The sequence below is a fragment of the Amblyraja radiata genome, chromosome 38 (assembly GCF_010909765.2).
Source record: "Amblyraja radiata isolate CabotCenter1 chromosome 38, sAmbRad1.1.pri, whole genome shotgun sequence".
Classification (NCBI taxonomy): Eukaryota; Metazoa; Chordata; class Chondrichthyes; order Rajiformes; family Rajidae; genus Amblyraja; species Amblyraja radiata.
The window spans coordinates 16,173,425-16,245,513 of record NC_045993.1 but is presented as its reverse complement, the minus strand read 5'-3'; the positions used below and the strand labels follow the sequence as shown (position 1 = coordinate 16,245,513).

At 48.4% G+C, this 72,089-nt stretch overlaps 1 protein-coding gene and 1 long non-coding RNA gene across 2 annotated transcripts; both read right to left on the bottom strand.

Moving 5' to 3' along the window:
• Positions 1-18,942: 18,942 nt before the first annotated feature.
• LOC116966814 lies at positions 18,943-20,843 on the bottom strand. Its single transcript, XR_004410071.1, has 3 exons — positions 20,771-20,843; positions 20,140-20,301; positions 18,943-19,093 (listed from the first exon to the last, which is right to left on the bottom strand). It is a non-coding gene; the product is annotated as an uncharacterized LOC116966814 (long non-coding RNA).
• Positions 20,844-52,937: 32,094 nt separating this feature from the next.
• On the bottom strand, positions 52,938-57,534 carry pth2 (parathyroid hormone 2). Its single transcript, XM_033013194.1, has 3 exons — positions 57,480-57,534; positions 55,268-55,377; positions 52,938-53,605 (listed from the first exon to the last, which is right to left on the bottom strand). The coding sequence occupies exons 2-3, from the start codon at positions 55,372-55,374 to the stop codon at positions 53,380-53,382; spliced, it is 333 nt and encodes a 110-aa protein (XP_032869085.1). The 5' UTR covers positions 55,375-55,377; positions 57,480-57,534; the 3' UTR covers positions 52,938-53,379.
• Positions 57,535-72,089: the final 14,555 nt, after the last annotated feature.

Below are 72,089 nucleotides of genomic sequence, written 5' to 3'. Positions count from 1 at the left end.
ACCGACCAGCGATCCCTGCACACCAACACTGTCCTGCACACACTGGGGACAATTATACATTTATACCAAGCCAATTAACCTACAACATGTAGGTCTTTGGCGTGTGGGGGGGAACCAAAGACTCCATTCACTGTTAGATCAGATGGATGCACATTGGTCCCTGTTGTAACAAACTCTTCCATGTTTGAAATCCTTGTTCCTGCTGATGTTGGGTGAAGGATGACAGTTTGAATTACATTCACATTTAAAATGTGACAGTTCGGTCTGGTCGTTCCATGGATTCAATCTACACAACTAATCGTGTGCTCAGTGGCCTCATTCTTTCCCTCTGCCATTGACTCTTTGCTGACCAGAATGTGCTGATCATTGGCAGCTGGTGTTGTGTTCTCTCTGCGGTCAGTCAGTCAGTAGTGGAGGTGAACAGCCCTTCATCCCATGGTTGTCCTGATCTCTGTCATAGTCATGCGGCACAGAAACAGGCCCCTGCCTCAACCCAATGCCGACCGAGATGCCCTGTCCAAGCCAGTCCGTCCAGAACTACATGATCTTCAGGTTACTAAACACTAATCCCCCTCCTCATATTGACCTTTCTGTCCTGGGCCGCCTCCATTCTCAGAGTGAGGCCCAATGCAAATTGGAGGAACAGCTCCTCATATTTCCCCTGGGGCAGCTTCCAACACAGTGCTATGAATATTGACTTCTCTAACTTCAAGTAATCCTCTCTCTCCGTCCCTTCACCATCCAAGTTTTCCGACTAGTTCTCCTGTCCTCCTGATTAAATATTACTGATTGTATGCCACATTGTCACCTTCCCCTCTGCTACCAATGAACCATTCTATATTTCCTTAACATCATCTGCTTTGATCTGTTCGGCATGTACACGCTAGAATTTAGAAGATTGAGGGGAGATCTTATAGAAACTTACAAAATTCTTAAGGGGGTGGATAGGTTAGATGCAGAAAGATTGTTCCCGATGTTGGGGAAGTCCAGAACAAGGGGTCACAGTTTAAGGATAAAGGGGAAATCTTTTAGGACCGAGATGAGAAAAACATTTTTCACACAGAGAGTGGTGAATCTCTGGAATTCTCTGCCACGGAATGTAGTTGAGGCCAGTTCATTGGCTATATTTAAGAGGGAGTTAGATGTGGCCCTTGTGGCTAAGTGGAGAGAAAGCAGGTACAGGATACTGAGTTGGATGATCAGCCATGATCATATTGAATGGCGATGCAGGCTCGAAGGGCTGAATGGCCTACTCCTGCACCTATTTTCTATGTTTCTATATCTTTACACTCCTTCTCCCCTGACTCAGTCTGAAGCAAGGTCTCGACCTATTCCTTTTCTCCAGAGATGCTGCCTGTCCCGCTGAGTTACTCCAGCATTGTGTTACCCATTTACCCACGTTTGGCCCATATCTAAACCATCCCCATCTATGTTCCTCTCCAAATATCTGACTTTGTCCACCTACACCCAGGACCGTTGGAGACAGCGGTGGAGGGTCAGAGCGGTGAGGGCTTGAATCGGGCGCGGGGCTTGTTCTCGCGGAGACCCAGGACCGTTGGAGACAGCGGTGGAGGGTCAGAGCTTACCAAATCCCGTGACGTTCCACACTCCATAGGGAGGGTTTCTGGGGAAGCCGCTGATTGGTGGGAGCAGACTAGAGGAAGCAGCTGATTGGGTGCAACCTCAGGTTAGCATTTCTGCTTTTTGGTTAAGGGTACAGTGATTTAGTAAGGGTACAGTGAGCTAAGGGAGGCTAGGGAAGCGGAAAATCAAAATGTGACAGGAGGATCCAGAATGTGTGAAGATAAAGCTCTAGATGTAAAAGGGGCAAAAACGGAAGGAAGGGTAGTAAAAATCATCTGAAAGTGCTTTATCTAAATGCGCTGTACACGGTATTAGTGAGACCACATTTGGAATACTGTGTACAGTTCTGGGGTCCATACTTAAGAAAGGATGTACTAGCCCTGGAGGCAGTGCAGCGAAGGTTTACAAGATTAATTCCTGCAATGAGGGGATTGACATATGAGGAAAGGTTAAGTAAGCTGGGACTCTACTCTTTGGAGTTTAGAAGAATGAGAGGCGATCTCATTGAAACGTATAAGATCGTGAGGGGCCTTGATCGGGTGGATGCACCGAGGATGTTCCCAATGATCGGGGAGGCTAGAACTAGGGGACATAGTTGCAGAGTGAGGGGGGGCTCTTTTAATACTGAGATGAGGAAGAACTTCTTCACCCAGAGGGTGGTTAGTTTGTGGAATTCACTGCCCCAGGGAGCAGTGGAAGCAGAAACGTTAAATTTATTTAAGTCAAAAATAGATGGTTTTTTAGCTGCCAAGGGGATAAGGGGCTACGGGGAGAGGGCAGGGATATGGACCTAGGTATGGTTAGTATAGTAGACCTGAGTGATCTCCTGGACAAGTGTCGATCGCCTGGATTGGGGTCGGAGAGGAATTTCCCGGATTTTTTTCCCGAATTGGACCTGGGTTTTTATCCGGTTTTTTGCCTCCCCCAGGAGATCACGCGGTTCTTGGGGTGGAGAGGGGTGATAGCGGTATAAAGGGGAGGGTAGTGTCTTGTGTTCTGTGTCTTGTGTCTACTGTTTGTGGGTAAGTGTGTCTGTTTAGTGTTCAGCCATGAGTGAATGGCGGTGCGGGCTCGACGGACCTGATGGTCTACTCTCGCACCTACTTTCTATGATTCTATGATACACCAATCCCATTTCCCTACATTTGTGGCGCCATCTTGTGGCTGAGCCGCTTTGGTCTCGCACCTCCGTTTGTCAAGCTCGAGATCTCGCGTGATCTGGCATGATCTGGGCCGACCAATCAACGCCGAATTGAGTGGTCAGGTGACGGGGTGCAACAGACGACAGAGATAGACTTCACTTGGCAGCCATCGCTTTTGTACTAATATTAAATTGTGTGTTTAAATATGTGTTTGTACAACACGCGAACCTCTTCAGTGGTGACCCCGACAATTCAAAATGGCCTCTTTTGGATTTCATCATGCCTGGAGGAGAATGCAGAATGCAGTTGCACTCAAACTGCCCACCTTCTGGCATCACTGCCCCAGGTGTGGCTTGAATAGGCCGAAGCCCAATTCCATATCTGTCAGATAACTGCCGATGTCACCAAGTACTACTACGTGGTCAGTGCGCTGGACCAGGAAACCACTGGGCGCTTCATCTATTACCTTCGCCAACCACCCGCCCACAACAAGCACGAAGGGATCAAGATGTTCCTCACGGACACAGAGGACGCCAGGATCTTGGCCGATTTCCCTGACATCATACTAACTCCCTAGTTCACAACGGCCATCCCCAAGCATGGGGTGAAGCACCATATCCCCACCACCGGACCACCGCTCCATGCATGCGCACGCAGGCTGCCCCCACACAAGCTCCAACTGGCCAAAGAAGAGTTCCTCAAGATGGAGGAAATGGGCATAGTGCGCCGCTCAGACAGCCAGTGGGCATCCCCGCTTCACATCGTCCCCAAAGCGTCTGGGGGCTGGAGACTGTGGGGACTACCGCCATCTCAACAAGGTCACAACGGCCTGTCCCTCACATCCAGGACTTCACGGCAAACCCGAACGATTGCAAGGTATTTTCCAACATCGACCTGGTAAGCGGCTACTATCAGATTCCGGTCCACCCAGACGACATCCCCAAGACGGCCCTCATCACCCCATTCGGGCTCTTTGAGTTCCTGCGCATGCCTTTCGGCCTCAAGAACGCCGCCCACGCTTTCTAACGGCACATGGACACTGCGGGCCGTGGGCTGGACTTCGTGTTCATCTACCTCAACGACATCCTCGTCGCCAGCCGCTCTCGCCAGGAACATCACACACACTCTGGCAGAACGAGCTTGGCCTGGCCATCAACCTGTTCTAGTGTCAGTTTGGCCTCACTTCCATCAACTTCCTCGGCCACCACATCAACCAGCACGGAGCAGTCCCGCTCCCGACCAAGCTCGGGGCCAATTGCAAGTTTGCCAAACCCTCTACTGTGAAGGAACTCCAAGAGTTGTCGGCATGATCAAGTTCCACGATCGCGGTGCGATTTCATGAAAAAATATATACAAGGATATCAAAAAATAACCTCTGAAGTATTGGAAGAAGCAATGAATATTGAAGCTGACTCACAAAAATTAATATCATATTTATATAATAGTATTCTAAATATAGACCTACCATCGACAGAGGTACTTAGAGAAGAGTGGGAACTGGAACTAATGATAAAAATCACGAAGGTTACATGGGAAAAATACTTTATATATATTCACAAATGTTCAATTAATGTAAGACATAATCTAATTCAATTTAAAATTGTACATAGATTATATTATTCAAAAACAAGATTGAACAAATTTTATCCAAATATATCCGCCACTTGTGATAAATGTCTAGCCCAAAAGGCAACTATAACACACTCCTTAGTTTCCTGCATAAAACTTTATAGATTTTGGAATTATATTTTTGAAATATTTACAAAATTATTCAAGACAAGAATGGAACCTAATACTGAAATTATTATATTTGGCGTAATGGAAGATGGGAATAAATTGAACACATCTCAAAATCTATTCTTTAACTATGGTTTAATAATTGCAAAAAAATTAATACTTAAATTTTGGAAGGGTACATCAATACCAACGCTTAAAATGTGGATTGCAAGTATGTTGGACACCGCTCATCTTGAGGAAATGCGATTCCTCCTAATGGATAAATCAGACCAATTCATAACGAGTTGGTCTCCATTCGTCGTTTTTTTGGAATCATATGGTGCAACACAATTGTAAAAAATAACTGTTTCAGGACTGGACGAGGGTTGGTCAAGATTATAAATAATGATATCCTTTTTTTTAATTTTTTTTTTTTTTTTTAAATTTAATTTAATTTTTTCTATTTTCTCTTTCTCAACTTTCTTCATTTACTCGTTTTCTTTCTTCACACACTATATATTTCACATCTTTCTATCCTTTACTATCTAACTTCTTTTTCTTATTCTAATCTTTTTTCAATGTAACAAAAAAAAAAAGAGAAGTTGCACATAAAATGTATTATGAAAATATATATTAGGCACTTTGGTGCCATATGACTGTACTTACTTCTAATAAAATTAAAATATTTAAAAATTTTAAAAAAAGTTCCACCATCGCTTGTGCCAGCAGCCGCCAGGATCATGTAACCGTTGTTCAAGGCCCTGGCCAACAAGCTGAAATAACTTGTTTGGGACGACACGGCCAAGACCGCGTTCGACAAAGCCAACAGCTCTCACGGTCGACGCATCTGGCACAGCCGCGGGCCGAGTGCTGGAACAACTGGTCAATGGTAGCTGGCAGCTCCTCACCTTTTACAGTCATCACCCGAGAACCCCTCCCCCTCCCCTCGAGCAGAAACACAGCCCTTTCGACCGGGAGCTCCTCACTCTCTACCTGGACCCCCGGCATTCCCGCTACTTCCCCGAAGGCAGGCATTTCACAGCTTTCACCGACCACAAGCCACTCACGTTTGCCTTTGCCAAAGTGTCTGATCATTGGTCAGCCCGACAGCAGCGCCACCTGACCTACATCTCAGAATACACCACTTGCGCCAGCACATCGCAGGCAGGAACAACCAGGTCGCAGATGTGTTGCCCTGTACCGCCATCAATGCCATCCATGCTCTGGACCCAGGTGTCGGCTACATTTTGCAGTGCCTGTTGTCCACATGTATGGTTTGACTTACCTGGATAGCACACAAAGTAGTGTTTAATTGCAGGAACAGCACCCTGGGACCTTACAGCCAGCAATGTGAACACTGAATTTTTCATTTTTTTGCTAACCAACCTACAAATATCCCCCTCTCTTCCCCGTGCCCCACTGAGATAAAAATCAATTTCCCCCTTTTCCCTTCCACATATTCTTTCCTCCAGCTTCACATTTCTCCACCCATTCTACAATCAGTCTGAAGGAAGGTACTAATGTGAAATGTCACCAATCCACGTCTTCCTGAGATACTGCGTGACCAGCCAAATTACTCCAGTCTTTTTCCTAAACCAGCATCTGCAGTTCCTTGTGTCTGAAGTCCAATAGTTGTATCTGAGTACAGGAGACATTACTGAAAAGCCTCCATAGAGGATGTTTCCACTAGTGGGAGAGTCTAGGACCAGAGGGCACAGCCTCAGAATAAAAGGCTGATCCTTTAGAAAGGAGATGGAGGAATTATTTGCCACAGACTGCTGCAGAGGCCATCATTGGGTATTTTTAAGGTGCAGATTAACAGATTCTTGACTAGTATGGGTGTCAGGGGTTGTGGGGAGAAGGCAGGAGAATGGGGTTTCGGAGGGAGAGTTAAATCAGCCATTATTGAACGGCGGAGTAGACTTGATGGGGTGAATAACCTAATTCTGCTCCTGGAGCTGATGAACAATGGGCATGGGCATGTGCAAGTGGAAGAGCTCATTCCAGAGGAACAGTTCAGGAGAATTCAGCGGTGAATTAACCCAATGTGGCAAGTTTACAAGGTGGGTGAAGGAAGCTGTGAAAGATGTGCTGTGGGACAGCAAAACAAAGAGTTGGTGAATAAATGTATTGTATTGTATTTTAATGGCCACACAGCCAGGCTGGTGGAATTTGTTAATTTGTGAAAGAGGTTATGGTGGATATAGAGGTGAATAAATATGGTCAAACTACATAAATATCACAGGAGAATGTGACAGAAGACAGTGGTAGAGTTGATGCCTTAGCGCAAGAGACCTGGGTTCGATCCTAGCTATGGGTGCTCTCTGTATGGAGTTTGTACGTTCTCCCTGTGACCCGTGTGTGTTTTCTCCAATCCTATGGATTCCTCCCACACTCCAAAGACACACAGGTTTGTAGGATAATTGGCTTGGTGTAAATGTAAACATTGTCCCTCGTGTAGGATAGTGTTATTGTGCAGGGACCGCTGGTCGGTGCCGACTCCGTGGGTCAAAGGGCCCTATTTCTGTGTTTTTTCTCTAAACTGAACTGACTTTGATGGCAGCAGTCTCCGGATTTCAAAAGTGGCCATCCCAACAATCCACCCTCATGTCATCCCATTCTGCCAGTCCCATCATGGGGAAAGGAGTGAACGTCTGAGGCAGGAGCCTGCTACACGTTGGAGTGAAGTTTGCCTGTCCCAGCTGAGAATGGTTCAAACAAGTGGAGCACGTCGACCCCGCCAATGGGCAGGGCGTGCTCATTACAAGGGGCACATCCAGCCATGATTGAATGGTGTCGAAGACCCTCACGTCCAAGATGCAGGGAGTTTCCTCTGTCTCTGCCCTGTGAACCGGTGTGGAACGAATGGTACACAATCAGCACGTGCTTCATGTACGTGGCCCCAGAATCACCAGTCATGGACAAACTGAACGCACAACTGGTGGTGCCTCAAGGAACTTTAGCAACTCATAAAAAAACAATTGCAAATTGTTTGGAGTCATCCTCGAAGATTGTCATCGTGGCCAATTATTAGGGGGGACCATCTTACACAATCTGCAGAGAAGACAATTCGGGGAATGACTGTGGAGATACAGTGTGGAAACAGGCCCTTGGCTCCAAGTCCACACTGAACACGAGCACTATCCTACACATTAGGGATCATTTACAATTGTTACCAAAGCTAATTAACCTACAAGTCTATGGAATGTGAGAGGAAATCAGAACACCCACACGGTCTCAAGGAGAACATACAAACTCCATACAGACAGCACCTGTAGTCAGAATGGCTGTGGCTGCGCCAGTGCTTGGTCAACATCTCTGATGGTGACCCTGAAGGATAAGGCGTGGGTGAAGGAATGCTCCATCTAACTACACACTGGATAATGAAGACAATGGCAATTGCCAGCCTGCCTTGATGGCACTAGGATCAACTTTACACGACTGGAGCTGTTCACCGTAATCAACATCAGTCAGGTAAACATAGATAGGTGCAAATGAGAAGGTCGGGGAGGAATAGCGAGAAAGGGAATGCTGAGGCTGAAGTGGAAGAAATCAATATTCATACCACTGGGCTGTAAGCTGCCCAAGCAAAATACGAGATGCTGTTCCTCCAATTTGCGTTTAGCCTCACTTTGACAATGGAGGAGGCCAAGGACAGAAAGGTCATTGAGGGAATGGGAAGGAGAATTAAAGGGTTTAGCCACCGAGAGATCAGGTAGGTTCAGGTGGACTGAGGTGTTCATCGAAACGATCGCCCAGTCTACGTTTGGTATCGCCGATGTATAAAAGTCCACATCTTGAACAATGGATACAGTAGATGAGATTGGAGGTGGCATCTCTTGTTTCCCTTTCCCAGGACTCAGTCTGAAGGGTCGACCTGAAACGTCACCCATTCCTTCTCTCCATAGATGCTGCCTGTCCCACTGAGTTACATCAGCTTTGTGTCTACAGTATATGTTAATTCAATCATCCCTGGGATCATTCTCATAAACCTCCTCTGGACCCTCTCCAGATCCAGCACATCCTTCCTCAGATATGGGGCCCCCAAACTGCTCACAATGCTCCAAATACAGTCTGACCTACTCCGTATGCCTCAGCATTACATCAACGTTTTTATATTCAAGTCTACCGGGAGGAGGTGGCTGATCTAGCACTCTGGTGTCAGGACAACAGCCTCTCTTGAACATCAAAAAAACTAAGGAGCTGATCGTGGACTTTAGGAGGGCACATCATCCGAGGATGTACACACCATTGAGGATAAATGGGGATACTGTGGATAGGGTGAGCTGTTTTAAATATCTGGGAGTCCACATCTCTGAGGATATGACATGGACATCACACGCCACAGCACTCGTGAGTAAGGCAAGGCAGCGCCTTTACCACCTCAGGCAATTGAGGAAATTCAGAGTGTCTCCGAGGATCCTCCAGTGCTTCTACGCAGCGGCTGTGGAAAGCATCTTGTTCGGGAACATTACCATCTGGTTTGGGAATTGCTCTGCCCAGGACAAGAAGGCTCTGCAGAGAGTAGTGCGTTCGGCCAAACACACTATGGGAACTTCACTCGCCCCCCCTGCAGGAACTATACATCAGGAGGTGCAACCCCAGAACCAACAAAATCATGGGAGACCCCTTCCACCCATGCAACAGACTGTTCCAGCTGCTACGGTCAGGCAAACGCCTCCGTTGCCATGCTGTGAGAACGGAGAGGTTGAGAAGGAGCTTCTTCCAAGAGGCCATTAGGACTGTAAACTCCTATCTCACCAGGGACTAACTTTACTGTACCCCTCTACTGCTTTTTTTTTTTTAATTGCTGTTTTTTCCCCTTTTTCCTTCCGCCCACAATATTTAATATGTAAAAGAATGTGATTCTGTTCCATTCTGTTTGTAGTTTGTTTGTTTGTTTGTTTGTCTTTTTGCACAAAGTCCGCGAGCATTGCCACTATTCATTTCACTGCACATCTCGTATGTGTATGTGACCAATAAACTTGACTTGACTTGTCCTCTTGAAATAAATGCTAGCATTGCATTTGCCTTCCTTACTATCGATTCGACCTGCAAGTTAACATTTTGGGAATCCTGCACCAGCACTCCCTAGACACCTCCGATTTCTGAATCTTCTCCCCATAGTGAAAATGGTCCATGTCTTTATTCCGACAACTAATGCATGTCTTCACACATTGCTAGATTATTCCATCCACCACTTTTCAGCCCACTCTCCCAACCTATCCAAGTCCTTCTGCAGAGTCCCTGCTTTCTCTACGCTACCTGCCCTTCCACCTAGCTTCATATCATCTGTAAACGTGGCCACAAAGTCTTCAATAGAAACATAGAAATTAGGTGCAGGAGTAGGCCATTCGGCCCTTCGAGCCTGCACCACCATTCAATATGATCATGGCTGATCATCCAACTCAGTATCCCGTACCTGCCTTCTCTCCATACCCTCTGATCCCCTTAGCCACAAGGGCCACATCTAACTCCCTCTTAAATATAGCCAATGAACTGGCCTCGACTACCCTCTGTGGCAGAGAGTTCCAGAGATTCACCACTCTGTGTGAAAAAAGTTCTTCTCATCTCGGTTTTAAAGGATTTCCCCCTTATCCTTAAGCTGTGACCCCTTGTCCTGGACTTCCCCAACATCGGGAGCAATCTTCCTGCATCTAGCCTGTCCAACCCCTTAAGAATTTTATAAGTTTCTATAAGATCCCCTCTCAATCTCCTAAATTCTAGAGAGTATAAACCAAGTCTATCCAGTCTTTCTTCATAAGACAGTCCTGACATCCCAGGAATCAGTCTGGTGAACCTTCTCTGCACTCCCTCTATGACAATAATGTCCTTCCTCAGATTTGGAGACCAAAACTGTACGCAATACTCCAGGTGTGGTCTCACCAAGACCCTGTACAACTGCAGTAGAACCTCCCTGCTCCTATACTCAAATCCTTTTGCTATGAAAGCTAACATACCATTCGCTTTCTTCACTGCCTGCTGCACCTGCATGCCTACTTTCAATGACTGGTGTACCATGACACCCAGGTCTCGCTGCTTCTCCCCTTTTCCTAGTCGGCCACCATTTAGATAATAGTCTGCTTTCCTGTTTTTGCCACCAAAATGGATAACCTCACATTTATCCACATTATACTGCATCTGCCAAACATTTGCCCACTCACCCAGCCTATCCAAGTCACCTTGCAGTCTCCTGGCATCCTCCTCACAGCTAACACTGCCCCCCAGCTTAGTGTCATCCACAAACTTGGAGATATTGCCTTCAATTCCCTCATCCAGATCATTAATATATATTGTAAATAGCTGGGGTCCCAGCACTGAGCCTTGCGGTACCCCACTAGTCACTGCCTGCCATTGTGAAAAGGACCCGTTTACTCCTACTCTTTGCTTCCTGTTTGCCAGTCAGTTCTCTATCCACATCAATACTGAATCCCCAATACCGTGTGCTTTAAGTTTGTATACTAATCTCTTATGTGGGACCTTGTCGAAAGCCTTCTGGAAGTCCAGATACACCACATCCACTGGTTCTCCCCTATCCACGCTACTAGTTACATCCTCGAAAAATTCTATAAGATTCGTCAGACATGATTTACCTTTTGTAAATCCATGCTGACTTTGTCCAATGATTTCACCACTTTCCAAATGTACTGCTATCCCATCTTTAATAACTGACTCTAGCACTTTCCCCACTACCGATGTTAGACTAACTGGTCTGTAATTCCCCGTTTTCTCTCTCTCAATCCCCTCACCCAAACCATTAATATACAACGTGAAGAGTAGCGGCCCAAGCACCGACCCCTGTGGACTCCGCTAGTCACTGGCAATAAAGTGTGCCTTTTCTCGTTGCCTGCCACTCTTTGCCTTCTGCCATCCAGCCAACCCGATATCCATGCAAGCATCTGCCCTTTGATACCATGGGCTCTCATCTTCCTTAGCAATCTCACATGCAGCACCTTAAAGACCTTCTGAAAATCCAGGTAAACAACATCCACCGACTCCATCTATCCTGCTATATAATTCCTCACAGAAATCCAAAAAGTTTGTCAGGCAAGATCTCCCTTTCACAAAACCATACTGACTTCAGCAGGAATAAAAATCCTATGTGATATGGTTACAATCCAGCAGTGATTTATTGTGGAAAATTAAGAATATTCCCCAATGAAAGTTTATCTCCAGCCCATGGTTACAGCGGCAGCAAAGCTAACGATCAGGATGAAGATAGCCACTGCGAGGAGCACGGTGATCACCACCATAGACCCGGATCGCAGTCCAGCGCCCCACGCCTGGATAGACACGTAACTTGCTGGCTCATCTGCAGGGGAAATGGGGCAGGTTAGTGTCATAGAGTGATACAGTGTAGAAACAGGCCCTTCAGCCCAACTTGCCCACACCAGCCAACATGTCACAGCGACACTTGTCCCATCTGCCCACATCCATCCAAACCTGTCCATATCTGTTTCAACATTGGGATAGTCCCAGCCTCATCTACCTCCTCTGGCAACTTGTTCATACACCCACCACCCTTTGTGTGACAGAGTTACCCCTCAGATTCCAATTAAATCTCTTCCCCCTCACCTGAAACCCATGTCCTCAATTCACCTACTCTGGGCAAGAGGCTCTACGCATCGACCCAATCTATTCCTCATGATTCTATACACCTCTACAAGATCATTCCTCATCCTCCTGCACTCCAGGGAATGGAGTCCCAGCCCACTCACCCTCTCCCTATAGCTCAGACCCTCTAGTCCTGGCAACATCCCAATACTCCCATCCTGGGTGGCTACAGAACCCACTTAAATTAATGCAGCACAGAAACAGGCCCTCACCCACTGTATCCTCTCCACCCACACTAATCATTCATCCACATTGAGTGGATCCTTTGTGCCTTGACGTTGCTGGTCAAGATGCCTGGTGTGTAGTGCATCACAAGTCCGTCAGCACCTCAGGTCAAGAGGTCCAGGCTGACCAGAATAAACAAAACATCTGAACCTCCCACCTTTGTCCACCCCTCAAAGCCCTTTCTATGCCTCTACTGGGGGGAAATGGGAAATATTCCCTTCTTCAACATTATCCACCCCACTTAATATCATCTTATACCTCTGCTCTGGTGAAGACTAGCCCAGCTTACCCCATCTCTCCCCATAGCTGGTCCTCGAGTCCAGGCACCATCCTGGTGAATATCCTCTGCACTCGCCAATGCAATCACACACACACACCATGCTGTGACCACTGGTCTAATTTCACATTAGGCAGGAAATGGTGTTGGGCAGACTGATGGGACTGAAAGCTGATAAATCCCGAGGGCCTGATGGTCTGCATCAAAGGGTACTGAAGGAAGCGGCTCTAGAAATCATGGAGGCATTTTCCAATGTTCTAAAGATTCAGGATCAGTTCCAGTGGATTGGAGGGTAGCTAAAGTTATCCCACTTTTTAAGAAAGGCGGGAGAAAGAAAACAGGGAATTATAGACCAGTTAGCCTGACATCGGTGGTGGGGAAGATGCTGGAGTCAATGATAAAAGATGAAATAGTGGCACTTTTGGATAGCAGTAACAGGATCGAGTCAGCATGGATTTACGAAGGGGCAATCATGCTTGACTAATCTTCTGGAATTCTTTGAGTGTGCAACTGGGTAAATGGACAAGGGAGAGGCAGTGGATGTAGTGTGCCTGGACTTTCAGAAAACATTTGATAAGGTCCCACATAGATTAGTGAGCAAAATTAGAGCACATGGTATTGGGGGTAGGGTACTGACATGGATAAAACATTGGTGGTCAGACAGGAAACAAAGAGTAGGGATTTTCAGAATGGCAGGCAGTGACTAGTGAGGTAGCGCAAGGCTCAGTGCTGGGACCACAGCTATTTATAATATACATTAATGATTTACATGAAGGGATTAAAAATAACATTAGAAAATTTGCAGATGACACAAAGCTGGGTGGCAGTGTAAACTGTGAGGAGGATGCTATGAGAATGCAGGGTGACTTGGACAGGTTGGGTGAGTGGGCAGATGCATGGCAGATATAGTTTAATGTGGATAAATGTGAGGTTATCCACTTTGGTGGCAAAAACAGGAAGGCAGATTATTATTTGAATGGTGTCAAATTGGTACAGCTAGATTTAGGGGTCCTTGTTCATCAGTCTATGAAAGTAAGCATGCAGGTACAACAGGCAGTGAAGAAAGCGAATGGCATGTTGGCCTTCATAACAAAAGGAGTTGAGTATAGGAGCAAAGAGGTCCATCTGCAGTTGTACAGGGCCCTAGTGAGACCACACCTAGAGCATTGTGTGCAGTTTTGGTCTCCAAATTTGAGGAAGGACATTCTTGCTATTGAGGGAGTGCAGCATAGGTTCATGAGGTTAATTCCTGGGATGGTGGGACCATCATATGTTGATAGAATGGAGCAGCTGGACTTGTATACTCTGGAATTTGGAAGGATGAGAAGGGATCTTATTGAAACACAAGGTTAAAGGTTTGGACACACTAGAGGCAGGAAATATGTTCCCGATGTTGGGGGAGTCCAGAACCAAGGGCCACATTTTAAGAATAAAAGGCCTGTCCCACGAGCATGCGACTGCATGTGGCGAGCGCGACCAAACCGGAAGTGGGGGTCGTGCGGAGGTAGAGTGAGTGACGTGAAGTCCGCTGGAAGTTCGCGCGTGACGTACGGCATTGAGATGCTGCGTATGCCCGTCGAGGCTGTGCGTACGGCGTTGAGGCGGCTGTGGGCCAGCAGGCCGTTGCCGCACGGAATTTTTTAACATTGTCAGTTTTTCGGAGCCCCGCGCGATGTCGGGACCAGCTCCGTATCTGTTTTTATATCTTCCTTTGACAACTTATTCCACATGCAGAGTACCCCCCAGTGAAACGTGTACCAGCGATCTCTCTGAAATCTCTCCCCTTAAACCCACGCACTAGTTTTAGAATGCTCTGCTCTGGGAAAATGACTATCTATGCTCCTCTTGATCTCGTACTCATTACTTCAGAGATACAACATGGCAACAAGCCCTTCGACTGACCAGCGATCACCCTATGCACCAGAATGTTCCTACACACTAGGGATCATTTAAATAAACCAATTAATCTATGAACATGTAGAAACATAGAAAATAGGTGCAGGAGGCGGCCATTCGGCCCTTCGAGCCAGCACCGCCATTCATTGTGATCATGGCTGATCGTCCCCAATCAATAACCCGTGCCTGCCTTCTCCCCATATCCCTCGACTCCACTAGCCCCTAGAGCTCTATCTAACTCTCTTAAATCCATCCAGTGACTTGGCCTCCACTGCCCTCTGTGGCAGGGAATTCCACAAATTCACAACTCTCTGGGTGAAAACGTTTTTTCTCACCTCAGTCTTAAATAACAATTACAGCACGGAAACAGGCCATCTCGACCCTTCTAGTCCGTGCCGAACACGTATTCTCCCCTAGTCCCATATACCTGCGCTCAGACCATAACCCTCCATTCCTTTCCCGTCCACATAACTATCCAATTTATTTTTTTAAATGAGCTCCCCTTTATTCTAAGTGTGGCCCCAGTGTACGTCTGGAGGAAACAAACACTTGGAGAAAACCCTCACGATCATGAGGAAAACGTACAAACTCCATACAGACAGCATCCATTGTCATAATCAAACCCGGGTCTCTGGCACTGTAAGGTAGCAACTCTACATATAAAATTATAAAAGGACTGGCCAAGCTAAATGCAGGAAAAATGTTTCCAATGTGGGGTGAGTCCAGAATCAGGGGTCACAGTCTTAGAATAAAGGGGTGGCCATTTAAGACTGAGGAGAGAAAAAACGTTTTCACCCAGAGAGTTGTGAATTTATTGAATTCCCTGCCACAGAGGGCAGTGGAGGCCAAGTCCGGTGGAGGCCAGTGGCCGATTAGGAAAAGGGGAGATGCAACGAGTCCTAGGTGCAGGGCCGGCCTTAAGCCGATTTGACCGATTGCTCCCAACTGGGCCCCGCGCCTAAGGGGGGCCCCACACTAATGTTCCGTATTTCGTACGGAAATACGAATTCTCTTTGTTAAAGTTTTTTTTTAAATTCGCCATCCGGATTTTTTTTTTTAAACGAACATGTATAACCAAAGATCTTCTAGCAGAACTCCACTATAGGATCTTTGTATATAACAACCGCTGCACGGCCATCAGACACAAACGAGTTGTTAACTAGTACTGTTAGCACTTCTTAACAGCAAGTAGTTCACACGTTGTTATACCAAGTCATCAATGCATCCATCCGCATTCCTCAGTAAATGTTATTGTGTTTTGAACAAGTATTAATGACGCCGTGTTCCTTTGAATTAAATTCATGCACCGTCATTAATACTTGTTTAAAACACAATTAAATTTTCTGAGGAATGTAGATCGATGACACATTGAGAATTTCTTTAAACTCACCATCATGAGTGAGGGCCCCGAACCGCGAGAAGGGGCTTCTTCCTGGTGTGCAGGTTAGTCATTCACCTACCGACCCACGTTGTGTCTGTGTTTTACTCTCTCCCTCCCTCTCTCTCTCTCGCTCTCTCTCCCGCTCCCTGTCACCTCGGCATCCCCAGAATCGTTGACGTTTTGCAGAAGACAAAAATGCTGGAGAAACCCTGCGGGTGGGGCAGCCGCCTGGCCCGCTGAGTTCCTCCAGCACTCTGTTTTTTGTTTGGCTCTGAAGTTGAAGGTGGCTCAGCGGGACGGGCATGGGCTCTGGGGAGAGGGTTGCGTTTCTGGTTGAGACCCTTCTTCAGACAATCACAAGTACTCTCACCGACGGGAGTTCAGTTTAGTCTGAAGAAGGGTCTTCTCTCCAGAGTCGCTGCGCTGCCTGTCCTGCTGATTTACTCCAGCTTTATGTCTATATTCAATTTCAGAGGAGTACAATTTCTCACGGGGGCTTATAATGTCTCTAAACTCCTCTGGGACCCTCTGAACTCCTCTAAATCCCCTCTAAACCCCCTCTAGCCGCTCTGAAGCCCTTTAAACATCCCTAAACCGTTTAAACCCCTCTAAACATTTTTCACACAGAGAGTAGTGAATCTCTCGAATTCTCTGCCACAGAAGATAATTGAGGCCAGTTCATTGGCTATATCTAATAGGGAGTTAGATGTGGCCCTTGTGGCTAAGGGGATACTGAGTTGGATGATCAGCCATGAGCATATTGAATGGCGGTGGAGGCTCGAAGGGCCGAATGGCCTACTCCTGCACCTATTTTCTATGTTTCTATGTAAGTCACTGGATGGATTTAAGAGCGAGTTAGATAGAGCTCTAGGGGCTAGTGGAGTCAAGGGATATGGGGAGAAGGCAGGCACGGGTTATTGATTGGGGACGAACAGCCATGATCACAATGAATGGTGGAGCTGGCTCGAAGGGCCGAATGGCCTCCTCCTGCACATATTTTCTACGTTTACTGCTGTGCCACTGTGCTGCCCCCACATTAGGTATTTTAATTAGGTCACCCCTCAGCTTCCTGTGCTCCAAAGAAGAGACCCAGCCTATCAACCTCTTCCTGTAACACAAATCCACAACCCCAGGTAGTCTGAAGAAGGGTTCAGATGAAAAACATCACCTATTCTTGTCCTCCAGAGGTGCTGCCTGACCCGCTGAGTTACTCCAGCATTGTGTACAGGCCCAGGTAACATCCTGGCGAAGGTGACAGTGGTCTGAATGCCCATGCCCATGTGATACCTCCCACTGTGAGAGGATCATCCCCCATCTCAACCACCTCCAAAATCCAAATGGTAGAAAGATATCTCACCTATTGTCGAGATGGAATCAGACCACTGTGTCATGATCAAGGGATTGCCAGATACATCCTGAAGTGTGTAGCGAATTCTGAAAGGACAGACAAAGCCATTAGACCTCCATCTTGGACATCATCTTATAGATCCCAGGAGCAGTACGTGGTCTATTGGCAGCACAGTGGCGCAGTGGTAGAGTTGCTGCCTTGCAGCACGAGACCGAGGCTCGATCCCAACTACAGGTGCTGTCTGTAAGGAGTTTGTACATTCACACCATGACCGCAAGAATTTTCTGAGATCCCGTTTCCTCCCCCACTCCAAAAATGTACAGGTTTGTAGATTAATTGTGTTTGTATAAATATAAATTGTCCCCAGTGTGTGTAGGGTAGTGTTAACGTACGGTGATCATTGGTTGGTGACTGAAGGGCATGTTTCCGTGCTGTATCTCCAAACTAACAATAATAGGTCATTGAACATTTGACATCATAGACCCTCCTTGTTTAAACTCACTGCAACATAAATGGGGGATAAAACATAGCTAGTCCAACGTTGCGAAGACAGAACGATTTATTTACAGATTGGCAGACTGTCAGAATCTCTCCCCGACCCCCCCCTCCCTCGTATAGGAAAAAACAGAAACTCAAGAGCATAGCTTGAATGTGAGAGGGGCAATGTTTAAAGGAGATGTGCGTGGCAAGTTTATGTTTAAACAGGGTAGCGAGGACCTGCAACGTGCTGCCAGGGACGCTGGTCGAAGCAGATACGTTAATGGCATTCAAGACTTTGGGATAGTTTTGTTTAGAAATACACCACGGAAACAGGACCTTCAGACCACCGAGTCCACACTGACCAGCGATCCTCGCACACCAACGTTATCCCACACAAACACTAGGGGTCATTTACATTTATACCAAACCAATAAACCTACAAACCTGTACGTCTTTGGAGTGTGGGAGGAAACCGAAGATCTCCGAGATCTCGGACAGATCTCAAGCAGTCACAGGGAGAAAGTACAAACTCTGTACAGACAGCACCCGTAGTCGGGATCAAATCCTGGTCTCCCGCGCTGCAAGCGCTGTAAGGCAGCAATTTAGATCACATGGTATTGGGGTCAGGTTATTGACATGGATAGAAAATTGGTTGGCAGACAGGAAACAAAAAGTATAAATTAACAGGTCCCAATACAAAATGGCAGGCAGTGACTAGCGGGGTACCGCAAGGCTCGGTGCTGGGACCGCAGGTATTTACAATATATATTAATGATTTAGATGAAGGAACTAAAAGTAACATTAGCAAATTTGCAAATGACACAAAGCTGGGTGGCAGTGTGAACTGTGAGGAGGATGCAGGGCGACTTGGATAGGTTGGATGAGTGGGCAGATGCAGTATAACGTGGATAAATGTGAGGTTATCTTTGGTGGCAAGATCAAGGCGGCAGATTATTATCTGAATGCTGTCAGATTAGGATAAGGGGAAATGCAATGAGACCTGGGTGTCTTTGTACATCAGTCACTGAAAGTAAGCATGCAGGTACAGCAGGCAGTGAAGAAAGTTAATGGCATGTTGGCCTTCATAATGAGAGGAGTTGAGGATAGGAGTAAAGCAGACCTTCTGCAGTTGTACAGGGCCCTAGTGAGGACCACACCTGGAGTATTGTGTGCAGTCTTGGTCTCCTAATTTGAGGAAAACCAGAGCTGAGATTGCTCCAGCAGGCCACAGACTGAGCTAATGTTGAAGTGGAGGGAACATTGGAACACCTACCTGAAGGCCTGTCCTGGCAACACATTCTCAATGCAGGAGCCATTCCTGCAAGCCATTCTGGGGCCCATTCGGTAGGCAGGCTCCAGTGGTGCCGAGGGGAAGTCTTTACAGAGAGGCACGGGGTATTTCTGGGGCAATATAAACGTGCTGTTGTCTGCTGAAGAAAGCAAGGATCAAACAATTAATCCACCCCCTCAGGTTATAGAATCATGGAAACAGGCCCTTCAGCCCCTTGACCAAGATGCTAGTCCCAGTTGCCCAAGTTCAGCACATCCTTCAAAACCTTTCCTAGCCATGCATCTGTCCAAACATCGTGTTATTGTACCTGCCTCAACTGCCCCAGGCAGCTCACTACAAAGACCCACCTCCTCAGATTCCCATTAAATCTGCCCGCCTCATCTTAAACCCATGTTCTCTACACCTCTATCCTGGGTTAAAACTCACATTGTTGTACACTAGCCCAGCGATTCACACACCATGTGGTCAACCATGATTGATAGACACAGAGAGCTGGAGTAACTCAGGCAGCATCTCTGGAGACAAAGGCTGGGAGACGTTTTGGGTCAGAACCCTTCTTCAGATTGTCCAGTCTGAAGAAAGGTCCCAACCCGAAACATCACCCATCCTTTTATTTCTCTCCCCACCCCCCCCCCCCCCGATGCCGCCTGGCCCAGAGTTACTCCAGCACTTTGCATAATCATGCATCAGTACACTGTGGACGGCTTGATTGTAATCATGTATTGGCTTTTCAATGACTGGTTAGCACATGTTTTTCACTGTACCTTTCAAAAGAGTTAGGTGTAGCTCTTCGGGCTAACATAATCAAGGGATATGGGGAGAAAGCAGGAATGGGGTCCTGATTTTGGATGATCAGCCATGATCATATTGAATGGCGGTGCAGGCTCGAAGGGCAGAACGGCTCACTCCTGCACCTAGTTTCTATGTTACTCATGACAACTAATCCCCAATCCCAAGTATAAATCAGCATCTGCAGTTCCTTTCTCCACCACAAGGAGCATGGCTTCACTCAAGCTCTGGACCCCTGGCCTTGTCCCCAGGTGGCACCACAGACATGGGTCAGCAGATCCACCGCTCACTGGCAGAGATAACACAGGAGAAAGGCAAGTGTTGGGAATGTCGCCAGAATCAACAAATTGACAACAGGGTCCAGATACCAAAATGCCTCACGAGCAGCACACTCACCTTCTCTCAAAACATCAACCACTATGGACATTGTGGAGCGGGGTCGGTCCACAATGTTGGGTGTCTGGGCCACCCACATGTCAAACAGGCAGTGTGCAGGTCGCAGCCACACTAATGTGGCAAAGCGGGATAGGTCTCCAGTGTAGGGTGCGATGCTGTAGTCTGGAAGAGAACACAGCAGCTCATGGCATTGCATTTGTGTGGAGCACAGCGACTTTAGTTACATAGCATGGAAACAGGCCCTTCAACATCACCCCAGCACAAGGACAAGTACAGAACAGGAACAGGCCCACCAACCCAGTATCTGTGCCAAACATGAAGCAAAGTTAAACCAATCTCCTCTGCCTGAATAGCATCCATTCCCTTTACTTCCATATGCCTATTGAAAATCCTCTTAAACACCACCACCACCATAGCTGCCCTCCAGCACCACCTCTGCAGTGTGTTCCACACACTCACCATCTTCGCCCCTTTAAACCTTCCCCCTCTCACCTTAAACCTACACCCTCCAGTGTGACATTTCCACTCTGTGAAAACTAAAAGCTGTCTCAGCCAGGAAGCAGCAAACAGCATTAATCACTGTGAAACAGTGTCGGGCAGGATGTGTTCACTGGGATGGTGTGGGTCTTACCTACAACCAGCTGGGAACTGCACAAGGCAGTGATCAGCAGTAATACAAGCAGGCTTTGTGCAACCCCCATCCTTGTTCCAGACTCCAGCAAACAGACACCAGGGCAGTGGTGGACTCCCTCACTTTATCCTGAGCCACACACTCAATCCCACTTGTGAATTCAGGAGTCACCTGGGGAATAATCATGCCTTGTTGAGAGAGACCAATGGTGTCAATGATTGGTGTCACCGCCCACACTTAGTTATTTGGTTATCTCAAACCAAACTTGCACCCAGTCCTTACACCTGCTCCTGGGCTTTTGGTTCCAATTTAATTAATTTAATTTCTTTAGTCAGAGGGTGGTGAATCTGTGGAGGCCAAGCCAGTGGATATATTTAAGGCAGAGATAGATAGATAGATTCTTGATTAGTACGGGTGTCAGAGGTTATGGGGAGAAGGCAGGAGAATGGGGTTAGGAGGGAGAGATAGATCATAGAAACATAGAAAATAGGCGCAGGAGGAGGCCATTCGGCCCTTTGAGTCAGCACCACCATTCATTGTGATCATGGCGGATCGTGTCCTATCAATAACCCGTGCCTGCCTTCTCCCCCATATCCCTTGATTCCACTAGCCCCTAGAGCTCTATCTAACTCTCTCTTTAATCCATCAGCCATGATTGAATGACGGAGTAGACTTGTTGGGCTGAATGGCCTAATTCTACTACTATCTCATGACTTGAATTGAAGGAGGTTTGGTGAGGCTCGGAATACATTTCCTTCTCAGACTTCCTGTGACACTATTCTGTGATACTACTTTTAAAAATTCTCCTGTTAAAATGCTAAATGGTTTTGAAATTTGTATTTGAGCAAATCATAATGTACTTAATTTACTTTTTAGTGCCCAATGCTTTCTCAGACAGTTATTATTGCTTAGTCTTATGATCTTATGAGACTCGAACTACAGATTCTGGCTACAAAAAAAAGATACAAAGTGCTGGAGTCACTCAGCAGATCATTTTCATAAGTTATAGGAGCAGAATTACACCATTTGGCCCATCATGTTTACTCCATTTCAGTTAAAGGGCTGTCCCACTTTCCCGAGGTAATTCACGAATTCTCCCGCGTTTCCCCCTGATTCAAACTCGCAGAATGTTCGTAATGAGTCCGTAGGAGTTCGTAGATATATCGTAGCGGCTCGTTATGCCAGCCGTAGGTACTCCTGGCATCAGGTAAGTTGGGACGTTTTTCCAGCCCGATAAAAAAGTCCAGGAGTAAAAAAAATGGTTGGGATGAAAGAATGAAGTTGTGAAAGTGTGACAGGCCCTTTAGTTTATTGTGACAAGGTACAATGAAAAGCTTTTATTGCTGCTAGGACAGGCAGGCAGCATCCTCGTAAAACTTATCTGTACCCTTTCCAGCTTGACAACATGTGAAATAGATTTGCTCTTTAGCTTGCCCCAGTCCCAGGGCTTTGATGGGACAGTGATATACAGGGGAGCATTTTGGGAACAGTGATCAGAATGTTATAAAACGGCCTTATCCATATCTTAATCTTATGGATTAAGATAAGAATGGTCCTCGGGTTCATAGTAATAAAGTGGGCAAGGCTAATTTAGTTTTAGTTTAGAGATACAGAGTGGAAACAGGCCCTTCGGCCCACCGAGTCCGCACTGACCAGCGATCCCCGCACACTAACACAAGCCTACACACACTACCTTTCATTCGCAAAGTAACATCCTGGTTCTGACCTGAACTCTAACCAGCTGGCCTTTTGAAAGACCCCCACGTTAGATGTAGATTTACCCTCAAACATCTGTCCCAGGTCTACTGCCCCCTGTTTCTGCTCCTTATTGCTGCAATGGCGGTGGAGATGCTGCCTTACAGCGCTTGCAGCGCCGGAGACCAGGGTTCGATCCCGACTACGGGTGCTGTCTGTACGGAGTTTGTACGTTCTCCCCGTGACCGCGTGGGTTTTCTCCGAGATCTTCGGTTCCCCCCACACTCCAAGTTAATTTGCTTGGTGTATGTGTATAGTGTCCCTAGTGTGTGTAGGATAGTCTTAATGTGCGGGGATCGCTGGTCGGGACGGACTCGGTGGGTCGAAGGGCCTGTTTCCGCGCTGTATCTCTAAACTAAATACGAGTTGTTACATTTTTGGAGGTCAAATGCCAGAGGAGCACAGACAGTAAATGGCAGGACCTTTAGGAATGTTGATATACAGAGGGATTGTGGTGTGCAGATGCATAGCAAGTGGCCCCACAAGTGGCTCGTGTAGGAGTATTGTTTGCCTTCATTGGTGGGGCATTGAGTTGAAAAGTTGGGTAGTTACGTTGCACATCTAGAAAGCATTTCTTCGGTCACATTTGTAGAAAGGGGAGTGGAGTTGCAGCCTCACGGCGCCAGAGACCCGGGTGCGTTCTCCCCGTCACCTGCATGGGTTTTCTCCGGGTGCTCTGGTTTCCTCCCACTCTCCTAAGACGTATAGGTGAATTGTAAAGTGTCCCCAGTGTGTGCAGGTTAGTGTTAGTGTGCGAGGATCGCTAGTCGGCACGGTCTCGGTGGGCCGAAGGGCCTATTTCCGCGCTGTATCTCCAAACTAAAAGGTATTGAGACAGACAGATGAACAGACTGGGGGGTAGGGGGTACAGGCAGACTATTTTTAATTTGATATCACAGTGGGTGCAGACACAGTAGCTGACAGTCCCTCTGCTGTCATCGTGAACGTTTGATGTTCGTGCCGTTTATAACCTTTTCAAAGGAGTTCATGTTAAAGTAGACAGGAATGCTACATTTGAAAACTTCTCTGCACGATATGTGCTTATCAAGAGCAAAGTGAAGGGTGCAGAGGTGATCAGTCTTTCTCTCTCACATTCTGTCGCCAGTCCCACCCCTCTGACAACTCCTAGCACCGAGTTCAGGGGAGGGGGACGGGCTGTGTCTCAGTCACAACTGAGGGAGCTGACAGCAAGACTTCCTCAGTGCCACCCACACACACTGACTTGGAGCTGGGCACCCAGTGAAGGCAGGGAGCTAGCTCTCTGTCCGCCACTTTTACTCCAACCCTCTCCTTTCCACACCCCTCCACCATCCTTCCGACAAGAGGAGCAACAGAAGCAAGCCCCGGCCAGCATCCACAGGAGGAAACGTAAGCTTCTTGGACTTTGTCGTGTCAGAAAAGAAATGTTTACACTGTAATATTTATTGTTAGAATCCTTACTGCCCAGTTAGCCAGTGATATGCAACGTAAATGGTCAGTTAACTAATCAGATCACTTGACCAGTGACAAATGGATGAGTGTTAGTTAGCAGTTAGCCAACGGGCAGCCAATGTTTAACCAACAATAGTCAGCAAAGAGAGACACAAAAAGCTGACTATTGGTGACGTTTCGGGTCGAGACCCTTCTTCAGACCCGAGATGTAACCCATTCCATCTCTCCAGAGATGCTGCCTGTCCCGCTGAGTTACTTCAGCAGTTTGTGCCTACACAATAGTGTGTAGCAATTGGTAGTTAATTGGGGTGATTTAATTAATTGATAATTAGCCTTTCATTGATTAATTACTATAATTGGCATGGCCGTTAACTTAAGGTCAATTACTTAGTAAACAATTAACAGTATTTGAGGAAGGACATCCTTGTGATTGAGGCAGTGCAGCGTAGGTTCACCAGATTGATCCCTGGGATGGCGGGACTGTCATATGAGGAAAGATTGAAAAGACTAGGCTTGTATTCACTGGAGTTTAGAAGGATGAGGGGGTTCTTATAGAAACATATAAAAGGACTGGCCAAGCTAGATGCAGTAAAAATGTTCCCAGTTAGGCAAGTCCAGAACCAGGGGCCATAGCCTTAGAGTAAAGGGGAGGTCATTTAAGACTGAGGTGAGAAAAAAACGTTTTCACCCAGAGAGTTGTGAATTTGTGGAATTCCCTGCCACAGAGGGCAGTGGAGGCCAAGTCACTGGATGGATTTAAGAGAGAGTTAGATAGAGCTCTAGGGGCTAGTGGAGTCGAGGGATATGGGGAGAAGGCAGGCACGGGTTATTGATAGGGGACGATCTGCCATGATCACAATGAATGGCGGTGCTGGCTCGAAGGGCTGAATGGCCTCCTCCTGCACCTATTTTCTATGTTTCTATGTTGGTTAAACAGTCATGACCAGTGTGAAACCGCAGTGCAATGAATACATTATTCAATGTATGGTGCAGCATTAATTCGCAGGCAGTTAACCAATAATAACTAACCATAAGCAATGAGAAATTAGGTCATAGATAATTAGACAGTTAATTTGTGGGTGAATCAAACAGTCGTTAATTAGGGTAGAATCTCACAGTGAGTTAACTAATAGGTAGTTTATTCAATTGGGATCATTTATAATTTTACCGTAGCCAATTAACCCACAAACCTGTACGTTATTGGAATGTTGGAGGAAACTGGAGCACCCAGAGAAAACCCACGCGGGTCCCGGCGAGATCTGGATGTAGTACATCTGGCTGGAAAGCTCCACGTAGCACATCACTCAGCACTGGATAGTGTGTGTGTGTTAGTGTGTGTTAGAGAGTGTGTGTGTTAGAGTGTGTGTGTTAGAGTGTGTGTGTGTGTTAGAGTGTGTGTTAGAGTGTGTGTTTGTGTGTGTTAGAGTGTGTGTGTTAGAGTGTGTGTTAGAGTGTGTGTTTTAGAGTGTGTGTGTGTGTTTTAGAGTGTGTGTGTGTTTTAGAGTGTGTGTGTGTGTGTTAGAGTGTTAGTTTGTGGACGGTCCGGTTGGAGATTTCCACTCCCCGGGTCACAGTAGGTGCGGCCTCGACCTGCCCGTCTCTTTAGCCACCAGGGGCTGAGTCTCTTGTCTGCCCGCAGGTGATGGAGGCTTGGTGCTGCCCCCGGGCACTACTGATGGCGCTGATCCTAAGCTGTGTGCTGCCCCCGGGCACCGGGCCCGCTCCAGCATCAGCCGGTCACATCCGCAGGTAAAGCCGCCCTCAGCACAGCTACACCGGCCCTGGGGTCTCACTGGCCGGCGGTGGAGTGGGAGGGAGCTGGGCTCATTCCAGGACTCGCCGGCCCACTGCCCCATATAACCATATAACAATTACAGCACGGAAACAGGCCATCTCGGCCCTACAAGTCCGTGCCGAACAATTATTTCCCCCTAGTCCCACCTGCCTGCACTCAGACCATAACCCTCCATTCCCTTCTCATCCATATACCTATCCAATTTATTTTTAAATGATACCAACGAACCTGCCTCCACCACTTCCACTGGAAGCTCATTCCACACCGCTACCACTCTCTGAGTAAAGAAGTTCCCCCTCATGTTACCCCTAAACTTCTGTCCCTTAATTCTGAAGTCATGTCCTCTTGTTTGAATCTTCCCTACTCTCAATGGGAAAAGCTTATCCACGTCAACTGTGTCTATCCCTCTCATCATTTTAAAGACCTCTATCAAGTCCCCCCCTTAACCTTCTGCGCTCCAGAGAATAAAGACCTAACTTATTCAACCTTTCTCTGTAACTTAGTTGCTGAAACCCAGACAACATTCTAGTAAATCTCCTCTGTACTCTCTCTATTTTGTTGACATCCTTCCTATAATTGGGCGACCAAAATTGTACACCATACTCCAGAATTGGTCTCACCAATGCCTTGTACAATTTTAACATTACATCCCAACTTCTATACTCAATGCTCTGATTTATAAAGGCCAGCACACCAAAAGCTTTCTTTACCACCCTATCTATATGAGATTCCACCTTCAGGGAACTGTGCACAGTTATTCCTAGATCCCTCTGTTCAACTGCATTCCTCAATTCCCTACCATTTACCATGTACGTCCTATTTTTATTTGTCCTGCCAAGATGTAGCACCTGTCCTGTAATTATCCCACTCTCATCGAGCTATGCCCTCTAGTCTTTAATATTTCCACCGTGGGAAGTAAGTTTCTGACTGTCTACCCTATTTGTGCCCCTCATCATTATATATATTTTTATTATTCTGCCGTCGACATTCCAGAGAAAACAATCCAAGTTTGTAAAACCTCTCCTTATCCACGCATTGTTCTGGTAAACATCTCCAAAGCCTCTACATCCCTGCTGTATTTGGGTGACCAGACCTGTGTGCAATACTCCAAATGCAGTCTAACCAAACATAGAAAGTAGGTGCAGGAGTAGGCCATTCGAGCCTGCACCGCCATTCAGCATGATCATGGCTGATCATCCAACTCAGTATCCTGTACCTGCCTTCTCTCCATACCCCCTGATCCCTTTAGCCACAAAGGCCACATCTAACTCCCTCTTAAATATAGCCAATGAATGGCCTCAACTACCATCTGTGGCAGAGAATTCCAGAGATTCACCACTCTCTGTGTGAAAATCTTTTTTCTCATCTCGGTCCTAAAAAATTTCCCCCTTATCCTTAAACTGTGACCCATTGTTCTGGACTTCCCCAAACATCGGGAACAATCTTCCTGCATCTAGCCTGTCCAACCCCTTAAGAATTTTGTAAGTTTTTATAAGATCCCTCCTCAATCTTCTAAATTCTAGCGAGTACAAGCCGAGTCTATCCAGTCTTTCTTCATATGAAAGTCCTGACATCCCAGGAATCAGTCTGGTGAACCTTATCTGTACTCCCTCTATGGCAAGAATGTCTTTCCTCAGATTAGGAGACCAAAACTGTACGCAATACTCCAGTCATATAAAGCTGCAATATGACTTTCTGGTCCTTATACTTTCTGGCCCTCGAGCATGCTAACTACTTCTCTCCCACTCTATCTGCTTGTGTTGCCGCTTTTAGGGAGTTATGCATCTCCCTGGATATCAGTTCTGTTAGGGGTCTTAACTCTATACTTTTCCTCACTTGCTCAGATTAAACTCCATCTGCCATTTCTCTGCCCGTGTATGTTGCTGATCTATATCCCATTGTTTTCTTTGACAGCCTTCCTCACTGTCCACAACTCCAACAATTGTGCCATCTGCAAACTTCCTAAGCGACCCATCCAAGTTTATTGATATATATCACAAACTACAGTGTTTCTAGCACACATCCATGCGGTATTCCACTGGTCACTGACCTGCTGACTGAATATTCTCCTTCCACCACAACACCGAGCCTTCTATCAGTAAGCCAGTTATGGGTTCATACGACCATGAATCTTAATCTGCTGGATCAGCCGACACAGGGGAACTTTATCAAATGCATTCATAAAATCAACATAGACAACATGCCTACCCTCATCGATCGCCATCGTCATCCCCTCAAACAACCACATTCATATGTCATGAACTGCCATGTGCAAGGCCATGCTGACTGTCCCAAATTAGCTCATTCCCATCCAAATGAGAGCACATCGTATCCAGAAGAATCGTCTCCATTAATTTACCTATAACTGTTTCGAAGCTCACTGACACTTCCCTGGATGTGTAGGAAGGAACTGCAGATAGAAACATAGAAAATAGGTGCAGGAGTAGGCCATTCGGCCCTTCCAGCCTGCACCGCCATTCAATATGATCGTGGCTGATCATCCAACTCAGTATCCTGTACCTGCCTTCTCTCCATACCCCCTGATCCCTTTAGCCACAAGGGCCACATCTAACTCCCTCTTAAATATAGCCAATGAACTGGCCTCAACTACCTTCTGTGGCAGAGCATTCCAGAGATTCACCACTCTGTGTAAAAAATGTTTTTCTCATCTCGGTCCTAAAAGATTTCCCCTTTATCCTTGAACTGTGACCCCTTGTCCTGGACTTCCCCAACATCGCGAACAATCTTCCTGCATCTAGCCTGTCCAACCCCTTAAGAATTTTCTGGTTTAAACGGAAGATAGACATAAAAAACTGGAGTGACTCAACGGGACAAGCAGCATTTCTGCTGAGAAGGAATGGGCGACGTTTCAGGTTGAGACGTCTGAAGAAGGGTCTTGACCCGAAACGTCACCCATTCCTTCTCTCCAGAGATGCTGCCTGTCCCGCTGAGTTACTGCAGCATTTTGTGCCTATCTCCTATAATTCTCTGGATTCATACTTCCCTTCTGACACAAAGGAGTTGCGCTACTCTTCAGTCCTCTGGGACCTCTCCTGTGGCCGGACAAGATACGGGATTGCCCATGTTCTGATGTCTCCTCCTTCATTTACCTGGGGTAGATCTCATCAACACCTGGGGATTTAACCACCTCCTTCAAGACTCCATGTGAGTTAGCTGGTTATCCCTAACAACAAATAATAAAAGTATTCTTCAATTTGTAATTTTGTTTTATAACTTGTTAAAGTTCCTTGAGGCACCATCAGTTGTGCCTTCAGTTTGTCCATGACTGGTGATTCTGGGGCCACCTACATGAAGCACGTGCTGCTCATGTACCATTCGTTCCACTATAGACCAGTAAGCCAAACAATATTGGTTCAGTGGACGGAGCAGTGAGTTCGGCCGTGATGAGGAAACTCCCTGCAGCCTGGACGTGTGGCTCTTCTAATGGTCCATAAGTTACAGGAGCAGAATTATGCCTTTCGGCCCATCAAACCTACTCCGCCATTTAATCATGGCTGATGTACCTTCCCCTCTCACCCCCATTCTCCTGCCCGCCCCATAATCCCTGAAACCCTTGCCAATCATAAATATATAAATCTCCACCTTAACTACCCATTCACTTGTCCTCCCTTCTGTGGTAATGAATTCCACAGGTTCACCACCACCATTCCTCCTCATCTCCCTTCTATAGGTACGTCCTCTTCTTCTGAGCCTAGGCCTCTGGTCCTACGCACTCCCACCAGTGGAAACATCCTCTCCACATCCACTCTATCTGTGCCCTTCAAAAGCCCCGTTCCCCCTTCCTTGTTGATCTCCAGCTGCCCTGGTACATGAGTGTTACCCGCAGCCGCTGCCCCAGGGTCCGTGAGCTCCCGGTGTGTGTTGTGCAGGAACATAACCCCTCTCCCTCTGTCTCTCTGTCCCTCCCCCTGCAGGTGTGTGAGTGGGGAGCGGGGGCTGATGGAGCGTGTTGCCCCCGGTGTCATGCCCGGCCCGAGCTGCCCCTCGCTGGGTGCGGGGGTGAGCAGCGGGAAGGCGGTGCGGAGGAGCACGCTGGGTGCGGGGGTGAGCAGCGGGCAGGCGGTGCGGAGGAGCACGGTGGTGGCGGATGACGTGGCCTTTCGAGAGAGGAACAAGTTCCTGGCGGCCGTGCAGCGGCAACAGTGGCTGAAGACCATGATGAGCCGCCTGGTCATTGGTCAGTAGGTCCGGAGCCGCTCCCTGAGGGGCTGCTGAATGGTCGAAAGCACCCAACTGGATCCCAGCAGTGGCAGCTGATTGGTCAATCTTCTCAAGCGGATCACAGCTGGGCTGCTGAATTGTCAATGGTCCCTGAATGGATCCCAGCTGGGCTGCTGATTGGTCAGTAGCCTCGAGTGGATCCTGATTAGCTGCTGTAACCAATAAATGTCTGTGCAATACCTGGTCTTTGTGTTTGTTTGACAACCACGGCCACGACTCCCACATACGGACACCGCAACCTGCCCGTGTCAGAGCCCAGTGCAGGCAGAGATTGGCTCACATCCCACACCCCCGGTCCAAGGGATAGGGGTATGGGCAGGGGTAGGACGTGTGGTGCTGGTATACCAGGATATGCAGACATTGAGGTGGGGGTGGCAGCTGTCAGAAATGGATGTGCATTGAATGAAGCGAGAGGTTTACTGCAGTTTACTTCAGAGATACAGCATGGAAGCAGGACAATCGGCCCACCGAGCCCGCAACGACTAGTGATTCCTGCACACTAACGCTACCGGCAAGAGGTGGCATGGAGGCACTGGTCTGGAACCACGCGGAGGCTTCGAGAAAATTCAAGGAAGTTATCAGCCTAGTGGTCGTGTACATCAGCGATAGGAGCAGAATTAGGCCATTCAGCCCATCAATGTTAACATTGTACAAGGCATTGGTGAGGCCAATTCTGGAGTATGGTGTACACTTCTGGTCGCCAAATTATAGGAAGGATGTCAACAAAATAGAGAGAGAACAGAGGAGATTTACTAGAATGTTGCCTGGGTTTCAGCAACTAAGTTACAGAGAAAGGTTGAACAAGTTAGGTCTTTATTCTTTGGAGCGCAGAAGGTTAAGGGGGGACTTGATAGAGGTCTTTAAAATGATGAGAGGGATAGACAGAGTTGATGTGGATATGCTTTTCTTATTGAGAGTAGGGAAGATTCAAACAAGGGGACATGACTTGAGAATTAAGGGACAGAAGTTTAGGGGGAACATGAGGGGGAACTTTTTACTCAGAGAGTGGTAGCGGTGTGGAATGAGCTTGCAGTGGAAGTGGTGGAGGCAGGTTCGATTTTATCATTTAAAAATAAATTGGATAGGTGTATGGATGGGAAAGGAATGGAGGGTTATGGTCTGAGTGCAGGTAGATGGGACTAGGGGTGAATAGGTGTTCGGCACGGACTAGAAGGGCCTGTTTCCATGCTGTAATTGCTATATGGTTATAAATCTACTCCGCCATTCAGTCATGGCTGATCTATCATTTCCTCTCAACCCCATTCTCCTCCCTTCTTCCCGGTACTAATCAAGAGTCTATCTACCTCTGTCGTAAAAATATCCATTGTCAACCTCCATAGCCTTCTGTGGCAATGAATTCCACAGGTTCACCACCCTTCTGCCTAAAGAAATTCCTCCTTTCTAAAGGAACGCCCTTTAATTCTGAGGCTATAACCTCTGGTCCTAGACTCTCCCACTGGTGGAAACACCCTCTCCACATCACGACAGATGTCAGTGATATGGGGGGGAAATGCAGGAACGGGGTACTGGAATTTGGATGATCATATTGAATGGCGGTGCTGGGTCGAATGGCCTTCTCCTGCACCTACTTTTGAAGTTTCTATGGAGAGTTGAGGAGAGACCAGAGAATGATAGGGAGCAAGTAAAGGTGTTTGGATGAAACTGGATTTATTACAATACAAGAGGCCTGTCAGGACAGTGGCTGAGTCTAGGTCATAGGTAGATATGTGTGCCTGGTACGTTGGAGCCGGGATGGCAGAACTTGGGAAACCAAAGCGGACACACAGGGAAAATGGGCAAGATCCTGAATGACTATTTCTCCTCTGTTTTATCAGTGGAGAAAGACATGAAGGCTGGGGAACTTGGCACAGTTAATTGAATGTTTTGAGGACAGTCTTTATTGGATGTCCTAAGATGCACAAAGGTAGATACATTTGCAGGGTTTTGTTCAGGTTTTGTCGGAAGCTAGAGCAGAAATGACAGGAGCCCTGGTATATGAATGGACACTGGTGAGGTGACTGGAGGGTGCCTGGTACCTTGTGCTTCTAATGTGGTCCTTAGGGCTACAAGGAAAAGCCTGGGAACTATAGACCAGTGAGCCAAACCATATTGGTCGGTGTGTACAGCTATTTGGAAAGGCAGGAGTTGATTAGGGATAGTTGGCATGTTTTTGTCCATGGGAGACAGTGTCTTTCAAATGGAATAGTTTTTTTGAAGAAACCATGAAGGTTAATTAAAGAGAGGCCAGTCTATATGGTGTTCGGAGAGTGATATGTTCCACAGGGTAAGCTGCTCTGGCAGGTCAGATCGCATGGCATCCAGGGAGAGCTAGCTGGCTGGATAGAATATTGGCTACATGGAAGGAAGCAGGGTGATGGTGAACGATTGCTTATCAGACTGGAGGCCTGTGACTAGTTGTGTACCTCAGGATGGGTGCTGGGCCCATTGTTCTTTGTGGTTTACATCAACAATTTCAATGAGAATGTACAAGAGGGGAAATATTTAATGGGAAGATGAGGGGCAACTTTTTTCCACAGAGAATGGTGAGTGCATGGAATGAATGGAGGTAGTTGAGGCAGGTACTATAGCACCATTTAAAAGACATTTGGACAGGTACATGGATAGGAAAGGTTTAGAGGGATATGGGCCAAACGTGGTCAAATGGGACTAGTGTAGATGAGGCACCTTGGTGGGTTGCAATGTGTACAGGGATGTGATGCTCAGGCTTCAGAAGGCTCTGGTCAGACCGCATTTGGAGTATTGTGAGCAATTTTGATCCTCATGTCTTGGGAAGGATAGAAACATAGAAACATAGAAATTAGGTGCAGGAGTAGGCCATTCGGCCCTTCGAGCCTGCACCGCCATTCAATATGATCATGGCTGATCATCCACTCAGTATCCCGTACCTGCCTTCTCTCCATACCCTCTGATCCCCTTAGCCACAAGGGCCACATCTAACTCCCTCTTAAATATAGCCAATGAACTGGCCTCGACTACCCTCTGTGGCAGGGAGTTCCAGAGATTCACCACTCTCTGTGTGAAAAAAGTTCTTCTCATCTCGGTTTTAAAGGATTTCCCCCTTATCCTTAAGCTGTGACCCCTTGTCCTGGACTTCCCCAACATCGGGAGCAATCTTCCTGCATCTAGCCTGTCCAACCCCTTAAGAATTTTGTAAGTTTCTATAAGATCCCCTCTCAATCTCCTAAATTCTAGAGAGTATAAACCAAGTCTATCCAGTCTTTCTTCATAAGACAGTCCTGACATCCCAGGAATCAGTCTGGTGAACCTTCTCTGCACTCCCTCTATGACAATAATGTCCTTCCTCAGATTTGGAGACCAAAACTGTACGCAATACTCCAGGTGTGGTCTCACCAAGACCCTGTACAACTGCAGTAGAACCTCCCTGCTCCTATACTCAAATCCTTTTGCTATGAAAGCTAACATACCATTCGCTTTCTTCACTGCCTGCTGCACCTGCATGCCCACTTTCAATGACTGGTGTACCATGACACCCAGGTCTCGCTGCATCTCCCCTGTTCCTAGTCGGCCTCCATTTAGATAATAGTATGCTTTCCTGTTTTTGCCACCAAAATGGAGAACCTCACATTTATCCACATTATACTGCATCTGCCAAACATTTGCCCACTCACCCAGCCTATCCAAGTCACCTTGCAGTCTCCTAGCATCCTCCTCACAGCTAACACTGCCCCCCAGCTTAGTGTCATCTGCAAACTTGGAGATATTGCCTTCAATTCCCTCATCCAGATCATTAATATATATTGTAAATAGCTGGGGTCCCAGCACTGAGCCTTGCGGTACCCCACTAGTCACTGCCTGCCATTGTGAAAAGGACCCGTTTACTCCTACTCTTTGCTTCCTGTTTGCCAGCCAGTTCTCTATCCACATCAATACTGAACCCCCAATGCCGTGTGCTTTAAGTTTGTAAACTAATCTCTTATGTGGGACCTTGTCGAAAGCCTTCTGGAAATCCAGATACACCACATCCACTGGTTCTCCCCTATCCACGCTACTAGTTACATCCTCGAAAAATTCTATAAGATTCGTCAGACATGATTTACCTTTTGTAAATCCATGCTGACTTTGTCCAATGATTTCACCACTTTCCAAATGTGCTGCTATCCCATCTTTAATAACTGACTCTAGCAGTTTCCCCACTACCGATGTTAGACTAACTGGTTTGTAATTCCCCGTTTTCTCTCTCCCTCCCTTCTTAAAAAGTGGGGTTACGTTTGCTACCCGCCAATCCTCAGGAACTACTCCAGAATCTAAAGAGTTTTGAAAGATTATTACTAATGCATCCACTATTTCTGGAGCTACTTCCTTAAGTACTCTGGGATGAAGCCTATCTGGCCCTGGGGATTTATCGGCCTTTAATCCATTTAATTTACCCAACACCACTTCCCGGCTAACCTGGATTTCACTCAATTCCTCCAACTCCTTTGACCCGCGATCCCCTGCTATTTCCGGCAGATTATTTATGTCTTCCTTAGTGAAGACGGAACCAAAGTAGTTATTCAATTGGTCCGCCATATCCTTGTTCCCCATGAGCAACTCACCTGTTTCTGACTGCAAGGGACCTACATTTGTTTTAACTAATCTCTTTTTTTTCACATATCTATAAAAACTTTTGCAGTCAATTTTTATGTTCCCTGCCAGTTTTCTTTCATAATCTATTTTTCCTTTCCTAATTAAGCCCTTTGTCCTCCTCTGCTGGTCTCTGAATTTCTCCCAGTCCTCCGGTATGCTGCTTTTTCTGGCTAATTTGTACGCATCATCCTTCGCTTTGATACTATCCCTGATTTCCCTTGTTATCCACGGATGCACTACCTTCCCTGATTTATTCTTTTGCCAAACTGGGATGAACAATTTTTGTAGTTCATCCATGCAGTCTTTAAATGTCTTCCATTGCATATCCACCGTCAACCCTTTTAGAATTAATTGCCAGTCAATCTTGGCCAATTCACGTCTCATACCCTCAAAGTTACCTTTCTTTAAGTTCAGAACCATTGTTTCTGAATTAACAATGTCACTCTCCATCCTAATGAAGAACTCAACCATATTATGGTCACTCTTGCCCAAGGGGGCACGTACAACAAGACTGCTAACTAACCCTTCCTCATTACTCATGTGCTGGCCTTAGAGAGAGTCCAGAGGAGATTTACGAAAATCATCCCAGGAATGAGTGAGATAACATATGATGAGCGTTTGATGGCACTGGGCCGGTACTCACTGGAGTTTAGAAGGCTGAGGAGGGGGGGGGGGGGGGGGGGGGGTTGATAGATTCTTGATTAGTACAGGTGTCAGGGGTTACAGGGAGAAGGCAGTAGAATGGGGTTGAGAGTGAAAGATAGATCAGTCATCAATGGCTGGGTAGACGATGGGCCGAATGGTCTAATTCTGCTCCTATAACTTATGAACATGTACTTTTGAATTATTAATGTTGCTGATGTCTTAAGGTCTGGAGGAACTGTGCTTCATTTGTAAATGACTTGACCAAATGCTGTGGAACAGGGTCTGAATTGTTTGTTATGTCTCAATCCAGTCCAGCCTGATCCACATCACTGGGCAGTGTCAGCTTGGTCTGTGGGTGAGAGAGGCAGAGAGGCAGAGACCTCTGGCTGATGGAGGGGAGAGTGAGGAGTCAGGGGAAAGCAAGGGTTGTAGCGGCAGAGAGGAGGCTGGGAGGAGGGACAGGATGATGGAGCAATGGTGCGATCAGTAAAATGCCAGGTGCTGCCGGGAGGGAGGGAGAGAGAGGGAGGGTGGTAAGGACAAGGAGTCTGTACACCCAGCTGTCTGCCACCTCTCCCCACTCTGATCTCCCACCATCTGACACCAGGCTTCAGATCTAAACACAGGTTTGTTCACTCTTTGTAGAAAGATCAGAGACAAAACTGTGGTGCAGCAGAGTTATAAATAGAAACCAGCCCTTCAGCCCAACTTGCCCGTACTAACCACGTTGCATATCCTATTTATAGTCATAGTCATACAGCGTGGAAACATGCCCTTCAGCCCAACTGGCCCATGCCGACCAAGATCCCTCATCTATACTATTCTCACCTACCTGCATTCGGCTATCTCCCGCTAAACCTTTCCTATCCATGTTCCTGGCCCAATGCATTTGAATGCTGTTATAGTACCTGCCTCAACTACCTCCTGTGGCTGCTCGTTCCATACACCCATCACCCTCTGCACCCTCAGCATCTGCAGTGGGAGTAACAGACAATGTTTCTCATGTTGGACCTGGGATAGAATGATCAACCTCATCTACTGTATCCATAGCACTCTGTATATTGCTCCTATGTATCGGCGCGACCAAGCGAAGACTGGCCGATCGTTTGACTGAACACATGCTCAGTCCGCCTTGGCCCATGTGATCTCCCACTTTCCAAACATTGTTAACCCTTCCCATTCCCATAACGACCTTCCACACAAATTGGAGGCACAACACCTCATATTCTGCTAGGGTATCTTACAACCCAGTGGCATGAACATTGAATACTCTCATTTCAAATAACCCCTGCATTCCCTCTCTCCCCCTCTCACCCCAACCTAGTCATCCTGCTAATACCACTGTTCGTTTCCTTGCCACCCTTCATTATAACCTCTTCCCCAGCCAACAATGGGCCATTGTGGGCTCCACCCTTCCTGAGGTCACCTGCTGCCAGCCTTTTCTTACCTCCAGTTCCCCCACCCCCACACCCTCCATCCACTCTACCTTCAGTCTGAAGAAGGTCCTGACTCGAAATGCACCCATTTCCTCCAGAGATGTAGCCTGACCCGCGGAGTTACTCCATCAGTTTGTGCCTGTGTTTGTTTAGGACTTTGTTCAGAGAGTAGACACATGGAACTGCAGATGCTGGGCTCTAGAGGTTACAGTGGTGGGGGGTAGTTGCAGTGTCGGGGGGGGTAGAGCAGTGTCGGGGGGGGGTAGTGCAGTGTCGGGGGGGGGTAGTGCAGTGTCGGGGGGGGGGGTAGGCAGTGTCGGGGGGGGGGGTAGTGCAGTGTCGGGGGGGGGTAGTGCAGTGTCGGGGGGGGGGTAGTGCAGTGTCGGGGGGGGGTAGTGCAGTGTCGGGGGGGGGGTAGTGCAGTGTCGGGGGGGGGGTATTGCAGTGTCGGGGGGGGGGGGGTAGTGCAGTGTGGGGGGGGGGGTGTCAGTGTCGGGAGGGGGTAGTGCAGTTGTGGGGGGGTGTGCAGTGTCGGGGGGGGGGTAGTGCAGTTGAGGGGGAGTGCAGTGTCGGGGGGTGGTAGTGCAGTGTCGGGGGGGGGTAGTGCAGTGTCGGGGGGGGGTGTGCAGTCGTCGGGGGGGGTAGTGCCAGTGTCGGGGGGGGTGGAGTGCAGTGTCGGGGGGGGGGTAGTGCAGTGTCGGGGGGGTGGTAGTGCAGTGTCGGGGGGGGGTATGCAGTGTCGGGGGGGGGTAGTGCAGGTCGGGGGGGGTAGGTGCAGTGTCGGGGGGGGGGTAGTGCAGTGTCGGGGGGGGTAGTGCAGTGTCGGGGGGGGGTATGCAGTGGCGTGTCGGGGGGTAGTGCAGTGTCGGGGGGGGGTGGGTAGAGCAGTGTCGGGGGGGTTAGTGCAGTGTCGGGGGGGGGTAGAGCAGTGTCAGGGGGGTGTAGAGCAGTGTCGGGGGGGGGGGGTGGGTAGAGCAGTGTCGGGGGGGGTAGTGCAGTGTCGGGGGGGGGGGGTTAGTGCAGTGTCGGGGGGGGGTAGTGCAGTGTCGGGGGGGGGTAGAGCAGTGTCGGGGGGGGGTAGTGCAGTGTCGGGGGGGGTAGAGCAGTGTCGGGGGGGGGGGTGGGTTAGAGCAGTGTCGGGGGGGGTGGGTAGTGCAGTGTCGGGGGGGGTAGTGCAGTGTCGGGGGGGGTAGTGCAGTGTCGGGGGGGGGGGTAGTGCATTGTCGGGGGGGGGAGTTGCAGTGGTGAGGGGTAGAGAGGTGGGTAGTTAAAGTGGCCGGGACAGGGAGCAGGAGGAGTTACAGTGGTGTCATTGGGGAGGAGGCGGTGGAGACCTACTGTGGAGGGGGGTACTTGGAGTGTGGGGTCTACAGACGCACAGGAGGTGGGGAGGTGCAACTGATACGATGTTGCAGTCTGAGGGAGGGTCTAGATTCGGGGAGGTTGGGAAGGTAGAGGCGACAATGGGGAGGGGAGAGGTGGGACCTCCCAAGGGTGTCTAGAGAGAGTGGGTGTACGAAGGGTACACAGTGGATGCGCCACCGTGCCACCCTATGTTCTAACATCTGGCCAGAAGATTGGATCTTGAATGAGCATCTTGTCCCTTGGCCTCCGAAAGGCTTTTCATTGCCTACAGGGTGCAAGGCAGGAGTGGTGAAGGGTTCCCCATTCAACAAGAATGAGTGTGGATGCAAGAATACAGTCGCTGACACCATGCAGGCTAAAGCACTGGCTGCAGCCACGACCAGCGCACACCAGCTACAATACACACTGCAGATCCTCGCCCAGGCTGCTCCACAATATCTCCCTCAACCTCCATCTACCCACGAAGCAGAGAAGAGCAGCAGTGTTCTGTGCCGTTCTGGTTGTCCCATTACAGGAAGGAGGTGGAGGCTTAAGAGAGGGAGTAATGGAGGTTTACCGGAATGCTGCTTGGGTTAAAGGGTTTCAGCTACAGGGAGAGGTTGGATAAACTTCGATAGTTTTCTATGGAACTTTAGAGGTTGTGGGGAGTCTTGATAGAAGTATAAAAAACAATAAGTTGCATAGATAGGGTCGACAGTCAGAACCTTTTTACCAGAATGGTGGGGGCCTGGAACACCAGAGTCCAACACTAGAAGGCATGGCTATAAGATGAGAGGGGAAAGTTACATGTTTTTTCCCCAGAGTGGTGGGGGCCTGGAACACTCTGCCAGGAGTGGTGGAGGATGCAGATACGATGGTGGCGTTGAAGAGCTTTTTAGATAGGCACATGGAAGTGCAGGGAATAGGCACATTTAGATAGGCACATGGAAGTGCAGGGAATAGAGGGATATGATTCGATACGATAGAACTTTATTTATCCCAGGAGGGAAATTGATCTGCCAACAGTCATAAAACACAAGGTACACGAAATTAAAGTGACGAGTGGAAAAGATTGGGGATGTGGAAAGATTTGGGGAGGGGATCAGTCTACCCCATGACAGAAGGGGGAGGAGTTGAAGGGTTTGATAGCCACAGGGAAGAAGGATCTCCTGTGGCGTTCTGTGCTGCATCTTGGTGGAACCAGTCTGTTGCTGAAGGTGCTCCTCAGGTTGACCAGTGTGTCATGGAGGGGGTGAGCTGTATTGTCCAGGATGCTCTGCAGTTTGAGAAGGATCCTCCTCTCCAAGACCATCTCCCATGAATCCAACTCCACCCCCAGGATGGAGCCAGCCTTCCTGATAGGTTTGTTAATCCTGTTGGTGTCTGTTACGGGTCATGTACAGGCAGATGAGATCAGTTTTACTTGGCATCATGTTTGGCACAAACATTAGAAGGATGAGAGGGTATCTCATTGAAACATGTAAGATTATTAAGGGTTTTGACACGCTAGAGGCAGGAAACATGTTCCCGATGTTGGGGGCGTCCATAACCAGGGGCCACAGTTTAAGAATAAGGAGTAAGCCATTTAGAACGATGACGAGGAAATACTTGATCTCACAGAGGGTGGTGAGTCTGTGGAATTCTCTGCCTCAGAGGGCGGTGGAGGCAGGTGCTCTGGATGCTTTCAAGAGAGAGCTAGATAGGCTCTTAAAAATAGCGGAGTCAGGGGATATGGGGGGAAGGCAGGAACGAGGTACTGATTGGGGATGATCAGCCATGATCACGTTGAATGGCGGTGCTGGCTCGAAGGGCCGAATGGCCACCTACTGTCTATTGTCTATTGTCTATTATGGGCTGAAGGACCCATTTCTGTGCCGTACACTTCTATGTTCTATGTGATATGTTCTATGCGAGATGTGCGCAACAAACATTTGTATACAGAGGGTGGTGAGTACTTGAAATAGGCTGCCGAGAGTGATGGTGGAGGCATGTGTGTGGTAGTGGCATGTAAGATACTTTTGGATAGATGCATGGATATTCAGGCAATGGAGGGATATGGATCATGTGCAGGCAGTTAAGAATTGGAGATACACACAAAAAACTGGAGTAACTCAGCGGGACAGGCAGGAGAGAAGGAATGGGTGACGTTTCTGGTCGAGACCTTTCTTCAGACCCCATAACAAGGGGTCACAGTTCCAGGACAAGGGGTCACAGTTTAAGGATAAGGGGGAAATCTTTTAGGACTGAGATGAGAAAAACATTTTTCACACAGAGAGTGGTGAATCTCTGGAACTCTCTGCCACAGAAGGTAGTTGAGGCCAGTTCATTGGCTATATTTAAGAGGGAGTTAGATGTGGCCCTTGTGGCTAAAGGGATCAGGGGGTATGGAGAGAAGGCAGGTACAGGATACTGAGTTGGATGATCAGCCATGATCATATTGAATGGCGGTGAAGGCTCGAAGGGCCGAATGGCCTACTCCTGCACCTATTTTCTATGTTTCTATGTTTCTATGTTTCAGACGAAGTTGTCTTGATCTGACACACCACCCACTCCTCTCCAGGGATGCTGCCTGTCCCGCTGAGTTACTCCGGCTTTTTGTGTCTATCTTTGGTTTAAACCAGCATCTGCAGTTCCTTCCTACACAGTTCAGAATTGGCCTTGGCATCATGTATGGCACAATTATTGTGGGCCGAAAGGCCTGTTCCAGTGCTGTACTGTTCTATGTTCTAGGTGGATGGATGTGCCACCATCTGCAGGGTCCAAGCCGCACAGCACACGTAGTGGAAGTGTCCCAGATCGATCAGTAACTGCTCTGCTCCTTGGAATCTCCTTCCCAATGGCAACATGAGGAGCTTCTCCAGCCAGGACAAAGTGACTCAGGGCAGCATCTCACTCCCGCCACAGGGGGATGCTGGCACGACCCATGACACACAGCTCTATCTGTTCCTTCAGAAAGTTGGTCGGCTTGTTGGTGGGGGCTGCAGAGCCAGGCCAGTGTTGGTGCTGGGTAGATGCGGCTAGTTCGTAAGTTTCATACCAGAGTCTGAAGAAGGGTCAAGACCCAAAACAGCACCCATTCCTTCCCTCCAGAGATGCTGCCTGTCCCGCTGAGTTACTCCAGCATTTTGTATCTATCTTCGGTTATTGCCAGAGCCGGATTTACGTATTAGCTTAAGCTTAGGGCCTCGAGATCTAGGGGGGCCTACTCACCTTGCTGCCTCACCGGACCATCGAACCTCGCCGCCCCACCGACCGTCCGCCCACCAGGACCTCCTACACTTTGCCCGCTGACCCTCGCCACTCCACCGCCCTCCTGCAGCCCGCAGCCGTCGCCTTACCTGCAGCCTGGACTCAGCACCAGGCCTGACGTTTCCACGCTGCAGACTCCAACTCCCCCGGGTTTGACTGCGCTGGGTCCTAGTGCTAGTCCCCCAACCCTGGTAATTTCCATGGCTGTTCCACTGGGTCTTCCCCATTCCCCTCAAACCATGTGACCCCAGTTCTTCCCCACCCACACTGCAGTCCTCATACCCCCTTATCCCCTGACCACCCATCACCCCCCCCCCCCACCAGACATCGCCTCGTCCTCAGTCCACCCACCTGCCTCCCTCCAGCCCCAACCCTCATCCCTGCCGTGTGTTCACCATCCCCCCTGACCTCCACCTCTTTGCCACCGAAGGTCTGTCTTCAGCAGAGGTCGCACCTTTGTCCCCCTCCGTCCCCACCTCAATGAGTTCCGCGCCCGCCGCGATTTGGAGCTCTTCTTCCGTCGCCACCGCGTCACACCGTTCTTCCATGGGAAGAAGTCCTCGCCCCCATTGATGATCCCGTTTCCCGCCTCCAACGGTCCCCCTCCTCTTGAACGCCCCCCCTCATGGAAATTTGGGGCTCACCATCCGATGTCGGAATGGGAGAACATTCAAAGCGGCTTGGACTTCCGAATCGGCCACTTCCTACCGGAGACCGCGGCTCCCGAAGTCCACAGGCTGAGCTGGGTGGAGATTCACGCTGGCGGCCCTCGGCAAAGGGTTCCCATGGCTCCGCGATATTAAAATCAGCGCGGCCCGAGGCTGGGAACTCCGCAAACCACAGCTCCATGATGTTGAAGCAGCAGACCCAACACTCCAGAGCTTCAAACGGCGATCCAGGTAAAGTATCGCCCGCTCCGCGGTGAATCCAATATGTATTTAAAACCAACTGTTTAATGACAACATACAGTAGGATCTAAAAGGGTCACACGGTCACTGTCAGGTAATCAAAGTCCTCTAGTCGTGGGGGTGGGGGATAGGGAGGGGGGGGGGGGGTGCCTCACAAGTGAAATAGCTTAGGGCCTCTCTTCATCTAAATCCGGCCCTGGTTATTGCCATGTGTGCTGAGGTACAGTGAAAAGCTTTTGTTGTGTGCTCTCCAGTCAGTTGAAAAAATAATACATGATTACAATCCAGCCACTTACAGTGTACAGATACAAGATAAGGGAATAACGTTTAGTGCAAGGTAAAGCCAGCAAAGTCCGATCAAGGATAGTCTGAGGGTCACCATTGAAGCTTGTGATGATGGGCTGTGTTATTTAAAACCCCCGGCTGATGGAGGGGAGTGAGGAGGTTTTGGACCAGTTGACTGAAGAGGAGTGAGGGTTTGAGCAGCAGAGAGGAGGCTGGGGTGAGATGGAGGAGGGACAGGATGATGGAGCAGTGATGTGATCAGCTCAGTAAAACATTAGGAGAGAGGGGGAGGGCGGAGAGGACACAGAGTGTGTACTCCCAGCTGTCTGCCTCTGATCCTCCACCATCTGACACCAGGCTTCAGGACTAAACACAGGCTGTTCACTCTGTGTAGAAACGTGATCCGTGAGCCAGTCCCTGGGGAACCAGCTTCAGAAACATCCATTTATTACAGATATTTGCCGTCTCCCTTCAACCCCCTCCGTCTCTTTCAATATTCTGCTCCTCACGTCCAATCCACCCGAGCAAGTTGTAACAGAGAACATCATCGCCTGTTTCCTGGGAATCGATTCACACTCTGTCAACGTGAGCCCTGATCTAGTTTAGTTGAGTTTATTATTGTCACATGTACCAAGGTTCAGTGAAAAGCCTTTTGTTGCATGCAATCCAGTCAGCGGAAATACTAGACATGATTGCAATCAATGATGGAAATGGGGGACGGCGGGGGGGGGGGTGCGCAGGGGGACGGCGTTCCCCACGTTTTCAGTTTCCAGTTTCCATCCGGTGCATGAATTTGCAGCTTTATCTTCCGCTACTTAATCCAAGGGCGAGCGAACGAGCGGACAGACGGGAACCCTGGCCCGTGGCGGCTCTTGGTCCATTCCCTCCGTGGGTGCCGCTTGGCCCGCTGAGTTCCTCCAGCACTCTATATTTTTTGTTTGGCTCTGGAGTTGAAGGTGGACACGGGGGATGGGGGGGGGGGGAGGGGGTACTGGGGTGGCTCAGCGGGATGGGCGGCGGCTCTAGGGAGTGGGTGGCGTTTCGGGTCGAGACCCTTCTCCAGACAATCACAAGTACTCCACACATTTATCTCCCCCCGCCTAGATTACTGCAACTCCCTTTACACTGGCATCAGCCAATCTTCCCTGTCCCGCCTGCAACTGGTCCAAAACACCGCAACGAGACTCCTGACGGGCACCCGAAAAAAGGACCACATCACCCCGATCCTGGCCTCTCTCCACTGGCTCCCTGTGCGGTTCCGTATACATTTCAAGACCCTCTTCTATGTCTACAAAGCCCTCAATGGGCTTGCCTCCTCCTACATTAAAAGTCTTCTCACCCACCACTCCACCTCCAGATCCCTCAGATCGGCCGACTTGGGGTTGCTGAACATCCCGTGGTCTAGGCATAAGCTCAGGGGCGATCGACCGCGCCTTTGCGGTTGCAGCTCCTAGACTGTGGAACAGCACCCCCTTCCCATCAGAACTGCCCCCTCCATCGACTTATAGAAGTCAAGACTAAAAATGAATCTATACTCCCAAGCCTTTCCTGACGTCCACTGAGCGAGGGCTATATGTATATATGTGTGTAGTTTGTTTGTTTATACTATTCTTATAACAAATGTAAAGCACTTTGGCCAACGAGAGTTGTTTTTTAAATGTGCTATATAAATAAATGTGACTTGCCAACTCTCACCGACGAGAGTTTAGTTCAGTCTGAAGAAGGGTCTTCTCTCCAGAGTGGCTGCCTGTCCCGCTGACCTACTCCAGCTTTATGTCTAACTTCAATTTTAAGAGTTCAGTTTCAATAAAAACCAGAGTGCTGGAGGATCCCAGCGGGCTAGGCGCCATCTGTGGAGGGGATGGATTAGGAGTTGTTTGGGGCCAGGGTTCTTCTTCAGTAGGAAGGATCAAAGATACAAGAGCAGATACTGGTAATTTTACTGCAGATCAGGCATGATATTCTTCCGATTTAAATCGTAATACCGATTTTATTGTTTTCTATTTTCAATTTTTTGTGCCTGATTATTTGGCGGCCCATCAACCGGTAAATTTAAGGAAGGGTGCGTCCCGCCGGATTCCCTTAAAATTCCCATCCTAATCAATCCTAAAAATAAATGAATAACTGTGATATTAGGTCATCATAGCCGTGCAAACACAAAGTCTGTAGTGCCACCAGACACAGTCCACAGTAGATAATAGTTATGTGGTTAGTGTTGTGCAGTGTTCAACTCTCTGGTGGAGGCTGAGGAGAAGCTGATCTTAAATCTGGAGGTCATGGTCATGTCATAAGGTCATAAGGTCATAAGTGATAGGAGCAGAATTAGGCCATTTGGCCCATCTAGTCTACTCCGCCATTCAATCATAGAAACATAGAAACATAGGAAATAGGTGCAGGAGTAGGCCATTCGGCCCTTCGAACCTGCACCACCATTCAATATGATCATGGCTGATCATCCAACTCAGTATCCTGTACCTGCCTTCTCTCCATACCCCCTGATCCCTTTAGCCACAAGGGCCACATCTAACTCCCTCTTAAATATAGCCAATGAACTGGCCTCAACTACCTTCTGTGGCAGAGAGTTCCAGAGATTCACCACTCTCTGTGTAAAAAATTTTTTTCTCATCTCGGTCCTTAAGGATTTCCCCTTTATCCTTAAACTGTGACCCCTTGTCCTGGACTTCCCCAACATCAGGAACAATCTTCCTGCATCTAGCCTGTCCAACCCCTTAAGAAATTTTGTAAGTTTCTATAAGATCCCCCTCAATTTTCTAAATTCTAGCGAGTACAAGCTGAGTCTATCCAGTCTTTCTTCATATGAAAGTCCTGAATCCCAGGAATCAGCCTGGTGAACCTTCTATGCACTCCCTCTATGGCAAGAATGTCTTTCCTCAGATTAGGAGACCAAAACTGTACGCAATACTCCAGGTGTGGTCTCACCAAGACCCTGTACAACTGCAGTAGAACCTCCCTGCTCCTATACTCAAATCCTTTTGCTATGAATGCTAACACACCATTCGCTTTCTTCACTGCCTGCTGCACCTACATGCCTGCTTTTAATGACTGGTGTACCATGACACCCAGGTCTCGTTGCATCTCCCCTTTTCCTAATCGGTCACCATTTAGATAATAGTCTGCTTTCCTGTTTTTGCCACCAAAGTGGATAACCTCACATTTACCCACATTATACTGCATCTGCCATGCATTTGCCCACTCACCCAACCTATCTAAGTCACCTTGCACCCTCCTAGCATCCTCCTCACAGCTAACACTGCCCCCAAGCTTCGTGTCATCCGCAAACTTGGAGATGTTGCATTCAATTCCCTTGTCCAAATCATTAATATATATTGTAAATAGCTGGGGTCCCAGCACTGAGCCTTGCGGTACCCCACTAGTCACTGCCTGCCATTCAGAAAAGGACCCGTTTACTCCTACTCTTTGCTTCCTGTCTGCCAGCCAGTTCTCTATCCACATCATTACTGAACCCCCAATACCGTGACTGATCTATCTCTCTCTCCTAACCCCATTCTACTGCCTTCTCCCCATAATCTCCAACACATGTACTAATCAATAATCTATCTATCTCTGCCTTAAAAATATCCACTGACATGGCCTCCACAGCCTTTTGTGGCAAAGAATTCCACAGATTCACCACCCTCTGATGAAAGAAATTTCACCTCATATCCTTCCTAGAACTTGTTTTTCAGGCTCCTGTACCTTCTTCCCAAAGATAGCAACGAGAGTGAGGCCAGGGTGGTGTGGATCTTTGACGATATTGGTTTTCTTTATGAGGTTTCATCTCCTGTAGATCCCTTCAACAGTGGGAATTACGGTTCTAATTCAAGTTGAATTATTGTTTTACCTGTCGCTGGTAACCAGGGTTTACCCTTCTGCATGGGAACATTAGCAACTATTAGCTCAAATCAGTTTCAATAAAGGGGTTGAAATTCAACAAACTGCAGAGGCTGAAAATACAAATTAAAGTAGATCAGCATAATTCTCTGACTCTCGGACAGTATTGTCGACATCAGGACACCTGGAATTAAATGTCCACACAGGGCAAAGTTGTCCTGATGTTTACATCATAAAACCAGGGTCACATATTCCACAACCAGTTGTCATAGACTCATAGTCATAGAGTCAGGAAGTCTCTTGCTTTCCTGATGGGAAACGATGCAGTAATACGAAGCCAAGCTGTTTATTTTAGTTAGAAAACCTTTGTTTCTGGTAACTTGTAATTGAGGAGATACAAATGTTAATTTCCGTCTTTTCCAGCAGTTAGGAAGTGTTGATTCCATTCTGTCCTCCTTAGAGACCAGTTTTAGAATATTCAAACTATTTTTTTTCCAATTTCAGTAGTGTTCAATTTTACTTGATTTCTCGATTTTTATTTATTTATTTTTAAATTCTTCTTAAAATGAATCAGGCCCTTTGGCCCAACTTACCCACACCGGCCAACATGTCCCAGCTACACCAGTCCCACCCAATTTCGAGCAAGAGTCAAGAGTGTTTTATTGTCATATGTCCCGGATGGGACAATGAAATTCTTACTTGCTGTAGCACAACACAATATGTGAATATGTAAACACGGCACATAGCGGGGGAAGAGAAAAGTTCAATAAATGACAAACATTCTACTTTTCTCCTTATCAGACGTCTTTTGTCTTGTCCCACTTTTGTCCTTTTTTGTCACCATTGTATAGTATAGTATAGTATATCTTTATTGTCATTTTCCTGAGTACTCACATACCCAGAGGAAACAAAAAAAACGTTGCTCAACCAGTGTCCATTGAGTGTGCAGTAAAAAATAAATAGAAATCAAAATACATATATCATGAACAAATGAAACACTCTACTCTCTACTAAACATCAACAGGTGTTCCGATCGGCAGCGGCACGATAGTGGCTCTGCTGCAATGTGTCCAGGTTGGTGGTTGGTGCGTGATACTTTGGCAGGGGGCAAAGTCCGTTTATCAGTCTTATAGTGGTTCCTTTTCAGCTCGATCTTGGTCTACCCACCTTCCAGGGGCGGAAATCCCAGGGGGGTTGGGGGGGGGGGGGGGGCACACGTCCCTCTATATTGAGAGGTGGGGGTCGATACCCCCCCCCCCCATTTTTTGTAATCTGGATTTTAAAACCCGGTGAAATTTCCGCTTTCCGCGAGACAGTGGGGGTGGGACTGATGATCGAGGGCGCCGATTGGACGAGAGAGACGTCGGTCAGCAAGCAATGGGGGCGGGACATGATGATTCAGCGCGATCATTGGAGGAGGGAGGTGTCAGTCAGAGGCGGAAGTGGGGGGGTGGGGTGGGACATGATAATTCAGCGCGGTGATTGGAGGATCAATCCCGGCTCTCCGGCATGTCCCCCCCCCCCCACGGGTGGCCAGAGACGTCGGGAGTCACACGGGAGCGGTGCCCCCAGGCCCACAGCCAGCGCAGAGAAGCAGCGCTAAACCCAGCTCAACTCTGCCTGTCCCGCCAGGTTAACCTACAACCCTGCCTGGACTTACAGGAAATATGGCCAGCGCGGAGAAGCAGCGCTGGTGTTCCGTCAGTCCAGGCAGGGCTGTAGGTTAACCCGGCGAGACAGGCAGAGTTGAGCTGCATTTAGCGCTGATTGAGCCTCCGAAGCCTTGAGCATGTGTGAGTGTGCGCATGAAATTTGTGTCCCCTGGTCCCGTCCATATTTTGATAGCGATTTCCGTGCCTGCCACCTTCCAATCAAATCCTCCTCACCTCTATCAACTTCCCCTCCCTCACCTGTATCAGTGGCTGTCAAAACCTGCCAGGCTTTTTCCTGCCTCCACTCATCCAGATTTCCTCACCCCCCCCCCCCCCCCTCATTCACACAATCAGTCTGAAGAAGATCCTAAACCAAAATGTCATAAATTCATGTTCTCCATAGATGCTGTCTGTCCTGTTAAGTTACTCGAGCACTTTGTTTTATAACCAGCTTATGCTGTTCCTAGGATGTCAGGACTTTCATATGAAGAAAGACTGGATAGACTCGGCTTGTACTCGCTAGAATTTAGAAGATTGAGGGGGGATCTTATAGAAACTTACAAAATTCTTAAGGGGTTGGACAGGCTAGATGCAGGGAAAAAAATTCCCGATGTTGGGGAAGTCCAGAACAAGGGGTCACAGTTTAAGGATAAGGGGGAAATCTTTTAGGACCGAGATGTGAAAAACATTTTTCACAGAGAGAGTGGTGAATCTCTGGAATTCTCTGCCACAGAAGGTAGTTGAGGCCAGTTCATTGGCTATATTTAAGAGGGAGTTAGATGTGGCCCTTGTGGCTAAAGGGATCAGGGGGTATGGAGAGAAGGCAGGTACAGGGTACTGAGTTGGATAATCAGCCATGATCATATTGAATGGCGGTGCAGGCTCGAAGGGCCGAATGGCCTACTCCTGCACCTATTTTCTATGTTTCTATGTTTTCTATGTTCCCTGTATCAACGTTAATTGGAGCTACTGTAGAGATGGTGGACAGCTTCAAGTTCTGAGGCATCTATACTGTATCATCAGCAACCTAACCTCATCACTTCACTATGATGCGGTGATCAAGATGTGCATCGGAATGTTTACTGTCCTTTGTGCCTGAGAAGATTTGGCATGTCCGCAAGGATTCTCTCAAACTTCTAGAACTGCGCTCTGGAAGGTATTCTGACGGGATGCATGTCAGCTCTGCCCTTGACCACCTGAACCTACAGAGAGTGGTGAACACCACCCAGCCCATCACAGGCTCGTCATTTCCTTCATCCAGTCCATCTTCATGGTGTAGCTGGTTTACACCGAAGATAGACACAAAATGCTGGAGTAATTCAGCGGGTCAGGCAGCATTTCTGGAGAAAATTAATTGATGATGTTTTGGGTCGGACCCTTTTTCAGACTGAAAGGGACTTTTTGGCCTTCTCTATCTTTCAGTCTGAAGAAGGGTTCCAATCAGAAACTTCATATCTTCTTTTCCTCCAGAGATGCTGCCTGGCCCGCTGAGTTATACTCCAGCATTTGGTGTCTATGTTCAGTGTAAACCAGCATCTGCAGTTTCTTTCGACACTTACGAACAACTTGTTCGTCACGACTATCAGGTTCCTGAACCAATCACTTCTTCACACTAATTCCCTGGAGGTGCTGTAACATATTCTACCTCATATGGTTACTTTATATTGTACTGATTTTGTGCTGATTTCACTTGTTTGAGTAGTTATTAGTTTAGTTTAGTTTAGAGATACAGCGCAGAAACAGGCCCTTCGGCCCACCGAGTCCATGCCGACCAGTGGACAGTAGCACACACGGGACAATTTACACCAAGCCAATTAACCTACAAACCTATACATCTTCGGAGTGTGGGAGGAAACCGAAGATCTCGGAGACAACCCACGCAGGTGACGGGGAAAACATACAAGCTCCACACAGACAGCACCTGTAGTCGGGATCGAACCAGGGTCTACGGCGCTGCATGCGCTGTGAGGCAGCAACTCTACCGCTGCACCACCGCGCCACCCGCCAATTGTTGAATTAACAGTTACAGTGACTACACTGTTATCAAATGATTCAGCCAGACCACGGTCCCTCAACTACCAGCCTTGCTCTATAAGGGACGAGCAGGGGACGGCTCAGTGGCTCCCCCTGCAGGCAGCTGTCCACTGGGTCATGCAATAGGGTCTGGAAGGGAGGATGGTGGTGGGGGAGATGAACAAACACATCAGGGAGTCATGGAGGGGGTGGCCACTACGGAAGGTGGATAGCGGTGGGAGGGGGACATGTGATGGTGGGATCTGGTGCTGGTGGAGATGATCAAGGATGGAGTGACCAACTCGCTGGAGTTTAGAAGAATGAGGGGGGACCTCATTGAAACGTACAGAATAGTGAAAGGCTTGGATAGAGTGGATGTGGAGAGGATGTTTCCACTAGTGGGTGAGTCTAGAACTAGAGGTCAAAGCCTCAGAATTAAAGGATGTTATTTTAGGAAGGAGATGAGGAGACATTTCTTTAGTCAGAGGGTGGTGAATCTGTGGAATTCAGTGCTACAGAAGGGTGTGGAGGCCAAGGGAATATTATCAAGGCAGAGATAGACATATTCTTGATTAGTACAGGTGTCAGGGGTTATGGGTAGACGGCAGGAGAATGGGGTTAGGAGAGGGAGATAGATCAGCCATAATTGAATGGTAGAGTAGACTTGATAGGCCGAATGGCCTAATTCTAATCCTATTCCTTATGACCTTCAGGATGATGTGCTGGTCAGCAAGGAAGCTGGTGGGGTGAAAGGTGCAGAGCTGGGGAATTCTAACGGTGTTCTGTTTGAGACGGTGGGGGGGGGGGGGGGGGCTCAGAGGAAGTGTGGTTGAGGGCTCCATCGACCACAATGGAGGGAGACCACACTTCCTGAAAAAGAAGGTGCTTTGCGAATAAAGATAGACATAAAAAGTAACTCAGCGGGACAGGCAGCATCTCTGGAGAGAAGGAACGGATGACGTTTTGGGTCGAGCCCTTCTTCAGACTGGTCAGGGGCAAGGACAACGAGAGAATATGGACGATGATGTAGAGAGATAATGAACAATTAATGAAAATATGCAGAAAAGCAACGATGAGAAAGGAAACAGGCCATTGTCAGCAGGTGTTAGCTGTTTGTTGGGTGAAAACGAGAAGCTGGTGCAACTTGCGAGGGGGAGGGATAGAGAGGGAATGCTGGGGTTACTTGAAGCTGGATAAATCAATATTCATACCACTGGGCTGTAAGATGCCCAAGCGAAATATGAGATGCGGTTCCTCCAATTTGCCTTTAGCCCCACTCTGACAATGGAGGAGACTGAAGACAGAAAGATCAGTGTGAGACTGGGAAGGAGAATTAAAGTGATCGGCAACTGGGAGATCAGAGGAAGAAACAGCGTCCAAACAAGGCACAAAGTAGGAAGAGGTGTGGTCCTGGTATGTGGGAGTCATTGTGTTGTACTAAAAGTTAGTGGATAGTTTGCCTCCTAAGATAGTCATGGAGTCTTATGGTCTTTGGCCCAACTGTGCTATCCATGTACTGTCTAAAGATCTTATGGGAACTTGAGTGGTAACATTTTCACACAGAAAGTGGTGGGTGTATGGAACGAACTGCCAAAGGGGGTAGTTGAGGCTAGGACTATCCCAACGTTGAGAAACAGTTAGACAGGTACATGGATAGGCCAGAATTGGAGGGATATAGACCAAACGTGGGTAGATGGCTCCAGTGTAGATGGGGCATATGGGTCGGAATGGCAGTTGGGCCGAAGGGCCAGTTTCCATGCTATAAGACTCCATGAATATCAGGAGGCAAACTATCCACTGACTCCCGCTGGTGTAACAGCGGGAGAACTTCCTCACATTGGCCTCGCCGTGAGGAGATGACTCGCGGCGTTACTGCAGCGCTCTGTGTCCCGGTCCGGCCCGTGTTTGTATCTCTGTACAATCGCCACTTCAGCCAAAGGCCCAGCATCTCCTGGAATATTCCCCAAGCCTCTGTCCGGTGTCGGTGACCGGGACCTCGACGCCTCCTCACCCTTTGACCGTTTCCCACGATGACCCAGTAACAGATGCAGCCTCTCTCCCCCCCCCCCCCCCCCCCCCCCACGCGCACACACACACATACGGTCTCAGCGACTGGAGCCGCCCACTGGGCCGGGGCCGGGACATGTCCTGGAACAGCTCTCCCCTCAGTCCGCGCTGCCCCGCACACCGAACCCTGCTGTACACGGTTCCCGCACCCAGCACGGGGCATAGAATCGCAGTGATACCGTGTTGAAACAGGCCCTTCGGCCCACCTTGCCCGCACCGGCCAACATGTCCCAGCTACACTAGTCCCACCTGCCCGCGTTTGGTCCATATCCCTTCAAACCTGTCCTATCCATGTACCTGTCTAATTGTTTCTTAAACAATGGGATAGTTCCAGCCTCGACTACCTCCTCTGGCAGCTTGTTCCATGCACCCACTGCCCTTTGTGTGAAAAAGTTACCCCTCATATTATATTGAATCTTTTCCCCTTCACTGTGAAACTGACAATCCTCTCTCTGCCGCCCCCAGACCCGCGTTCCCCAATGGACATTCACACAGCAGGGAAAAGGGCCCTTCGGCCCACCGTCTCTGTGCTAATCCTCGTGTTCCCACTTACACTCATAGTGCAATCCTGTACCCCCCCCCCCCCCTCACTCCAACAACTGCCCCAGATTCTTCCCCGCCCACGGTCGTGACCCCGCAACCCGCACAGGGGCCGGTCGTTCCCACTGACCCCCCTCAGTCCCCGACCCTCCCTCCCCCGACCTCAGAGTCACCGAGTCGTACAGCACGGACAACGGCCCTTCGGCCCAGCAAACCCACCGCCACCTGTGCGCCAGTCTACACGTCCCACCTGCCCGCACCCCTTAGCCCAGAGCCGCCCACCGCGCCACCACATCAGTGAGAGTAAAAGCAACACAGGGGACTGGCTGACTGACTGGTGTTGAGACATTTATTGAGTTCAGCAGGTAAACAGATGTATGAGCTGGTGTCCCTTCCAGGACTACTGACCAATCAGCTGCTGAGCTGGAATCCGCTGGAAGACGGCTGATCAATCAAGGTCGACCTGGGATCCACTCAGGGACTTGACCAATCAGCAGCCCTGGAATCTGCTTGAGGAGATTGACCAATCAGCTGCCGATGCTGGGATCTACTCGGGGACGATGGACCAATCATCATCCTACCAGGAAGCGGCTGAGGGACCAATAGGCAGCCCTGGGATCCATTCGGGGCTATTGAGCAATCAGCAGTCGATCTGGGATCCATTCGGGGATTTTTGACCAATCAGCAGCCCTGGGATCCACTCGGGGGCTATTGACCAATCAGCAGCCCTGGGATCCACTCGGGGGCTACTGACCAATCAGCAGCCCATCAGGGAGCGGCTCCAGACCTACTGACCAATGACCAGGCGGCTCATCATGGTCTTCAGCCACTGTTGCCGCTGCACGGCCGCCAGGAACTTGTTCCTCTCTCGGAAGGCCACGTCATCCGCCACCACCGTGCTCCTCCGCACCGCCTGCCCGCTGCTCACCCCCGCACCCAGCGAGGGGCAGCTAGGGCCGGGCATGACACCGGGGGCAACACGCTCCATCAGCCCCCGCTCCCCGCTCACACACCTGCAGGGGGAGGGACAGAGAGACAGACAGAGAGGGATATGTTCCTGCACAACACACACCGGGAGCTCACGGACCCTGGGGCAGTGGCTGTGGGCAACACTCATGTACCATAGAAACATAGACAATAGGTGCAAGAGTGGGTCATTCGGCCCTTCGAGCCAGCGCCACCATTCAATATGGTCATGGCTGATCATCCAAAATCAGTACCCCGTTCCGTCTTTCTCGCCATATCCTTTGATTCTGTTAGCCCTAAGAGCTAAATCTAACTTTCTCTTGAAAACCTGCAGTGAATTGGCCTCCACTGCCTTCTGGGGCTGAGAATTCCACAGATTCACAACTCTCTGGGTGAAAAGGTTTTTCCGCATCTCGGTCCTAAATGACCGACCCCTTATTATTAAACTGTGATCCCTGGTTCGGGACTCCCCAAACATTGGGAACATTTTGCCTGCATCTAGCCTGTCCAATCCCTTAAGAATGTTATATGTTTCTATAAGATCTCTTCTCATCCTTCTAACTACAAAGCCCAGCCGACCCATTCTTTCATCATATGTCAGTTCTGCCATCCCGGGAATTAACCTGGTGAACCTACGCTGCACTCCCTCAGGGCAGCTGGAGATCAGGAGGAGGGAACGGGGCTCTTGAAGGGCACCGAGCTGGGTCAATCCTCGCGGCCTGATGAGATCCATCCCGGTTATTGAGAGAGGCCACATAGAAGATTGTGGGCGTATTGCCAATATCTCTGCATCTTCACCAGCCACACGCGAGGACCGAGAGGACTGGAGAGTGGCCTCATCATAGGGTGAGCCAGAGGATGAAGATGCCATCTGGGGTGACTTGGTCTTTTGGAATAAGAAGTGACTTACTCATAGACGGCAAAGCGTTGTATTGGCATGGCGATATATATGTGTGTATGTGTATGTATGGATGTGTTTATATATATATATATATATATATATATATATATATATATATATATATATATATATATATATGTATAGAAAATACACACACACACACTAACACATACACATATATATATAAACTTAATAGGATCATATATATTATACATGATACATATATGGGAAGGAACTGCAGAAGCTGATTTACACCGAAGATAGACACAAAATGCTGGAGTAACAGTGGGTCAGACCGCATCTCTGGATCGAAGGATGGGTGAGGTTTTGGGTTGAGACCCTTCTTCAGACAATGCAACCTTGACCAATCTCTCCTTATAACATTCAACCTCCCTAAGTTACTGTATATATATAGTGTGTGTATACAGACACACATATATCTATAATACACGCACACTCGTGCATATAAATATTTATATAAACAGTCACTTTGGGAGGTCGAATGCAACAAGGAGCGATTGGTCAAGCTTGCATTGGCTTTTGTGAGAGATCGGAGGTTCAGACATAGATAGGATAGACAGTCAGAACATTTCCCCCAGGGTGGAAGTGCGAATTACCAGAGGCAGTGGGAGGGGCAGCGTTTACGTGAGGTGTGCGGACCTCTCCCTCTGTCACTTCCTGAATGAGCCCAGCTCCCGGCCGCTCCGTCCCGATCCCCTCCCACCGACGCCCAGTGAGACCCCGCGCCGGGTGTGGGTCGCCCCGGGCTGGGGTAGCGGTGGAGAGGGGGCTCGGGGGACCACTGTACCTGCGGGTGTGTCCGGCTGATGCTGGAGCGGGCCCGGTGCCCGGGGGCGGCACACAGCTCAGGATCAGCGCTATCAGCAGCGCCCGGCGGCAGCAACAAGCCTCCATCACCTGCGGGCGGACAAGAGACTCAGTATGAGTTCTTCACATGTTTAAATTATAATGTTTTATTTTTAAGTGTCTACTGTACAGTATATCGTGTTGTTACTTGCGAGCAAAGCACCAAGGCAAGTTCCTTGTGTGTATAGAGGGGTTGCACGTAAGGTCACTGGGTCATAGGGCTTGACGCACGGAGCCGCTCAATCCATCTGGAGGACATCCGGTATATGTTATTAATGCAAGAAACGCGTACTTTCCTATCTGTTAAAAACAGCCAAAATGTTAAATTTTTGCGCTGTAAAAAAACGTGGAAGTCGGGGTAAGTGTGAGAGACATGTACCCAACTTCACAATTCCAAACGTGAAGCGAAATGAAGGTAAAGAGAAGCGAGAACTGAAGGGACAACAGCAGCTACAGTGCTTGGCGAACATTGGCTGTGCAGATATCGGAATTGAAAATATTGGGAATTATCGCGTTTGCTCACTGCATTTCATCAACAGTAAGGCCTTATTTGTGGTATTTCTTGATTCCTTTGGTATCCAAAAAGTTTCAGAAGTGGTAAATCTGGCTGTAAATTTCGCTTCAGTCGTTTTCTTTTTGCATGTAAAATCCCACTTGAGAACCATGTGCGATTTTAAAATTTTAAATGTTTTGCCTTAGTTGATGAAATGCAGTGAGCAAACGGCCAATGTTCGCCAAGCACTCTGGCTGTTGTTGTCCCTTCAGCTTTCGCTTCTATTTACCGTCATTTCTCCTCATTTTTGGAATTCTGAAGTAGGCTAAATGTCGCACACGCTTATCCCGATTTACATCATTATTTACAGCGCAAATATTGACAATTTCGGCGGGTTTTAACGGGCCCGCTACGCTGGGGACCTGCAGTTCATCGCGTGTACGTGGAGCGTAGCAACAGTACGGGTCATGGGTCGTAACCCGACTGCCGTGAAACCTCCCTATACATTCTAGGCTAATAACATGTATTCAGTTCAACTCAGGCGGCGGCAGAGACAGGGTAGGTCGGGGCCGCACCTCGTGTGACCCGGGGATTGGAAATCTCCAACTTGACCCTCCACAACCGGTACCGGCACCCTTTCACCCGGCACCCACTCACCCGGCACCCGGCACCCGGCACCCGGCACCCACTCACCCGGCACCCGGCACCCACTCACCCGGCACCCGGCACCCACTCACCCGGCACCAGTTCACCCGGCACCCGGTACCAGTTCACTCGGCACTCGCTCACCCGGCACTCGCTCACCCGGCACCCACTCGGCACCCGGCACACGGCACCCGGCACCCGGCACCAGTTCACCCGGCACCCACTCACCCGGCACCAGTTCACCCGGCACCCGGCACACGGCACACGGCACCCGGCACCCGGCACCCGGCACCCGCTCACCCGGCACCCACTCACCCGGCACCAGTTCACCCGGCACCCACTCACCCGGCACCCGGCACCCGGCACACGGCACCCGGCACCCGGCACCCTTTCACCCGGCACCCACTCACCCGGCACCCGGCACTCGCTCACCCGGCACCCGCTCACCCGGCACTCGCTCACCCGGCACACACCCAGACACCGAGACTCAATCCCCGCACCGACACTCTCCACTATCCAGGAACAGAGCGCGTTGGAACAACAGACCAACACACACACGGCATCTTATCTCCTGACACACACAACACAGACCCACACACATCGAACATCGAGTTTTAAAAGGGGACATGTGGGGGTGGAGGGAGGGAGAGGGGGAAGAGGGAGAGGAAGAGGCGAGGAGGGTGAAGAGTAGAGGAGGGGAGGGGAGGGGGGTGAATAGTAGAGGGGGGGAGGAAGGAGAGAGGTTGAGATGGGCGAAGGGATGGAAGGGGCTAGGGGGAAGGGGGAAGGGGGGAAGGGGACGATAGAGATGGGGGAGGGGAGGAGCGAGGTAGGTGTGGGGAAGAGTGAGAGAGGGGGGAGGGGGAGAGGAGCGACGGGGAGGGTGGGAGAGTGAGAGAGGGGGCAGCAGCGGCGATCAGCACCATCTTCAGCTGGAGCAACCTGTCCAATTCCTCCCTCATTCTAGCTGCGACCTCTCGGGCAAAGACGGCGGTGTTTTTCGGGGTGATCTCACCTTGTGGTCTTGGCGGCCCGGCTGTCGCCACTGTCAGTTAGTCGCAGGGAGTCCCTGTTAGTGAGACAACTGCCGCCCCACCCACAGCGGCCGCTTTATATCCGCCGTCTTGTATCCCCCTGACATCAGCGGACCTGCCAGCCAACGACATCTCGTCAAGGTACTGCTACTTTGAAGAAGTTCTCCTCCTCTCACTGACGAGAGTTCTGCAACTCCCTCTCTCTCTCGCTGCCCACCCTCTGTGATTCCTCCCGCTCCCCGGCTCCACCAACCCGGACTCCCAACCACAGCCAATTGTGTTTTCTCGCTGCTTGCCCGAACATCATCTTCTACCCCGGAGATTTCAACCCCGGTTTCACACTTCCCAGTTTATCTCGAAGACAAAATGCTGGAATAACAGCGGGACAGGCAGCATTTCTGGAGAGATGGAATGGGTAACCCTTCTGCAGACCCGAAAAGTCATCCATTCCTTCTCTCCAGAAACAATGCCTCGACCGCTGAGTTACTCCAGCGTTTTGTGTCAACGATGTACACAAGTATCTGCAGTTCCTTCCTACACATTCTCAGTTCCCCGTGGAGACGAACAGTCAAAGGATCTGCGCAAGGATTTGTTTTATATAGAAATGATTTGGATATAAATGTAAATGGGTATCAAACTTGGTAGAAACAAGGAAATGCTGGTTTACGCAAAAGGGTGTAATTAAGGGTTTGGACACGCTAGAGGCAGGAAACATGTTCCCGATGTTGGGGGAGTCCAGAACCAGGGGCCACGGTTTAAGAATAAGGGGTAAGCCATTTAAAACGGAGAGGAGGAAACACTTTTTCACACAGAGAGTTGTGAGTCTGTGGAAATCTCTGCCTCAGTGGAGGCCGGTTCACTGGATACTTTAAAGAGAGAGCTAGATAGGGCTCTTAAAGATAGCGGAGTCAGGGGATGGGGGGGGGGGGGGGGGGGGGGGGGGCAGGAACGGGGTCTGATTGGGGATAACTAGCCATGATCACATTGAATGGCGGTGCTGGCTCGAAGGCCGAATGGCCTACTCCAGCACCTATTGTCTTTTGTCTATTGACACAAAGTGCTGGAGTATCAGCATCTCCTGACAACATGGATAGTTCACATTTCGTGTTGGGACCTTTCTTCAGACTGGTTGCAGGGTGGGAGGTCGAATATAAAGGGCAGGAAAGGGTCAGCATTGATGAAGAGAGGGGCCGCTTTGGGTTTCACCTCCAAAGCTCCATGAAACACAAATAGATAGAGTAGGCATACGGTCTATCTGGGGCGTTAGAGACCCGGGTTCGATCCTGACCACGGGTGCTGTCAGTACGGAGTTTGTACGTTCTCACCGTGACCGCATGGGTTTTCTCCGGGTGCTCCAGTTGCCTCCAACACTCCAAATATGTGCAGGTATGTGCAAGGTTAATTGGCTTCGGTGATACATGTAAATTGTCCCCAGTGTGTAGGAGAGTGCCGGTATAGGCTGGTCGGTGGGCCGAAGGGCCGGTTTCCATGCTGGCGGTGGAAGGGGATGAAGGCGAGGCCTCTGTTGAAGACAGACCCTTCCACACCAGAAAAGGGGAGGTCAGGGGGGATGGTGAAGACATGACAAGGGTGGGGGTTGGGGTCAGAGGATGGCCGGGGAATGGACAAAGGCCGAGGCAAGATCTGCTGGGAGGGATGGTGGGTGTTCAGAGAGGAGGGGGACTTGAGGACTAATGTATGGGTGGGATGTGGTCGTGGTACCCCCCAGCATAGTCCGGCCACGTGATGTGAGAGTGTGCATCGTGGTGGCTGCGGACCTGGTGCTGAGCCTGGATCTCTAGTGAGGCGACGGCTCCGGTCCGCTGGTGAGCGGTGCCCGTGACCCGTACCTCAATGCCTTCTCTCCCCAGAACCCCTTTGACCGGTCCCCCCACCCGGTCTGAGAGACCCCGGAGCCCGCTAGACCAGGGCCGGGAACCGCTCTCCCCTCCTTCCTGTCCCGGCCGCGCTGCCCCGTTCACCAAATCTCGCCTAAAGTATTATTTTGTCGGCATTATGTCTGGCACAGACGCTGTGGGTGGAAGGGCCTGTTCCTGGACATTTCTATGTGTTATGTTCTGTGGTTTATTTATCTAAAGCAGCGGTTCCCAAAGCGGGCAGTACCGCCAGCTGGAGGTTGTGGGATTACCACAGGGGGGCTAATGGGGTGGCAGGGGACAGGCGGGGGACGGGGAATTGGGTGGCTGTCCGCACTTGCCTTACGACTGGGCAGTTGTGCGCTCCACCGCCCTTCTCTATAAAACCGCGAACCGTTTTCCTAAATAATAATAATAATAATAAATTTTATTTAATGGGCGCCTTTCATACATCTCAAGGACACCTTACATAGTAATCGGAATAAAAACATATAATCGGAATAAAACAAGTAATTAAAGACATCACAGTGACACAAATTAAAAACAGAATTCAGTCCAAAAACAGAAAATCAAAAACACAGTGTGAAAATAGTAGTTTTAGTTTAGTTTAGTCACGGTGGCGCAGCGGTAGAGTTGCTGCCTAGTAGAGCCCCTGTCCCACTTAGGAAACCTGAACGGAAACCTCTGAAGACTTTGCGCCCCACCCAAGGTTTCCGTGCGGTTCCCGGAGGTTGCAGGTGGTTGCCGGAGGTTGCAGGTAGTGGAAGCAGGTAGGAAGACTGACAAAAACCTCCGGGAACCTCGCAAAGAATCCAGAGGTTTCCGTTCAGGTTTCCTAAGTGGGACAGGGGCTTTTACAGCAAAATGCAGCGCCAGAGATCCGGGTTCGATCCCGACTACGGGTGCTGTCTGTATGGAGTTTGTACGTTCTCCCCGTGATCTGCGTGGGTTTTCTCTGAGATCTCTGGTTTCCTCCCACACTCCAAAGACGTGCAGCTATATAGGTTAATTGGCTTGTTTAATTGACTTGATAAAATGTTAAATTGTCCAAGTTGGCGATATGCAGAGCAAAGATCCTATAGCTCCGCTATAGGATCTTTGATGCAGAGTACTGCCCTGCCGACTACAACATTCAGAAGGTTCAGAAAGTTTAGTTTAGTGATACAGCGCCGAAACCGGCCCTTCGGCCCACCGAGTCTGCACTGACTAGCGATCCCTGTACACTAACACTATCCTAGGGACATCTTACAATTCTACCAAGATAATTAACCTACAACCCTTTGTAATGTTGGAGGAGTCCGGAGCACCGGAGGTGACGGGGAGAACGTTCAAACTCCATACAGACAGCACCCGTAGTCAGGATCGAACTCGGGTCTGTGGCGCTGTGAGGCAGCAACTCTACCGCTGGACCACTAAGCCGCCCAGTTCCACTGTTCCAATTTCCTGAAACTTTGCAAAGTTGCTCCTTGTATTTATTTAGGATTCGTGCACAATTATTATCGGAGTAACAGTCTAAGCGGCATTGTTAACACACTCACACTTGTCATTGTTGCTAAACCGGTGTGTTCTTTCATAAGAATTGTTACTAACTAGTACTGCACATGAGTCCCCACCTCTGATTTTAGTGGGTCCTGCAAACTGCTATTCTGAAAAAATGCTTATTATGGGGTAGGGTAGTGTAGGAGATGAGGTTATGGAGTCGAGGGGGCGATGGTCCGATGTAGTTTGGACTGAACCTGTCCTATCCATGCACCTGCCCGTGTATTGTAAACCTTGTTATTGTATCCGCCTCTTCCACTCCCGCCGCGTCTAGTTCCACACACTCAGCATCCTCAGGTTCCTCTTTAAATCTTTTCCCTCTCACCATAAACCTTTGTCCTCTGGGTTTAGCCTCTCCTACAGAGGAAAAGGCAGTGCGCATCCGACCTTATCTATGCTCCTCGTGGTTTTATAAATGACTTACTGAGGTCACCCCTCAACCTCCTGGCTAAACAATGCCAGCCAGCCCAGTCTCTCCTTATAAATGGTCCCCAGTTCCAGTAACATCCTGATGAATCTTTTCGGCACTCCCCCCTTTCCAACTTGGTGAGAGCTTGAGACGGAGACAGAGGGAGCGGGGCTGTGGGCGGGACAGGCGTGGACTAGAGGGACAGAGTGGCCATGAGTTTAACATCACCCTTGAAACGTCGTTTCCCGCGGTGATCTGCTGCTCAGAAATTTCCCTTCACAATATCCTGCCAACCTTGCACTAAACGGTATTCCCTTATCATGTATCTATACACTGTGAACAGCTCGATTGTAATCATGTATTGTCTTTCCGCTGACTGGATAGCACGCAACAAAAGCTTTTCACTGTACCTCGGTACACGTGACAATCTTGACCTGCATTCCTGTCTGTGTGGAGTTTGCACGTTCTCCCTGTGACCGCGGGAGAATGTGTGGGTTTGCATACTTCATTCCTTTAAATTGCCTGTAGTTTCAGTTCAGTTGAGTTTATTGTCACGTGTGGCGAGGTACAGTGAACAGCTTTTGTTGCGAGCTAAACGGTCAGCAGAAAGACAATGCATGATTACAGTAGAGCCACAGGAAGTGTATGAGAATGTAGAGTAACTCGGAGTGCCAACGGGTCATCGCTGGTCGGCGTGGACTCGGTGGGCCGAAGGGCCTGTTTCTGTGTTGTATCTCCAATAAAACTATCCCTACATTGTCCATCAACCTCCTGCATCCAGGCAGCTCTGGTCAGTGGTGTCGATGTCAGCCCGGATTTGGAATAACTCCACCCGGACTCGGGACCCCAGTATCCACGGACCAGCGGATAGGAACTGCACCAGACAAGGTCACGGGTCGAGACCCTTCACACTACGTGTAGGAAAGAACTGCAGATGTTGGTTTAAATCCTTGCCTTCTTTCCTGAGATGCTGCCTGTCCCGCTGAGTTACTCCAGCTGTTTGTGTCTATCTTCTGTGTAAACCAGCATCTGCAGTTCCTTCTTTTCTAATTGTGTTTTACATTAGTCCTGTTTTTTGTACAGTATTTCTCCTTTTCACTGTCTTGTGTAACCTGTGTAATGTGTGTATAAGATGCGTTCAGTGTGTGTCATAGAAACATAGAAAATAGGTGCAGGAGTAGGCCATTCGGCCCTTCGAGCCAGCACTGCCATTGTTGGCTCATCATCCAAAATCAGTAGCCCGTTCCTGCTTTCTCCCCACATCCCTTGATTCACAATCCTCCCAATATCCCTTGATTCGTTTAGGCTAAAGAACGAAATCTAACTCTCTCTTGAAAACATCCAATGAATTGGCCTCCACTGCCTTCTGTGGCAGAAAATTCCACAACTCTCTGGGTGAAAAATGTTTTTCCTTATCTCAGTCCTAAATGACCTGCGTCTATAGGGTGATTTCACGAAAGGTCACTGGATCATAGATCCTCACACACGTGACCACAAAATCCAACTGGGGTACAAGCGTCACTTCCGGTACATGTTATTGATGCTGAAAACGCGCACTTTCACATCCGTTAAAAACCGCGAGAACGGCCCGTTTTTGAGCTGTAAATAACTGTGCCAGTCGGGGTGACCGTGAGGCACAGTTATCTTACTTTACAGTCCAGAAGATAGATAAAAACGAAGGTAAATACAAGAGGGAGCTGAAGGGGCAACAACAGCGGAAGTGGTTAGCGGACATTCGCCGTGGAGATATAAATATTGAAAATATCGGGAATTATCGCGTTTGCCCGCTGCATTTCATCAAAAGTAAGGCATTATTGACGTTTTATCTTTATTCATTTGTTATATGAAAAGTTGTAAAAGTTGTTGCACGTGCGTGGCGTTCTTGTGCACGTTGTTTATCCTGCTCACAGTGGGTGCCCAATCAGGATTGGTGACATCATTCCATGCTGCAAGCTTGTCTGTTATTAGATGATAAATAAATAAGTAGTTTGGGTGATTGTGCAGGCTTTAAACAAGAAACATTGAGAAATATATTTTGGCAAATAATTAAATGTCCTGATTTTGTCCAATTAACAGCTGACAATTATCCCATTCCTTAGCTTGCATCTGAGTAAAATTTATTTCAAAACGCATTGATAGTTTACGATTATTTAAATGGTAAATGTAGCTTAAGAAGCATTTTCATTTTGCATGTTAAAACCCACCTGAGAATCATGGGCGATTTTGCAATTTTACTGACGGATTTTTCACTTTTACAACTTTTTATATAACAAATGAATAAAGATAAAACGTCAATAATGCCTTACTTTTGATGAAATGCAGCGGGCAAACGCGATAATTCCCGATATTTTCAATATTTATGTCTCCACGGCGAATGTCCGCTAACCACTTCCGCTGTTGTTGCCCCTTCAGCTCCCTCTTGTATTTACCTTCGTTTTTATCTATCTTCTGGACTGTAAAGTAAGATAACTGTGCCTCACGGTCACCCCGACTGGCACAGTTATTTACAGCTCGAAAACGGGCCGATTTCGCGGTTTTTAACGGGTGTGAAAGTGCGCGTTTTCAGCATCAATAACATGTACCGGAAGTGACGCTTGTACCCCAGTTAGATTTTGCGGTCACGTGGGTGAGGATCTATGATCTAGTGACCTTTCGTGAAATCACCCTATAACCCTGTGACGCTGCTGGAAGCAAGATTGTCATTCTACCTGTACCTCCCAGTATGTGACAATGAACTCGATTACACGTGATTCCCTCTCTCTGGTCGGGAGAGTCCGGGGCTGATTCCCAACCCTGGCCTCAGAGTCGGGGTTCCCGCCCGCGGGATGATTTGGGGGCCAAAAGAAAGCGACCATCCGCGCCTGCGCAGTTGGGGAAGCCGGTGACGCATTAGCGATGCAATATGACGCATCTCTCCGCGCGCGCGCAGTGGCCCCGTGCAGTCCCCACACTCAGTGATCGCCTCGACCCCTCGTGTCCAAAGATCTTGCTCGTGTCTACTCTGGGTTAGTCGTGGAATATGGCGTTGCTGGAGGGGGAGTCTGGTTGATATCCTGGGTAGCAAACTACACACGAGACCGTTCTCCCATCGCCGGGCGGGAGCGGGAACGACTGGCAGCGGCCGTAACCTCGACACCAGACGCCGCTCCGGCCCGGCCTTTGCCTCTCCCGCCGCGGAGCCCACTACACCCTCCCCCCCCCCCACGGACCCCCCCCCCCGCTGGGCCCACGACCTCCCCCACGGACCCCCCCCCCCCCACGCTGGGCCCACGACCCCCCCCCCCCCCCCACGGACCCCCCCCCCCGCTGGGCCCACGACCCCCCCCCCCGCTGGGCCCACGACCCCCCCCCCCCACGGACCCTATTTCCCCCCCCCCCCCCCCCACGCTGGGCCCACCACCACCCATGTGTCAGTTGGAGTTGGAAGATCTCCTTGGTGCAGGGAAAACCAAAGGTTAGGAGAGGGAAAACATTATCACCAATTTTATTCAGAGCTAACTGTGATTCTTTACGGTTAAAAACTAAAACAATTCGACAGGATTTTCTGACTAGATTTTCTGACTTTTTGGTGTAATTGAATTGCGTGCATTTTGGTATCAAAATCAGCACTGTACAGTATCTCCCCCTTAAAGCTAAGTTACAGAGGTGTAAATCAGCACTGTACAGTATCCCCCCTTAAAGCTAAGTTACAGAGGTGTAAATCAGCACTGTACAGTATCCCCCCTTAAAGCTAAGTTACAGAGGTGTAAATCAGCACTGTACAGTATCCCCCCTTAAAGCTAAGTTACAGAGGTGTAAATCAGCACTGTACAGTATCCCCCCTTAAAGCTAAGTTACAGAGGTGTAAATCAGCACTGTACAGTATCCCCCCTTAAAGCTAAGTTACAGAGGTGTAAATCAGCACTGTACATTATCCCCCCTTAAAGCTAAGTTACAGAGGTGTGAATTAAATCGATAATAATTTTAATTCCCATGTTCAAATTACGACATATTTGCAGATCTACCCCTTCCACCTTATAAAGCACCACTTATTTTAATAAAATTAGTATAAAATATTGGAAAGTTATAAAATATACATTTTAATGGGATCATTATATACAGATGTAACATTTCTATTTCGAGATCAAGGGAGGTGGTGGGGGCAAATATGCGTCAAGTCGATAGCCTAATCGTTAAAGGGTTAAAAGATAGCCTAATCGATAAAGAGCTGAGAAGAGGAATCAGAACTGCCAAGGAAAGGTACTCTGAGAAGTTGAGGAGCAAGTTCTCAGCCAGTGACTCCTCAGTTTGGAAGGGCATGCAAGAAATCATCAGCTATAAGAGGAAAGCTCCCCAATCATTGGACAATCGTCAGCTGACCAATGACCTGAATGAGTTTTACAGCAGGTTTGAAAATCAGAAACGTGAAAATCAGAAACCCCCCCCCCCCCCCCCAACAAATACAGCCAGACCCCAGTCCACAAAGAATGGACCTTGCACCCACTCCTCCCCATTCACCACTTCACACCTGCTTAAGGCAAGACTCCAGTATGAAAAGACTGGACCCTTTCCCACCTAAACCAACACTTCACACCCACTCCCAGCCTGACCTCAGTCTGCAAAGACTGTGCCCTTCTATGCCCACCCCACTCCAATCACCTGCCTGCTTCAAAGTCTCCACTATTGTCCCTGTACCCAAAAAGGCAAGGATTACTGGTCTTAAACACTACAGGCTTGTCGCACTGACCTCTGTGGTCATGAAGACCCTTGAAAGGCTTGTGTTGGCCAAGCTGAAAAATATGCTGGACCCTCTGCAGTTTGCATATCGAGCCAATAGATCTGTGGATGACGCAATCAACCTGGGCCTGCACTTCATCCTCCAGCACCTAGACCGCGAGGATTTTGTTTGTTGACTTTAGCTCTGCATTCAACACCATTGTGCCAGAGCTACTACACTCCAAACTTTTCGAGTTGACTGTGCCTGAACCCTCTCTGTCGGTGGATCACCAGCTTCCTGACAGACAGGAAGCAGCATGTGAGACGGGAAAGCATATCTCGGACTTGCAGACCCTCAGCATAGGAACACCGCAAGGCTGCGTACTCTCCCCTCTCCTGTACTCTCTCTACACCAATGACTGCACCTCCACAGAGTCAAGCTTCTCAAGTTTGTGGACGACACAACCCTGATTGGACTGATCCAGGATAGGGAGGAATCTGCCTACAGACAGGAAGTGTCACAGCTGGCATCCTGGTGCCATCGCAACAACCTGGAGCACAATGTTCTTAAGACAATGGAATTGATTGTAAACTTTAGGAGAGCTCCTCCTCCCCTCACCCCACTCACCATCAACAACACCACATCTGTGGGGTCTTTTAAGTTCCTGGGAACCATCATCTCCAATGACCTTAAGTGGGGGGCCACCATCGACTCCACAGTGAAAAAGGCACAACAGAGGATGTGCTTCCTATGGCAGCGGAGGAAGCACAATCTCCCACAGTGGGTCAGGCAGCATCTCTGGAGAATAGATAGAGTCATAGAGTGACACAGTGTGGAAACAGGCCCTTTGGCCCAACTTGCCCACACTGGCTAACAATGTCCCAGCTACACTGGTTCCACTTGCCTGCGTTTGATCCATATCCCTCCAAACCTGTCCTATCCATGTACCTGCCTAACTGTTTCACAAACGATGGGATAGTCCCAACCTCAACTACCTCCTCTGGCAGCTCGTTCCACCACCCTTTGTGTGAAAAAGTTACGCCTCCGATTCCTATTAAATCTTTTTTCCTTCATCCTGAGCCTGTGTTCTATGGTTCTCGATTTCCCTATTCTGGGCAAAATACTCTGTGCACCTACCCAATCTATTCCTCTAATGATTTTGTACACCTCTATAACATTTCCCCTCAACCTCCTGCGCTCCATGGACTAGAGTCCTAACCTACTCAACCTTTCCCTATAGCTCTCTCCCTATAGCTCACACCCTCTAGTCCTGGCACTATCGCAACGTTTAAGAAACAGTTAGACAGGTTCATGGATAGGACAGATTTTTGAGGGATATGGATCAAACGTGGGCAGGTGGGACTAATGTAGATGGGACTTGCTGGGCCGAAGGGCCTGTTTCCACACTGTACACTCTATGACTATCTATCTTTCCCTCTCAAACCCATTCTCCTGCCTTCTCCACATTACCTCTGACACCCGTATAAATCAAGAATCTATCAATTTCCTCCTGAAAAATGTCCATTGACTTGGCCTCCACAACTGTCTGTAGCAATGAATTCCACAGTTCACCACTCCCTGACTTAAGAAATTCCATCTCCTTCATAAACGAACATCTTTTAATTCTGAGGCTGTGGCCACAGGTCCTAGACTCTCCCACTAGTGGAAACATCCACTTCATATCCACTCCATCCAGGCTTTTACTAGGCTGGGACATACTGCAACATTCACACCTGTTGTTTTGTATATTGATTTTAGAAAAAACGCTGCCACTTACGTCTGTGATTTTTGGCCATCTTACTCAGAGTTCCTCTCCGCTGCGCAGGACAAGAGGATTTTTCCCATCGATGAAAAATAAAAGAGTTATTAGTGTTTAAAAAACGTTGAGATTCTCTCTCCTGAAGGCCACTCCCCTTCCGGAGGGACTATAAAACCCGGAAGTGTTGAGTGCCTCAGTCAGTCTCTGCAAGATGGGGGAGCAAGAGGGTCACGTATCTCAGTCTGAGCTGTGAATAACACTGAACACATGTCTACTAAACTGTGAGTGGTTTTACTGACCTGTCAGTGCCCTTAATGTGGTTTGAAAATATAGTTTGGAAATGCTAAAGCTGTGTTGCATTTGGTTTGGAAATCCTAAAGCTGTGTTGCCTTTGGTTTGGAAATGCAAATTCTGTGTTGCCTAATAAAGTTGCCTTGGCTAATTAAAGTTGCCTTGGCTAATTAAAGTTGCCTTGCCTAATTAAAGTTGCCTTGCCCAATTAAAGTTGCCTTGCCTAATTAAAGTTGCCTTGCCCAATTAAAGTTGCTTTGCCTATTTAATGTTGCCTTGCCTTCGGCATAATTAAAAGTCTAATCTTGACCACTTCCTGTTTGCGCTTTATATTGATTTTAGAAAAAATGCTACCACATACGGCTGTGATTTTTGGCCATCTTACTCAGAGTACCCCTCCGCTCATCGGGTGCTGAGGATTTTTTCCATCGATGAAAAATAAAAGAGTTATTAGTGTTTAAAAAATGTTGAGATTCTCTCTCCTGTAAATCATGCCATGAAGGCCACGCCCCATCTGGTAGGAGGGGGGGTCTATAGAGCCCAGAGGTGTGGGCGTGGCTCAGTCTCTGCAAGATGCAGGATGGAGAGGTCACGACTCGCTGTCTTTAGTGGCCTTGCACCCTGCTTGAAATGGTATGAAACTGCACTTGAATTTGGTGGCCTTGCACCCTGTCATATAGCCGTGAATCAACTGCCATCCCACCAGCCGTGAGTGAGTGAGCTGCCAGCACAACAGGCTTGAGTAACTGAGCCGCCAGCCCAAGAATCCATTTGGCCCACAATATCCATACTAGCCCTCTGGAAACCAGTCCCTTCAGCCCATAACACCCATACTAGTGCTCCAGAAAGCACCCACCCCCCCCCCCTCCCCCCACTGGCCACCAATATTGGAATTGGTGGAGAGGTGGAATATGGCATTGGGGGACCAACCCTCCCGTGTGATCCTGGGACCCAACGGATCCCACTTAGTCTAGTGTAATCTATACCTGTTCTCCAGAGATGCTGCCTGACCCACTGAGTTACTCCAGCACTCTGTGAAATGTCACCTATCCATGTTCTCCAGAGATGCTGCCTGACCCACTGAGTTACTCCAGCACTCTGTGAAATGTCACCTATCCATGTTCTCCAGAGATGCTGCCTGACCCACTGAGTTACTCCAGCACTGTGTCTATTTTTCCTTCATCCAACTGCCCAAGCCCACCCTCCCCCTCCTTTTCTATGTTCCTTTCCACCCATAAACCTCTCTCTGCCTTTACATTTCACTCCTCTTTCAAATCTGCTCTACTTATCTACATGCATTTTTCTTCTTAACTTTTTAGTCATAGAATGATGCAGTGTAGAAACAGGCCCTTCAGCCCAACTTGCCCACACCGACCAACATGTTCCACTCACATGCGTTTGGCCCATATCCATCTAAACCTGTCCTATCCATGTACGTGTCCAAATGTCTCTTAAACATTAGGATAGTCCCAGCCTTAACTACCTCCTCTGGCATCTCGTTCCATACACCCACCAGCCTTTGTGTGAAAAAGATTCCTGTTAATTTCTGAAATATTGATCATAAATTTGGTGCAAAAATGCTCCAAAATAAGGCTCAGAATGCATCAGAAAGCACCTAAGCAGCGCGCACATTATTTCACATTTAAATTTTTGTAATTCTGTCATGCCACCCCCCTTTTTGAAAAGCTTCATACAGGCCTGTCAGATTCCTATTAAATCTTTTCAAGGGGAAATCTTTTACCCTTCACTTTAAACCTATGTCCTCTGGGTCCTCGATTTACTGACTCTGTGCATCTACCCATCTATTCCTCACGTGATTTTATACACTTCTACAAGATCACCCCTCAACCTCCAGCGAATATTCCTGGCAACATCCTCGTAAATCTTCTTTCTACCCTTTCCAGCTTGACAACATCTAACTCAAGCATGTTGTATCTATCTTTCAGGAAAAGCTACTTCCCCACAGCCATCAGGCTCAGACAAAACTCTGAACGTTTATAGCCCATTATCTGTAATTTGCACTTTATCAGTTTATTTATTCATGTGTGTATATATTTATATAATGGTATATGGACACACTGTATTCGTGCCTTCTATGTTCTGTTGTGCTGAAGCAAAGCAAGAATTTCATTGTCCTAAACTCTCTTGCATATCTTCGGTGTAAACCAGCTTCTGTAGTTCCTTCCTACATGTTAGATTAAAGGTAACGGGAGAATTTCGCTACAGAACGATACTGTCCGTGCAGGAAGACTGGTGGAGTCTTTAAGCATCTGGATAAACAGGGTCTGATTAGGAACAGTCAACATGGATTTGTGCCTGGAAGGTCATGTTTGACTAATCTTCTTGAATTTTTTTAAGAGGTTACTCGGGAAATTGATGAGAGTAAAGCAGTGGATGTTGTATATATGGACTTCAGTAAAGCCTTTGACAAGGTTCCTCATGGAAGGTTGGTTAAGAAGGTTCAATTGTTGGGTATTAATGGTGGAGTAGCAAGATGGATTCAACAGTGGCTGAATGGGAGATGCCAGAGAGTAATGGTGGATGGCTGTTTGTCAGGTTGGAGGCCAGTGACTAGTGGGGTGCCACAGGGATCTGTGTTGGGTCCACTGTTGTTTGTCATGTACATCAATGATCTGGATGATGGTGTGGTAAATTGGATTAGTAAGTATGCAGATGATACTAAGATAGGTGGGGTTGTGGATAATGAAGTAGTTTTTCAAAGTCTACAGAGAGATTTATGCCAGTTGGAAGAGTGGGCTGAAAGATGGCAGATGGAGTTTAATGCTGATAAGTGTGAGGTGCTACATCTTGGCAGAACAAATCAAAATAGGACGTACATGGTAAATGGTAGCGAATTGAGGAATGCAGTTGAACAGAGGTATCTAGGAATAACTGTGCACAGTTCCCTGAAGGTGGAATCTCATGTAGATAGGGTGGTAAAGAAAGCTTTTGGTGTGCTGGCCTTTATAAATCAGAGCATTGAGTATAGAAGTTGGGATGTAATGTTAAAATTGTACAAGGCATTGGTGAGGTCAATTCTGGAGTATGGTGCACAATTTTGGTCGCCTAATTATAGGAAAGATGTCAACAAAATAGAGAGAGTACAGAGGAGATTTACTAGAATGTTGCCTGGGTTTCAGCAACTAAGTTACAGAGAAAGGTTGAACAAGTTAGGTCTCTATTCTTTGGAGCGCAGAAGGTTAAGGGGGGACTTGATAGAGGTCTAAAATGATGAGAGGGATAGACAGAGTTAACCATATATAACCATATAACAATTACAGCATGGAAACAGGCCATCTCGGCCCTACAAGTCCGTGCCGAACAACTTTTTTCCCTTAGTCCCACCTGCCTGCACTCATACCATAACCCTCCATTCCCTTCTCATCCATATGCCTATCCAATTTATTTTTAAATGATACCAACGAACCTGCCTCCACCACTTCCACTGTAAGCTCATTCCACACCGCTACCACTCTCTGAGTAAAGAAGTTCCCCCTCATGTTACCCCTAAACGTCTGTCCCTTAATTCTGAAGTCATGTCCTCTTGTTTGAATCTTCCCTATTCTCAAAGGGAAAAGCTTGTCCACATCAACTCTGTCTATCCCTTTCATCATTTTAAAGACCTCTATCAAGTCCCCCCTTAACCTTCTGCGTTCCAGAGAATAAAGACCGTACTTATTCAACCTTTCTCTGTAACTTAGTTGTTGAAACCCAGGCAACATTCTAGTAAATCTCCTCTGTACTCTCTCTATTTTGTTGACATCCTTCATATAATTGGGCGACCAAAATTGTACACCATACTCCAGATTTGGTCTCACCAATGCCTTGTACAATTTTAACATTACATCCCAGCTTCTATACTCAATGCTCTGATTTATAAAGGCTAGCATACCAAAAGCTTTCTTTACCACCCTATCTATATGAGATTCCACCTTCAAGGAACTATGCACGGTTATTCCCAGATCCCTCTGTTCAACTGTATTCTTCAAGTTCCCTACCATTTACCATGTACGTCCTATT

What these genes read in the sequence shown, in the direction of transcription:
- pth2 (XM_033013194.1), bottom strand. Translation starts at nt 55,374, where the DNA reads ATGGAGGCTTGTTGCTGCCGCCGGGCGCTGCTGATAGCGCTGATCCTG. An exon ending in TCAGCCGGACACACCCGCAG is followed by an intron (nt 53,606 to 55,267) that starts GTACAGTGGTCC and finishes CTCCCCCTGCAG; the next exon opens with GTGTGTGAGCGGGGAGCGGG.